The sequence below is a fragment of the Ambystoma mexicanum genome, chromosome 4q (genome assembly GCF_040938575.1).
Source record: "Ambystoma mexicanum isolate Mex_15411 chromosome 4q, UKY_AmexF1_1, whole genome shotgun sequence".
In the NCBI taxonomy this organism is placed as follows: domain Eukaryota; kingdom Metazoa; phylum Chordata; class Amphibia; order Caudata; family Ambystomatidae; genus Ambystoma; species Ambystoma mexicanum.
Genome location: NC_090928.1, coordinates 1,225,796,620 through 1,225,868,708, shown reverse-complemented (window position 1 = coordinate 1,225,868,708; position 72,089 = coordinate 1,225,796,620).

Genomic DNA, 72,089 nt, shown 5'->3' with positions numbered 1-72,089 from the left:
AAATCAATCCGAGCACTAAGAAATGTTAAAGGAAATGATAATTGGCCAAATTATTAAAACAATCTTTGTTTATATTCTCATTTGAAATACTTTCCCAAAAGCATTTTTTTTTAGCTATTGTAATCTTTGTAGTTACAGTTCTTTCTTTTGAAATGGCAATGTTTCATTAACTGCCAGCCATATCCATAGTTCGTATAGGTCAGTGTTCACATTCCTATTGAGTGGGTGTTCTCAAGAAGCACATTTCATACAAGTTATTTGAAAAAGATGTGGCTAACCTCCAGCAAAATGCTATTTTGGCAACTTTGATTTTAAAATGATACAATCAGCATGTTGGTTGATTTTGTAGGGACAGCAATGGGATGAACGGGTCCAGCACAGTTTCCTAGATGGTAACTATCATTCCATTTGATGCAATTATTTAAACGTGTTGTGTATATATTCCATCTAACAGAACATAGTTCCCATTGTACACACACATAAGGGACACCCATAAGGGATATGTACCTAGGGTTCAATACAAAAGGATTTTAGTATCCGGCCATTAGCGATAAACATAATATTTCCTATATTAAAAGTATAAATTACTTCTTTATTTTGCTTAGGTACACCATGCCTGTTCTGAAAAATGTTCACGGTAGTGGATGGCTTACGAGGTATCCTATATATGAAAGGTATTTCATTTATCCCTGCCCACCCAGCTGCATACCTCCACTGCCTCCTGGCAACTTTTTGCACTTTTGTCTGTATCTGCAACCCTACTGTCCCCTTACCCACACTTATTAGACACCTGTTGTCTGTGCTTATTCTTGCACTTGCCTCCTGCTGGCCGCACTACCTGTTGTTTTGATCACATGTTCAGCACTTCCCACTCCTCCCTTGCCCCATGCACTTTCCCCCTTCCCCCGCGCTTGCGCATTCTGAATGTCACTGGGCTTATTAAGATCGTTGTTTTGTCCTCCCATGTAGCCCTCCTTTGCCTCGTCGCGCCCTGAAACACTTGTGTATGGGCGCGATATAAATAAAATATATCATTGAATATTGATAAACAGTGATTACACTGCATGGTATTCACAATACTTTATATATTCAGAGTGCGTTTTCATAAAAGTTAATAATCTACCTTCTGACACCAATACTTGGGCACCATTCAGTTGTTAGTTATCGTTTCAGTTGATCCTCATATTCCCCATTCTATTTATTTTTATTTTTAAGTGGTTTTTGGCTCCTTTAAAAAACCTTCAGCACTACATAAATCATAATAAATAAATCACATACAAATTGCATATGTATCATGTACAATAAGAATCTGTACCACACACCAAAAAAATAAATTCAATCAAAGAATTTGATAATACAAGTCAAATGTCAACACATTCAATTAATCATCTCATTGTAGATTTATAAATTCACTGTGCATGCATGTTTAATAACTATAATCTCTTCTTTACAGTGAGTTCTTCAGGCCAATTCCCGTTCCTCAGATGTGCATTGTGAAATGCCTCGTCGCCCAGATTCTAGGCACTTCGTAGCACACCATATCTGGATTGTGTTTATATTTAATTTGGCGATTTTTGCCATTTACCTTGCTATGTGTATACAAATCTAATATGTATAAACATGAACACAGTAACACTTGTAGTAGCGCATCCTGTTCACATTAACCTACACTGGATACATATAAAATTGCAGCATCGCCCCAACTTAGCTGCTCTTCCCATCCCATCCCAAATATGGTACGCACAATATGAACCCCTCTTCATCATTGGGACTTTTCCTGACCAACCCACCATTTCCCCCCCTTTTGTTAATACTTTAACTAATCATATTCCTGTTCTTTAAAAACATGTTATCTTGGGAAAACCCTACAATCATCTCTCACATTGGTCCCCATATGGGCATTCTCTGCTGGACAACCCCAACTCTTCCCCCCCACCCCCGCCATTTCCACAATCTACCTGCTACTCCACACAATCAGCCCAACTTCGTGGAGGACACAAGACCGCTTCAGTCTGAGTACCCATGTGATATGAAATGGTAGTGGCTCTATCTTTGGACAGCGTCAGTCATCTTGGCAGCTGCTTACATGAGCAAGACCAAAATATATTTTTTTTATTAAGCATTTAGTTAATAAAACACTTTTTCTTTCCATTTCATTTTGCTAACCATTAGCCTAGAGATGACACAACACGCCATGAACATTATCTGTGGATTTAAAAGCTCCCCGTTCCACTCCCTCCCCCAGTCGAGCCTATCAACGTTCTTTCTCATTTCCAGAATTAACTTATGGCAAAATCACATTAAAGAACACCTCTTGGCTTCTGCAAAACTTCATCCAAATCCTTCTCAAAATAGTGGTTAGTCTAGTACCCAGCAGATTTCTTACCAAAAATCACCTCCAGGAAAAAACCCAGGCCCATTGATGACCTTGTACTAGACCCCCCTGTATAATGTTTCCCACTAGAGGTCAGCGTTCGAGCCATGGCCCTCCTTCAGTTTGTCGTAAAGGAGGGTAGTTCTTTCCGATCTCAGTTTGTGACAAAATAAAGTTAAATGTTGCAATGAGACTTTGTGTAAGCCACAGAACCGGCACTTGTTATCCTTTGCTAGCCCGTACTTTAACAAGACCTTCGTTTTCAGTACGTTCAGCCTAAATCTCTGGATCAGGTCTCTGTGTCTTGGGCGATTTTGTTTTATTTTAATTTTTAAAGATTTTTTTATTCTACTTATTTTTCAGGTACTCCGGAGTGATGTTTGGGAGCCCTGTGAGTGTTTCAGAAAAAGTGCGAGTCCTTGACGCAGAACGTCTTCAGTTTCCGACCAATCCTCCGACATAAGGGCTATCTTTGCTTTTCCTGACTTGGTACATAGAGATTCTACAGGGATATTAAGGTGCACCATGATTTCCACACATTTGTCCCTCCATTGTGACAATGGCCAGACAGTCCTTACCTCGTCGTTAATTTTAACGACTCCATACTGCGGGGGCCAGAAGCAGCCAGGGATCTCCATATGATTCGTGAGTGTAGAGTACTGGCCAAGTACGTGTCTGATTACAGCCTTTGGAACTGCTTTTGGGAGTCTTGGGACCCACTTCCAGAAAATACGTTCACGCTTTTCAAGCTTTTCCCAGGGTAATCCCAAACCAGCTTCTCCAGCGTACGTCATGATAGGGACCACGTTCTGGTTGCAAAAGTTAATGGTGGGTTGAAGTAAAAATTTGCCAAACTTTCTCCCGATTACCAGGCTTTGTGCTGTAAATTGGTTGGTTTTCATACGCAGGGTAGGGATCCAAGGCTTTTCAGCATCATCCGAGCTAATTGTTATACCTAGGTACTTTGTTGATGTTGTTGATTTCATTCTGTTGTTAACCAGGGACCAGCCAAAAGGTTTTCTTGTTTTTGCTCGTGGGTTTATAATCTCCAGAATCTCAGATTTCCCTATGTAAATTTGTGCTTGTTCCATTCCACTTAGGCCTGGAGGGCGTCCAGTTTTCCTTGAAGACCCAGTGGCGTCCGAGCCAAGAACACCAGGTCGGCTGCATATAGGAGATGGCCCACAGGGCAGCCATTAATCCTTGGGCAGCCTGATCTATTTGGCTCAAGCCCTTCTTTCATATCATTGATGTAAAAGTTATGCAAAATTGGTGCCAGGGGGCACCGGGGCACCCCTGTTTCAGCCCCCTTCCTGTTGCTATCTCCTTGGTTAAGTTGCCCTCCTGTTCCAACCTGATCTGCAGCGAGGTCCCTGTATGGAGCGCTTTAATGGCTGCTAAAAGAGCCTTGTTCTTCCATTTTTGACCAGTGGATGTCTGTCAACTCCGTCAAAAATGGCCTCCATGTCTATACAGGTCAGGTACAGTTTGTTTCCTTTAAGTGTCCTCATTTTCATGAAGCTGGTCAGTTGGAGGTTCAACCCGCAGTCCATGTTTTCCACGAAACCAGATTGTCTCGGGTCAAAGTTGCTTGATTTCACGTCCACTCTTTAAGCCGCTTAAGCAGGATTCCGTAAAACATTTTCCCCAAGACGTCCAACAGGGAAATTGGGCTGTAGTTTCCTGGATTCGCTGTGTCCCCTTTTTTTGAAAATCGGGACCACTACTGCCCTTTTCCATGAAACGGGGATTACCCCTAGTTGATTAATTCTCTTCAGCAAGACCAGGCAGAAGTCGGTCCATGGCTTCGGGGCTCCTTTTAGCATGGCATTTGTCATGCTGTGAAAACTACAAAAACAATGGTGCACTGTGTTACTGAGGTACATTGAGAAACTACAGCAAAATTGCTATGCTATGGGACAAACAAACATGGAAAGAGACACAAAGAGAAATACAAAGAAACACAGTAATCGGTTCATTTGAAACATAATACACTTTATTCATGCCATGCATTGCATGACACTAATCGCAGAAAATTACTACATAAGCGAGCAAATCGGCACTCCTCTAAGCATAAGTGCAACTGCCCAAGCCCCTCCGGCTTCTCCTAGCAATGCTCTCAGACCAGCTGAGCCTATCCTACTGCTCTCCCTAGCATTAGCAAAACATAGCATTTCCCTGGCCCCACACAGCTTTCTGAACCCCTAATGAGACGGCTCCTCTTCCCCAGTAGCTTAGCTCTAAGAGCAGATCCCCAGCCAGACACATCAGCCTCTACTTACCTCTAATCTGATGAATGGAGATCTCCTACCACCGCCCACTGTCAGCCTGCAGACTCGGAGGGCCTGAGATCCCTGCGAGTGTCTCCTCATGCAGTGTGCTTGCAGCGTCTCCCTGCAGTATCCTAAAGCCTAACAGGACAGCTACTGTTTATACATTTCTGTGACGCAAATGGCAGTGTGCGTAATGCATACAATTTCACCAGCATAGCATTTCTCTTGAGACGGCATGTCTATCTACGTCCATGAACATAGTTCAGTGACATTTCTACATAAGGACGGGACAAGTATATCATGTCTTTTGCTCTATGCATGGAGACAATTCATTTGCGAAACCCAAAACAATCTTTCTCCTCAGTCAGCTAAAACATTTCTTTCAAACCGAAAAGGCAAATTCTCTCCTCTCCTGTTCCTGCAGCCAAGGCCATCTTCCTGTCTGTGCCAAACAGTACTGGTTGTCTGCCAAAGACAGTTATTTATCATAACAATTTACACTGCGAAAACAATATCAACGCACAGAAAGGCCGTTTCAGAATGGACAGAGAACAGCTTTCTCTAGCGCCTAAAATATGGCCCATTTCTAGTGGAATGCATAAATGAATACATGGCCAATTGACGATTTAATCGATGAATTACTCAACTATATCGAAATATGGGGACTAACAAACTATCCTTTTCTCATTCTAATAATTCATCCCGGGAATACATATACCTAGACACAGTGTCAGGTCAAGAAATGGTCATAAAAGCAAATGGCAAGATTCTCAGAAATACTCGAGCAATACTAACATGGACATTTCAGTGGTGCCACTGAGACAGCAATAGTGACTCTAGCAGTGGTGGTCTGGCAAGACCAAGCAAATCTATCATAGCTGACAAGCGTGTCAGGTTTCTGGCAACATGCACATGGCATGGTCAAATAAGCAGGCTGTGACATTCAAATAAGCAGGCAGATTTCTAATGGTCACGGCTAGCAAATAGCAATGCAATAGTGTCAAAACGTGGTGCATTCATTCTAATCTACTGTTCTAACTGATGCATAGCAATTTGTGTAAATAGCAAACTGCTAAATATCAGGGTCAAATATATCTCATCCTGGTGCTCATAATGCATAACTATCAAGCATGTGTATTCATGTTTATTATTTGATAATGCGCACAAAACCCAGGGGTAGCCGGGCGCAGCGGGTACAAGGTTACTTAAGCTTAGATTGCATACAGAGTATACAAATCGTATCAATATAGTACGTACATGTCAATACAAGCAGTTGGAATGAGAAACTAACATGTTACAATATTGAAAATGTGTACAAAGGTAAAAGGGTGAAAGTAGAATCGTCTTGGACTGGGTTACAGGAGTATCAAGGCCGTTGGGTACCACGAAAATTAATTGTCGTTGGACCAGAGCCAGTTTTTTACCTTACATCTGAAGTTAGGGTAGGTTAGCTTCCAGTGCAATGGGCAATGCGTTCCAAGCCTGGGCAGCTCTGACAGGGAAGCTTGCTCCGCCCGCTTTGGATCGTCTAAATCTAGTAGTTTTGAGCAAGAAGTGGTTGGTAGCCCTAGTGTGGTGGCTGGATGATTTTCTGGTCAGTCTGGCCGAGATGTAAGGGGGTGCTGTGTTGTTGAGCCCTTTGTGGGTAAGCGATGGTGTCTTGAGCAGGACTCTGTCGCTGATTTTAAGCCAATGGTGGTCTTTCCGGATGTTAGAAATATGTGCTCTACGGGGTATGTCAAGGGCTGCTCTAAGAGCGTTATTTTGAAGGATTTGCATTTTATTTATAATGGTTTTATTGGCTCCTGCATAAAGGGCATTGCAATAGTCCAATGTGGACATTACTAATGCATTGGCTAGCATGATGCAGTTAGTTTTAGACAGGTAAGGTCTACAGGTCCTGATTAATTTACAAGTGTACGCTGTGGAGGATGCCAGGGTGTAAACTTGTTAAGAGATAAAGTGGAATCGAGGTAAAAGCCTAGAGTGTTTACCTCAGTAGCCACCTTGATTATGTTACCATCTATGTGAGCCTTGTGGGACACCACAAGTGATCTGGATTGGGTCTGCTGCTGCTACAGTGGAGAACACTCATCGTACGGTTAGCTAGGAAGGATTGTACCCATGCTATAGCTTCACTTGAGAAATGGGCGGCCGACGCTAAGTGGTTGCATACTACTGCATGATCCACCAGGTCAAAGGCCGCTGATAGGTCAAGGAGGAGGAGCATAGCTGTACTACCTTTATCCTTCAACTCGTCGATTTGTGTCTTGAGGCCGATAAGGGCCGTTTTAGTACCGTGCAGTAGTCTGAAGCCAGATTGCCGTGAACCTAATAGTTGGTGTGTTTCCAAATAGTTTTGGATTTGGAGGTAGGCTACTCTATCGATGATTTTAAGGAGGAATGGGACCGTAGTAATGGGCCTGTAGTTAGTGGGGATTGCTGAGTCAAGTGTCTGTTTATTGAGTAGGGGCAGTACCCAAGATTCTTTAAGGTTTGTGGGTACAGTACTCGTGTTGCAGGAGGCATTGATAAGTTTCGAGATGAAGGGGGCTAAATCTCTGGCTGCATCCTTGATGATTTGCGCAGGGCAGCTGTCGCCTTGGCAGTTTGATGGTTTAAGGGATAGAATGACCTTTTCAGTTTCCAATATAGAAATATTAGTAAACCTGAAGGGTTTACAGTTGCTTTGGGTGGATGTGCTGGGTATCTCTTTCAGTGGGGTGGTATGAGTTCCACTAGGGCTCAAGGAGGCTTTTATCTTAGCAATTTTAGATTGAAGGGTTGTGATTTTATTTGCTAGGGCATTTTGGATGCTGGTGCACCAGGATTTGTCCTTGGGGGACATTGTCTGTAGGGGCAATTGGGTTTTCCAATTCACAGAGAATGATGAAGAGCTCTTTGGAGTTCGAGTTGGCTTTACTGATTCTATCATTGAATGAATCTTTTTTGGTTTGAATTATTTCCTTCTTGTATTTTTTGGCAAAGTTGGCAAGTGTGGTTTTATTGTCAGCAGAAGGAGTATGCCTCCAAATAGCTTGGAGTTTGAGTTTTTGGATGCGCATTTCTTTGAGATGGGGGTGAACCAAGAATTAAGGTGAGTTTCACGTTTACTTTTATGGAGTTTGATAGGGGCGATCAGGTCTAGAGTTTTGGCCATGGAATTGTAAAATGACCCAAGTAACTCACTAGGGTTGGATTCATTGGAACTAGCTGTGAGAGCTGGTAGGAGAAGTGGGAGTAGTTTATCAGCTGTGATTTCTTTTTTGCTTCTCATTGGCATGGGGGGTGCTATTTTATTCTTGTTAGGTTTGGGAGGCTCGATGCTAGCTGTAAAACATATAAGATAGTGGTCTGTCCATATTTGAGGTAGAATACTAGAGATGGTGATGTCGCAGTTATGGTTGGCTATCCAGTCTAGTGTGCGTCCTTTTATGTGTGTAGGAGCTAGGACATTTTGGGTAATGTCATGATTGACTAGAATAGATTGGATAGATTGGGCTTGTTTGTCTTCAGCGTCATTAAAGCCCAGGTTAAAGTCACCTAGTAAAAGGAGCTGGGTGGAGTCTTTAATGCTGTTAATGAGGAGGCGAAAATAAACGAAAATAAAGCACAGGAAATCAATGCATGTGTTCTCTGGGCATAGGCAAATCATGTCAGTTATTTCTGATGTTGTACATTGATTTCAATGTTCTCTCTTGCACACGAGACATTTCAGAATATTTCACAAGTGTCACATAGTCGGTAGCCAATCAATGGTCTCCTCATGGACCCAGTTCATTACAGTCTATGGCAAACTGCATGTCACTCTGTATGCATGTGTCCTCAGATCTGCGCAAAACATAAAATAGCGTAGTATAGTTCCAGCAAGTAGACCTCATCAGTGACCATCATGGAGCCTCACTGACATAGGCTTCATCACAGAAAATAATTCATGCTCACTGCATTGCAAGCAGGCCTCTACAAGCAAAACAGATACGTTGGTTTCTTGAAGGTGCAAAACAGATTCAATGCTGCAATCTGTAATCTGGCACTTTCCTCAACTTCAATTCGTCTTCTGTTCCTTCTCCCCCTGTTGCTACTCCAAGCGTCTTTCGGCGAATAGAGCAAACAAATTGTTGGTGCTGAACACATTCTATCGTGCAGCACTCTCGCTTGGAACAATGCACAAAATTGCAAATAGCAATGGGCCTCATGTTTCTCCGCACATGGGTCAAGGCTTTTCTCAAATAAAGGCAAATAAAGCACCGGGGAATACGTGTCGGGCCCATCTCTCATCTTTTCGCCCATACGTACCTACTCCATGCCCTAGGCCCAACCTCTAGCCCCTCATTAGGGTCAAAGGTAAGGCAAAATATTTTCTCCTGTCGCTGCACAATTCAAACAGCTCGCAAAACGGACTGGCAAACATAATTTCCCATCTCGAAAACATCAGCAAAGGAACATGGCCATGTGCCAGGATCTTCTCACAGCAAATCTCTCAGCCTGGAAATCGGCCAGCAAGCAAGCTTCTCCCACGTAAATTCTCAGGGCAGAACGGATATCATGTTCACACCCCAAGGCCTCCAAGAGACATTCGGCAGAATTCTTGCTGCTTTTCGGTAACATGGCACATATGTTCAATGTCAAGTAGTCTGCTCGGAATGCAGTCCGACTAGGTCGCAGTCAGTCTGTGCCGCTCAGGTCTTCTCTGGACAGGTCACTCTGAGTCAACAGCATGTTTTCATGCGTAGGCAGTCTTCCCAGCATCAGATGCAACTCAAAACCAAAAGGAAAAAGTGCAGTATCAGTGTTCGGCATATACCATGCTATATCTCAAAGAAAAGCTAAACTATTCTCATTGCACTACTGCATAAACTAGGCAAAAACTGTGGCTGCCTCACAAGAAACAGCAAATCAAAATGTCTGCGCATTCCCATTCAGTTTATACAATGGTCTGTATCTCCAGCTGCTATCAACTCTGCATAATGCTCCCACGTTCTCTGCACACTGCATTTCTATCTTTCAAGAATATAAACAGAATGAATTCCTTAACATAATTCGAAAATTCCAAGATGGCAAATAACTCTGTCAAACTGCAATGTAACAAAAGCATCCTCTTTGGAATGGATTGTCCTCCAACGTATTCCACATCTTTGACATGTAATATCCACAGCTGTGCACTTGGGAAACTTTTTCGGCAGATGGCGTCTGATCGAAGTCCCTCAAAGGTCCCCGTCGAGGATGACGTCACTGGGTGTTATAAATAGGATGTACAGCGACCGTAGCCTCAGTTCCGTTTCTTCAGCAAACGTGTTTGCTTCGGAGACTGCGCGCTTCGTGTATTCTTCTAATAGGTCTTCTTCAATCCCTCCGACTCTGTGGTCTGGCTTCACGACATGCTGGGACTGCAAGTCGAAAATGTCGATAATCGACCTGCATCGATTTGTTTGTGGTGCCTCAGCGAGAGTCATGACAGACGACTGTTCCAAATGCCAGTTGCTGACAGCTAAGACCTTGCGGGAGCATAAGGGGAAGCTTCAGGTAGGTAGGGGTTTCTGAACCCAGTAAGTCCCATAAAACTTCTAAAGGGATGTCCACCGACGACTCGAGTGGTGACTCTCCGCATCGGAAGGAGTCCTGGGGATCTCTGTCCCGGAGTGGTTCCCACCATTCGTCCTTGTCTCGTTATTCAAGGAAGCACCGCCACAGGACGCCTTCCACATCAACCGGGAAGGATGGTGCCACGAGGGCAGTGGCATGCCTGACTAAGTCCTCGACTCTGGAGGAATGGGCTGCCTTCAGGGAGCAGATGCTGGCCATTTTCCAATTCCAGAGCACAGTTCCTTCCTTGCCTTCGGAAGAAGCCGGCAAGGAACAGTCCATCAGTGGCTTGCACGCCTTCGGGCTCGGGTCGTTTACACAACTCATCAGGAACCTTTGAGGTCCCGTTCGGACAATGCTCAGGATGGTCGCAAGAGACGTGCTTCCAGGTCTCGGTCCTAATCCCCAGCGAGACTGCAGAAACCTGCTAATTGCTCAAGGTCAGCGTTGACTCCGTCGGCGCAGTTGTCTGTCGGATACCGACATCAAAGATTTGCCTTTGCACCAGCCCTCGGCACTGTTATCGACGTCAAAGCCTTTTGGCTGGAATTTACAGAGGGAGATCCCTGATGCTGTGGATCCTCCAAGGAAGGCTATCCATTGTCTGTGAAGCCTTTGATGGACTCCAGACACACTTCTGTTCCGAGGCAGGACTTTTACCTCCCTCTGGATGACATCTATGAGGAGGAGGAGGAGAGGTCAGACTTCGATCTTGACCCCATTGAGCCTGATGTGGCTCCTGTCTTTTCTGGAGACAGTCAATTGGAAGAGTTGAGGCAATCTCTTCATGATGCCAGTGGTTTGGACACTTCTCAGGAGGTGGAATTTGGCAGGCCCGAGCCTGGGGCTCATGCTGAGTCGTCTTACAGGTAGCTCATATCTAGTGTCAGAGTATCTTGGCTGGTCCAGTCCTCCTGAAGCTTTTGTTCAGAATGATTTAACAGATATCTTGGATCAAGGTCCGTCCTCTGACCCAGTGCTACCTTTTCATCTGACCTTGCAGAAAAGGGTGGCGGCTGCATGGCAGTCACCGGAATCTCTTCCGGCAGTTAACAAGTAGTTAACTAAAAAATACTGCCCTTCCGGTAATGACCCCAGCTACCTTTCTTCTCACCCCACTCCGAGAGTTTGGTGGTTCAGGCGGCTACGGCCACCTCGAGGCAGGCGGCGTACCCTACCATCCCTTTGGATAGGGATGACTAACACTTAGACGGTTGGGCACGCAAGACGTTTTCTGCGGGGAGTATGGTGCTGAAATCTGCCAACTTCACTTGTGCCTTGACAAGATTTTCATACAGTCTTGGAATTGTTTCTCTTGCGGCTAAGCATATTCCCAAAGGGGAAGAAAGGGATGGATTCCTTGCCCTCGTGCAGGATGGTAAGGATGCCAAGCATGAATTCCTTCAGTCAGGTTTGGACACGGCCGTCAATGTTAGCCGGCCCATGGCTGCAAGCAGAGTTATATGCAGATTTGCGTGGTTGCGGAAGTCGGGTTTTGCTCTGAATGTGCAAGCCCTCTTTTGAACATGCCCTTTGATGGCGTGCATTTGTTTGGCAGCAAGGCTGACGAGAGCCTTGAGGTTGCAGACCTGCCTTTTCTTCCTAGGGGACAGCAGTGGAGGGGAGGTTCTTTTTGTTACTCCTCCTCCTTTGGTAGAATGAGCGGAGCCTCCAGTCAAAGGAGTCAGCGTAAATGCACCTGTGGTGGTTGGGGAGATAGGGGTGCCAAAGGCGCCCAGGCAGCTGCCTCTTTGTCTTCAGACGCTGCTGCAGCCGCTCCAAAACAAGCATGAGGCCATGTGCCATTGTTCGCCGGTTGGGGGCATACTGTCTCAGCATCTCTTAAGAATGGCGAGCTACTACTTCGGATGCGTGGGTTCTGGATACAAAAACCCACGGCTACTGCCTTCCCTTCATAAAGCGGTCTCATGACAATCGACAGGGGAATCTCTCATTGAAGCTTCCAGATCCGCTCCTTGTGCAGGAAATCCTAACCCTGCTTAAGAAAGGGGCTATAGAACTGGTGCCTGTGGCGGAGAGGAACAAGGGATGGTATTCCCCATATTTTCTGATTCCAAAGAAAGAAGGGGGTGTGAGACCCATCTTGGACTTGCATTGGTTGAACAAACTTCTCAGGAAGGACAAGTCCCCCAGGCCCTTCAACTTCAGGATTGGTTGGTGTCCCTGGACCTAGAGGATGCTTACTTTCATGTGCCGATTAATCCAAAGCACAAAGTTCCTAACATTTGCGGCTGGTGACTGCCACTTTCAGTTTCGGGTTCTGCCATTCGGATTGACCTTCGCCCGAGGGTCTTAACCAAGCTAATGATGGTGGTGGCAGCGTATCTCAGGCGAGGGGGATTTCACGTCTCCCCCTACCTGGCCGACTGGCTTATCCGTGCGCGTTCTCCCGAGCAAGCGATGGGTGAACTTGGTCTCGCCTGCAGCTCCCTCCACAAGCTGGGCTTCTCCCTCAATTTCAAGAAGTCACATTCAACACCTTCCCAATAGCTCCAGTACATCGGGGCTTTGTTGGACACGTCCTTGAGGGAAGTGCTTGCCTCCAAAGGTGAGGGCTCATCACATTGTGCAGATGGTGGACAAGTTTCAACATGCCCAGAGTCTCCAGGCTTTCGAATTCTTAAGGTTGCTCGGCCTCATGGCATCCTGCATTTTTCTGGTGCTAGAGGCCAGACTGAGGATGAGATCCCTGCAATGGGTTCTCAAGAGGCAATGGTCACAGTTCTTTTGCAAGATGTCGGATCCCGTTCAGATTCCACTCTCGGTCTTACAGGATCTGTTGTGGTGGGCCAACGAGGGGAACTTGATGAAGGGGGAGCCGTATTGGCAACTGTGGCCGGAGGTGACCGTTGTAATGGACGCTTCCCTCACAGGATGGGGAGCTCATGCCGAAGATTTGACCGCCAGCGTTTGTTGGTCTCTGTCAGAGTCCAGACTCCACATCAACCTGTTAGAGCTGAGGGTCATCAGGCTGACCCTGATGGCTTTTCTGCCGTCTGTGCGGGGGAAGTGTGTCCCGATCATGATGGACAACACAGTGGCCATGCATTACCTCAACAAAAAAAGGGGGTAGGGTCACTCCCGTTGTGCAGAGGGATGATGCAGCTCTGGTTCTGGGCAATACAGCAGGGAAGATCACTCTCTGCAGTTAATCTGGCCGGAGAGGAGAATGTGGTGGCGGATGCTCTGAGCAGGCAGAGCGCAGTGTCTCACGTGGGAGTTGGCTCAGGAAGTCATTTCGGAGATCTTCACCCTTTGGAGAACCCCACGAGTGCATCTCTTCGCCACTAGTGCCAACCGGAAGTGCCAGAGATTCTACTCAAGGGAATTTCCTCCGAGAGGAGCCTTAGACGCCTTTGTTGTCGATTGGTTGTTCCTACTTCTGTATGCGTTTCCGCTGGTCCCCGTCATTCCTCAAGTGTTACAGAGGTTCGGACCCCACATGATTCTCATTGCTCTGGATTGGGCCAGGAGAGTGTGGTACCCGGACCTTCTGGAAATGTCCATCTGCCCTCCACGCCGTCTTCCCTACCGGGAGGATCTGCTCTCGTGCGCACAAGGAGGGGGGGGCGGGGAGTTTCAAGTTCTCTATCCAGAGATCCGGACTCTCAACCTTTATGCTTGGTATCTGAAAGGTTGAGGTATAAGGATTGGGACCTCCCGGATGACGTGATGGAGGTGTTGCTTTCAGACCGGCGGCCCGCAACAAAATCCCTGTACAGTTGGCGTTAGGTTTGTGACTGGTGCAGAGGACAAAAGGTTGATCCTTTTCAGTGTTCCATTCCCATGGTTCTTTCTTGCGTTCTTTGGCCCACAGGGGCCTTCAAGTAGGTACCATTAAGGGTTACCTGGCAGTGCTGTTCATCTTCAAGCACTCGTCTGAAGAATGTTCTTATTTTAAGATTCCTTTTGATTTCTCAATTTCTTAAAGGGCTCACTAATGTGATTCCACCGTCCCCCATTCCAGGTGCCGTTTAGGATTTGAATTTGGTCTTGAAATTCCTGATGGGTGCTGCGTTTGAACCTTTGCATTCTTGTCCTTTGAGACTGTTGTCTTTCAAGACCGTGTTCTTGGTTGTGGTTACTTCCGCTCGAAGAGTGAGTGAATTGCAGGCACTTTCATCTTAGCAGCCCTTCAGTGTGTTCCACAAGGATAGGGTTGTACTGAGGGTACGTCCTTCCTTTCTACCCAAGGTAGTATCTGAATTTCATTTAAGCCAGAAAGTGGTTCTTCCATCTTTCTATCCTCCTCATCATGTTTGGACCCTGGGAGAGCTTTGTGCTTTTATATTTCTAGGATGTCTAGGGTCAGAGTGGACGATCAACTCTTTGTGGGGTATGCTGGACACCGATTGGGCCAGGCTGTTACCAAATAGACCTTGTCCAGGTGGATTATCCTCACCGTTACGGAATGTTACCGATTGGCGGGCAAGGACCCTCCTGAAGGGTTGCATGCTCATTCCACTAGGGGCGTGGCTACCTCCACAGCCCTGCAGCGGGGAGTGCCTATTAGGAGCATTTGTGACGCAGCCACATGGGCATCTATCCACACCTTTGTCAAACATTACTCCCTGGATATGCTCCATGGTCAAGATATGGCCTTTGGTAAGGCAGTTCTTTACTCTGTCATCTGATTGGGTATGCTAAATTCTTTTCCCTCCTCCATTTTCTGGTACTGCTTTGGGAGTCTGTCAAAGATGTGGGATACGTTGGACACAATCCATTCGAAGAACAAGTTACTTACCAACTGGTAACGTTCTTTCGACTGGATGTTCCTCAACGTATTCCACATCGCCCTCCCAGCCTGCCCCTCTGGAGAATTTCCTATGCTATTGCAGCTTACGTTCTCGAAAGGCTATGTGCAGCCAAGGAGGCATTGGATATATGCATGTCACATGCTATGGAGGAAAAAACTTAAACTGAGGCTATGGGCGCTGTGCGTCCTATTTATAACATCCGGTGACGTCCTCCTCGACTGAGGCCTTCGAGGAACATCGACGCAACACCTTCGACGCAGAACGCCATCTGCCGAAAAAGTTTCAGAAGTGCACAGCTGTGGACATTACATGTCAAAGATGTGGAATACGTTGGAGGAACATCCAGTCGAAAGAACGTTACTAGTTGGTAACTAACTTGTTCATCTCCATCAATGCTAATGTAACCTTAATTTCCTCTGGCTCAATCTCTATGGCTGTTCCCATACCCTCTTTCAACATTAAGAAACCACCACTGCTTCCATCATGTTGACAAAACGGGAACTCATTCATGAAAACTGTGTTCTGCATTTGCATTTCCATTCAGTAAACAAACTGTGCTCTCCTGGCATACTTCATAACAGCAGTCTGCTAGCAATGTTGTGGCAATTCTAATCTATCAACCCGCATTCCTCTATAAACTCCAGTACTCTGTATCTCCGAGGCAGTCTAGCAAAGCTCAATGCATTCCGCACATCAAAGCATGTCTGTGCACAATTCGTGCTCAATATCAATTTGTCTTCTAAACACTTTGCAAAGCTATCAGGCAATACATTATCACCTCACCCATAAGCTGGCCAAATGCTGCCATGACAATTTATATCAGATATCCTCTCTGTTTCACTTCTCCCCATTAAATCAGAATGCAATGCTAAATATTGCTGTGCAGAAGCATCTATCTTCAAGGATGCATCGTCAGAACTGCACTGACATTTCTCTACAAAGGGACTCGCAACAACAATGGGTACTATTTCTAACATAGGGCATATCTCTGGCATACATGCACTATCTACTAAAGCATTCAGTCGCCCAGCTGACATGGCATAATCTAGAACCACTGAACTGTCAACCGAACATGTCTGTCACACTGTCTCGTGACATAGCACTTATCACACTCAAGGTTGCCCTAGGTAACTTCTTCTCCTCATGGGCCACTCCTGTCTCATGCACATGTGCTCTATTTCTGGGACTTTTTCCCAATTCTCTAACATTCTTGAGTCAATTCCTTATTGATTTAAGGCCACTAAGGTATAAATTCACTATTTCACCATTTAACCCTCTGGGTTTCTCAACAAACATAGCCTCTGAGCATGTGAGAGTCTCAAAACAAGCTTCAGGCATCTCTAAACAAGCATATCCAGCCTTCTAGCTTAACAAATATGTGCACACATTTCAAAACAATTCCAACAACAAAGTTGGCAACAAATCCGGATGTTCAACAAAGGATTAATGTCCTAGAGCATGCTCACCAAATCAAAGATTCCAAGAAAGAGTTGTGCACTCCCATCAAAGACTAATTCCTTCGATCACTGTGTCTCCAAACAAAATGCAAACAGCATCCACAGCTGCACACAGTGTTAGAAAAACTTTGCCTTCGCTATCTCTAATAGTGGATCAGAGGTACCAGCTGCTGCAACGAACTCGGCAGTCAAAATCTTCTTCTGTTCCAGTCATCGATCAGCTCCGTGAAGGCCCCACATTGGCCGCCATTTGTGAAAACTACAAAAACAATGGGGTACTGTGTTACTGAGGTGCATTGAGAAACTACAGCAACATTGCTATGCTATGGGACAAACAAACATGGAAAGAGACACAAAATGAAATACAAAGAAACACAGTAATCGGTTCAATTCGAAACATAATACACTTTATTCATGCTTTGCATTGCATGACATGAATCACAGAAAATTACTACATAAGCGAGCAAATCAGCACTCCTCTAAGCATAAGTGCAACTGCCCCAGCCCCTCTGGCTTCTCCTAGCAATGCTCTCAGACCAGCTGAGCCTAACCTACTGCTCTCCCTAGCATTAGCAAAACATAGCATTTCCTTGTACCCACACAGCTCTCTCAACCCCTAATGAGACAGCTCCTCTTCCCCACTAGCTTGGCTCTAACAGCAGTTTCCCAGCCACACACATCAGACTCTATTCCCCTCTAATCTGATGAATGGCGCACTCCTTCTCCCACCGTCAGCCTGTTATGCTCACCTGGTATCCACAGAGCCGGGTTACTTGCTGGTATGCTTCTCAGCTTTGCCCTGATGTGGTCTACGGGGAAGGTTCTGCCTGAAAATACAGGAGGGGTGTGTTCAAGACTGACTGACTGACTGGGGTAAGTATCCTCCCTCCACCCCGTATGATTTCAGTCCCTCTGGCGCCCTCTCCTCACCTTGTGGTAGAATTAGGTGTGCTCTCCGTCCTGCCTTCTTTGCAGGGGCGCGTTGTCTTTCATGGGCGAGTGCGGTCCAGTTACTTCACTGACGCCGGCCTGTTTGATATTGATCAGGTAGGTTTTATTGCTGTTCTTTAGTTTCGTTGCTATCCTGCATGCCATTCTTTGTTTAAAATGTCTTTTTCTTCTCCCTTAGGTATGCAGAGCTTCAGCGTGGGAAACTGGCTTGGTTGAGCCCTGCTCGTAAACGATGGCGCATTAAGAGCGCTATGATGCGGTAAGTAAGCGCGATGCGCAGTGCTGCAAAGTCTTGCCTTTGCTAACATGTGTTTTCCTTCCTTGTAGGTCGCGGTGTTCTTCAGCGTGAGTGGAATGTCCGGAGTGGTTCCAGTCGAGAGGCGCCCAGCCAGGTAAGCCTTTTGAGCAGTTCGTAATTTGTAAATGTCTCTACTCCTTTCTTTAATGTTGCCTCTCTCTTCCTCTTTCAGGTCGTTCTGTCCGGGAAGCGTGCAGATTCGAGGAAGCTATCCTCAGTAGCTGCGAGTGTTTAAAGATGAAGACTGCAGGTAAGATGCTGCTGCTAATGATCCTTTTGTTTCCTTGCAGGTTCTGCTTCTCCGAGGTTCGAGGGAATAGCTAGACACTGTGAGTGTCACGTTGCAAACTGCAAAGTAACGCGAAGCCCGTTGTCTTGCTCGGGTGTGGTTTAAATAGCCCCATCAAAATAGTCCAGGTAGTCCCAGGCTACCAGACCCAAAACACTAGACTGCATAGCTTGGTTCTTAGGAACCAAGCTATGTGGATGCCTCCATGTTGGCTGACAATACATTAAAGTAGTTCCCAAGCACATTGTTTTTCATGGTTTATGAGCCTGGCGCCATAGGCGCCAGGACTGGCCCCATGAGGGCTTTTGAAGAGGATGCAAGGCTCTAGAGGCCTGAGTCCTGACTCCACCTGGCCAATGGGTTTGCCAGAGGGGGTTTTGGGTGAGGGTTGTGACACAGCCTGCAAGACTGAACGGGCCTGAGACCCCTGCAAGTGTCCCCTCATGCAGTGTGCTTGCAACGTCTCCCTGCAGTATCCTAAAGCCTAACAGGAAAGCTACTGTTGTACATTTCAGTGACGAAAATGGCAGTGTGCGTAATACATACAATTTTGCCAGCATAGCATTTCTCTTGAAAGACGGCATGACTAACTACGTGCATGAACATAGTTCACAGTGACATTTCTACATAAGGACGGGGCAAGCATATCGTGTGTTTTGCTCTAAGCATGGAGACAATTCATTTCTGAAACCCCAAATAATCTTTCTCCTCCGTCAGCTAAAACATTTCTTTCAAACCGAAAAAGGCACATTCTCTCCTCGCCTGCTCCTGCAGCCAAGGCCATCTTCCGGTCTGTGCAAACAGTACTGGTTGTCTGCCAAAGACTGTTATTTATCATAATTTACACTGTGCGAAAGCAATCTCCGCGCACAGAAAAGCTGTTTCAGAATGGACAGAGAACAGCTTTCTCTAGCACCTAAAAGCACTTCTATATGCTATACTAAAATGCATAACACATGGCTTCAAGCAAACATGGAACCATTATCGCATAAGCAAACCCATTGTGTTAATATGGCCTATTTCTAGTGGAATGCATAAATGAATACATGGTCAATGGATGATTTGATAGATGAATCACTCACATAACTACCATAGAAATATGTGGACTAACAATGCCATCAGGGCCCGGGGCTCTTGACGCACTTGCTTTAGAGATGATGTAGTAGACTTCCTCTCTGTCGAAGTCTATGGACCAGGGTTCAGTTTGAAGACCTATACAAGATGGGGTTTTTCCTAGAGTTTTTTTGGCCATGAATTAGTTCAAAATACTCTACCCAACGGGATTCCTGGATAGGATTTAGTTGAGGGGATTCTGGTATCGTTCTCTTTGCCGTTCAAAAGTGCAGAAGAATTTGGCATTTTTGGAATTCAGGGCTGTCATGTGTTCTGCGTCCTTTTGATATAAGGAGGCTCTGTGGGAGTTAACTCAGTTTCGGTGTTGTTGCTTCCTTGCCTGCCTTTTCTCAGACCTGATGATGCATGGGACAGAATCTAGTAGTCTGAGATCCTTTGCCAGTTGTCTTTTTATCTGCAATACCTTCCTCGAAAAAATGCTTTCTCTTGAACCTGATGTTACCCTTTCCCAAGTGTGTTTCTCTGAGTAAGAGAAGACAGGATTCATAGCCCACACCCTGTTCAGGAGATACTTGCCATTTACTCAGAGCCTCTGCTAGCGCCGGTAAATGAGCTAGAGTCAATCCTTAGCCTATTGAGGCCATTCTCCAAATGGACCTTACATGTCCAGCTGTTGTCACAGCTGATCTTGTACTCCTGGTTGATTGGTTTCAAGCAGTTTAGGTTTAAAAGGCTATGATCACTGAGTGTCGGGGTACACCTTCAGAGATCACCCTTGGGAATGTTGGACCGTCAACAAAAAAGTATTCCAGCGTAGCACTCGCTCGAGGAGTAGACTAGGTTTTTGCCCCATCAAGTCCCCCTTCACCTGGCCATTAACCATCTGCATGTCCCTGTTCCTGGTTGCCTCCAGCCATTTCTGAGTGTGGATGTTCTTGTCGTTCTTTAGGCAAGCCTTTTCATCACCCTTGGAGGCACCCAAACAGTCTGTGTTCAGCTCCCTGCTGATTATACATGGATCTTCTAATTTTGCTCTCAAATCGTCAATCCATTTCATTGTCAGATGTATAAAAGACTTTCCCTCTTGGATGTTGGGGTTCCAATATAGGTTAAAGATGACCTGTACTCCCTCCTTGGGGTTTGAGATCTTCTGCAGGTTTACTAGGACAATCCTTCATCAGTGAAGTCGGATTGATCACGCTCAGCACTTTTCCAGCCGTTCTGTTAATAAACGTGAGCAATCCCAATGATGGTCTGCCTCTTGTTCCTTTAGCAGCCTTATTCAGGTATCCTGTGAATCAGTCTGAGTGGGGTTTCTCTAAGCCTGGATTCTTGGATAAAGAATACATCCAAGTTGGTTAAACTTGGGTCCAGGTGCTGAAATGGGTGTATAAAACCTCTGGTATTCCAAGAGCCTATCTTCAGCCCTCTGAAGCTTCCCTTCCATTGTCTATTATCTGGCTGGTTGGGCCAAGGCCCTTGATAGCCAATCCCAGGATTCCTCCATACCGATCCTGGTTTCCAAGCGGTCTTTCTTCAATTTATCTAGCTGTACCTTGGCCACAGCCCTGCCTTTAATGGTAATCCTCAGGGCTTCTAGCCCAAGGAGGATTGTTTGAAAGTCTCTGGCAGGTTTATCAGAGACTTCCTTGTCCATCTGGTCGGTTTGGTTTTTTCCTCTTCCCCCTATCCCTTGGGGAAATAGTCATGCCCTGCTGTGGCATCCATAACCTGAGGACAGAGCTTTAGGTCAAATCCCGAGGCCCTCAGGTCGTCTATTGCATTTGTCATCAAGGTTGTGACTGCCTGAGTTGTCCTATGTAAACAGACCCTGTCATTTTCAGATTCTCTAGAAAAGTCTACGATCTGGATGTCCTTGGGTTCGATCACTCTAAGTTGTGGCACACTATGCAGGAGAGTCATTATGTTTGAACGGTTCATTATTAAACCATCATCCACTTTCAGAACTTGCTCTAGTAGGACCTTGTGACTAATAATTCCTGCTTCTCTAATCTTTTTGGAATGCCCCTTCTGTTGACAGATCCCCGGGGAAGGCGCCTGCCGAATCTTATTTGGGGTGTCCTTATGCCTTGGTTGGAAGTGTCTCTCCTGTCTGGATCGGACTACCATGGCCTCCATTATGTTACGCTGAGTTGTCTTCGGAGCTGTCCTAACTGCAAGTTTGACCCTTTTAGCCTTTAGAGTTGCAAAACAAAGATTTTGTTTGGGACTCCCCACCTCTTGTTCTTCGTAGGCAGATTCATCTATGGTGATGTTAAGGTGTGAGGCTTCCCCTGAAACTAGAGATGCATCATCCTTGTATGTTGACTGCAGTAGGAGTGGGTCATAACCCATTTCCATGTTCTGTTTTACTACTTCTGTTTGGGGCGATCAGTAGAGTTCTCACGAGAAATACTTTCTTGCTGATTTGCTAATTTGGAGGAAGACACCCTGCCCAGACCGAAAGGGGGGGGTCGTCAATATGGCACGGCTCTGAGACAGTTCTAAGATTTCTAATAGTTTCTAGAGCCTCCCCCCACTGCTGGTTTACTTCTGGGGAGGTTTTTTGACTTTTTTTGTGTTTTTAGAGGTGCAACGGATTTAGGCCTTGCTCCTGTGCCTGCTGTTTTAGGCTCTTGTGCATCTGTTTAAAATAGAGAAGACTTCCAGGCACAGGTTGGTAGTTCTCCCTTGTAAGTCTAGATCTTCCTGTTCCTTCCCTATGATTGGCACCGTTGTGCTATCATGACTTCCAGGGGGGCCGGGCAACGAGCTGGTGTTTCAAGTGCATGTCAAGGTGCCACCCCTACCTGTCGGGTCAGTCAGTCTCTGAGTGCAGGATATGCTGGTCCTGCAGCACGTCTGTGTTGGTTTGGACCGAAGAACTTGTTTTATTTTCAGCATCTTGTGTTCTCATCAGTTTGAGAGTATCTCTAAAACAGGCCAGGAAGAACTTTGTCTTCCCTTGCCTCTTTGATTAGGTCAATTAGGGTTTTGAAGATTACACTTTCAGACTCCCTTTCTCCTGATCTTTTCCCTCGCTGCTTCAATATGCGACTCAATGAATAAGTAGAAGTTTGACTGCATCAGTGCCATGAGTCGTCTTGTCCTTATAATTTTCATATAAGAATTTGTAAAGTTTAAGAAATTGTGATGGTTATGGAGACCATTGAACCCAGTGCTGCCTGTAAATTGGCAGTGTGGTCTTCCAGGGAGAGGCTGCTGGTATCTCTCCCCCTTTTGGGGCGGTAAGAGCCCCTGTATGGTTCCATCCACAATTTCCCATCTTTTTTCCTTGTCTGGATCCTCTGTTTGAGTCCTCCGAAGAAGAGACTCTGCGAAACCCCCTCCTGCATTGGGCCAGTCGCTGCTTCTGAATTAGCCTTGCCCTGTGTTTAAGGCTCCAGCTGGTGGGAGGATGGATTTCTATTGGTTTCCAAGCCCAGTTCACCACAGAGTTTCCCCTTTTTCCCCGGGGCCATTGGTGGCAAGTGTCTGTCGGGGTCTGCCTCTGTAATGGTCTGTTTCCCTCCTCGAGTGCAAGGTGGCAGTTTCCTTATCCTTCCATGCCGCCTGTTCCTGGACCCTGGACGGTAGGTCCCCTTCACCTTCCAAGTCAGTACTAGACTGCTTGGTTTCCCCAGCCCTCACCTTAGCTGCCTTACGAGATGAGACCGGACTTATGGGCGGCATGGTCAAAGTTGCTTGGACTGGTTCAAAGATCAGTTCGGGAATGAGTGCGTTTTCCATGGCCTCTGTCTGCCCTGATGCGTTGCATCCCTCACCCGATGTGTTCTCTCTCGTCCACCCGGGCGCAGTGAAGTAGTTGCTGATTTACTTCACTTACCTTACCACTCTCCACCGAACTAACGGTTCAGATCAGCGTCGGCAATGTCTTGCCAGGCTTCCTCCTCTTCTTCCAGTGTAACAGTTTTGTCTTCGGCCCACTTCCGATCCGTTTGACCCGCTACCAGGGGTGCAGTTGCTCTCTCTCTCTCTCTCTCTCTCTCTCTCTCTCTCTCTCTCTCTCTCTCTCTCTCTCTCTCTCTCTCTCTCTCTCTGAATTGCCATCTCATGGACTTCACTTCCAAAAGGGATTTGCGTCTGTATTTTGATTGCAGGCTACTTGGTTTTTATACCGGGTGGACTCCAGGTAAGTGGGTTGGCAATACGGTCTGTAGGTTCATGGGCTTGCAACTGACTGGAGCCCTTTCAGTAGGGTGTGCAGGGAAGGTGTATATCTGGGAAAATGCTCCTTTAAAAACCCAGCGCAACCCTTGGGGTTACCACCTTGGAATGTTTGAAGCCCACACATTTGCAGGGTCCTCAGAATTATTGCCCATAGCCGACCTGGTATAGTCCCCTCTGCTTGGTCGCATGAGGAGATCTTGAGAAGCTGCCCATTTTCATGATCGGCATGGATGGCGAGCGGGTCAGTGAGAGCACTCTGCACCACTTCCCTGTCTTCCCAAATCGCCTGTTCCAAGAGTGAAAGAGGTTCACTGGCTGCTAGCAGGACCTCCTGGCCAGCAAGCCACACACCGTGGGTAATAATAAGCAGCGCTCAGATACCTGAGGGTTCGTAGCGCTATATAAATGCCAAATTTTTATTAAGCTGAGTGGTAAGACAGGGAGAGTCGGCAAGAGGAGAGGAAAAAACTGTACCTTCAGATTGATTCTGCCAGATCTGTAATGCTGGATCTAGTTTAATAACTGCAGCTCCTCCTTCCCGAATTCCATCTTGTAACGCTGATCGAACTTGGCTCCGTGTCCTTAGAAGCAGTTGGAAAACGGGTAGAGTGCATTGCTCCGCGGCACCCTGAGCACTCTGCCAACACTCTACATCAGGAGTGGAGTGTTTGGTAATTAAGCCCCGCCTGCAGGCAAAGGCAAGGAAAGAGTTACTGCAAATGAGCAAGCAGATAAACACTGCGGTCCTCAGGAAAACCTGCTTTCTGCTTCCTTGGCTACCAACACTCTGCCAACCAAGATAATAAGTAAAAAGACAAAAATAGGCATTCAAATTTCCCTGCTAGGGTCATCCAAGGCGCCACTGTTATGACTCACCAGCGGGTCAGGCACCGGATTGCTTCCTGTTGAACTCGCCAGCGGAACCAATCACCAGGCAGCAGCTAACCTAGAAGGTCTAGGTCTCCTCTCGAGGGAGACCTTTCTATTAATGCAAAACTATATTCTATAACAATAACCGAGGGGTTAATTAACTGAAAGGGCAAGTAGAAGAACCAATACCATCAGGTGTACACCAGCTGGGAAGGAAATGATAGGTCTCAATATGGAGCTTCTGGAAGCAGGTAAGAAAAAACCAGAGAAGTGTATTAGAACTAAACTGTCTGTCTTGGGGCACAGGTCATAACGATTGTTGGCGTAGGTAGCTCTTCTTAGTAGAATGACCCACTATAGCAGGAAACAAGAGGAATAATAAGGAACTACACTAAAACAGAGAACATTAGATGTCTGGAGCCGCTACTCTTACCTATCTGCATAAGAGAAGGAACAGGAAGGCAGGAGTCAAAGGAAGTCCCAAGAAATCCAAGAGGTGAACAAACGAAAGCAAGGGAAAGAAGTTAGTGGTGTTGGTGGGACCAGAATTCCTGGGTGGCACACAGGCGCCCGAACGGCCGGGATGATGCACTTACAACCAGCAAAGCGTCTTAGTTTGATGCACTGAAGGTTCCGTCTGGAATCATGAAGAAATCTGAAAGCAGTCCGTGTTTTTTTAAACGAGTTGGCAGCGTGCGGGCAATAGAAGTACAAAACGTCAGGGTGAGGCAATCCATAGCAATAGTCGGCAATGAGCAGGCAGGCAAGCGAGGTTGGTGTCCAAAGCAGAAGGTCGATACATAGTAAGCAATCAGAACAGGACTATAAGAGGATGGAGTCTGTAGCACAGGGGGCAAAATAAGAACCACGATCAAAGACTAGGAATTTGTGAACGTGGGAGGCGGAGTGTAATGTACCAATGCCGGTCAGGTGATCTGTTACGCTCACCTGGTATCCATGGGGACACCACCCAGCCCTGGTTGGATGATTTGCACTCTAGAACCCTCTCCCGGTCCATTGATAAGGCCTCTGGTTAAAGATGGGTCTGCAATATAGGAGAGCTGGATTCCATTACCAGATTCTTTGTTTTCCCACCTACCTCCCTTGGCCTCAACTCCTTCCTCCCCCTTGGGCCTTCTCCTCACCTTAATATTGTAAGAGGTGGATTCTCTGTCCTGCTCCTCTTGGCAGGGGCGTGTAGATGTGGGGGGCGAGCAGCGACCAAGTTACTTCACTGGTACAAACCCCCCTGTGGGAATCCAGGCCTGCTGCGACTCCGTAGGTTTGCTGCTTTACAGTCTTTATATGCAGTTCTTATGTTCCTCGTAGTTCGAATAATGTCTTGCTTCTTTCCTTTTAGGTATGGAAAGGTATTTTGGTGTTGTCATGCAGTTTGAAGAAGAGCATGGGCCGGTAGGCGAAAGCGCGGTGTGCGCGATGCTGTCCGGTGTGTAAATCGTGATGCGGTTTCGCCTTTTATATTGCTAACCTGCGTCTTCTCTCCTTGCAGGTTGCGATGTTCCTCTCCTAGCGCCGTAATGTTCCAGCAATGATACTGACCAGGAGATGACTACCCTGGTAAGAATTGTGTGGCTTTCTTCATTCGGGAGGAAACATGAGTAAACGCTTACTAATGCTGTCTTTCTTTCTCCTCTTTCCAGGTTATGGTATGACTGGATGCATGCAGTGCCGGATGATGGAGTTTGTACCTTCAGGTGAGTGGAACTGAAGTCAGTGGTGGATTGAAGACAGGATACTGTTCCAGGTAAGTTTCGTAGTGTTCTTTCTCTCTCTGCAGGTCCTGGGCTTCAGGTACACTGGCATCAAAGAACTGGACACGGTGAGCGTTACGCTGCCCACAGCAGAATAACGCAAAGCATGTTCTGCTGTTTGGGTGTGGTTTAAATAGTCTCGGGTAAAGTAGTCCAGGTAAAATAGTCCCAGGCCTGCCACACCCAACGTAGTCTAGGTAAAGTAGTCCCAGGCCTGCCACACCCAAATGACTAGACCGCATTGCTCAGTTCCTTGTAACTGAGCTATGTGTGTGTCTCAATGTTGGCTGAACCCCCCCCCCCCCCAAACCCCCAGGTTAAATAGTACCAAGTAAATAGTCCCATTCTAATGTTGGTCTTCATGATGTTTATGACTGACTCCAAGGGAGTCTTGGATGAGGTTTTAAGGCCTTTGACATGGCCCTAACTGGAAGGCTGACTTGCAAGTGAGGGCCAGGGGCAAGGGTCATGACAGCACTTCCCCCACCTCCCCCAAGGCCCCTCTCACGGTGGCACTTCTGCCTGGTCCTGGTTTGGCTGGGTAATTCTTATGGAACTTTTTAATTAAGCGAGGTGCATGGATGTATTCACTAGGTTACCATGCTCTGTCTTGATGGCCGTATCCCATCCAATCAACTAAGTAGTATAGTTTGCATGTGATGTATGAGTCTAGGATCTCCTTTACTTCAAACTCTGGTTCTCTGTCAACTAATATTGGTTTTGGTGGTGTTGTAATCAGAATACCAGGTTGTACCGGTTTCAGGAGTGATACGTGAAACACAGGATGAATCTGCATAGTGGGTGGTAGGGCTAATTTAACTGCCACTGGATTTGGATTCAATAGAATAAGGTCCACGATATCGGGGACGAAAGGTCTGAGTCCCTTTTATGGGCACATATTTTGATGCTAACCAGACCTTGTCTCCAATTTGATAGTCTGGGGCATTACTACGTTGTTGGTCAGCGAATATCTTTTGTCTTTTCTTGGCTTGGAGTAAATGTTTTGCTGCTTCTTTGAAGGCCTGGCAAATAGTCGTATGTAGGGTTTTAACCGCTGGCATTTCCAAAGGGTTTGGGAGATCCAATTCTGAAGTACGTGAATGTCTACCATATATAGTGTAGAAAGGGGTTTGTCCAGTGCTGGTGTGTAATGAATTATTATAGGGATATTCAGCTATCCATAACAAGTCCTTCCAATTTCTTTCCACTTGATGTAGCATGCAATGTAAGTATTGCTCGAGAGTTTGGTTTGATCTTTGTGTTTGGCCATCTGTTTGAGGATGGTGACTTGTGGATAGTCTAATGTCAATTTGGGCCATTGAACAGCATTTACTCCAGAAGTTGGATACGAACTGACTGCCTCGATCTGAGATCAAGACCGATGGAAAGCCATGTAGCTGTACGATTTCCTACAGGAATACTTTTGCTAAATTGGATGCATTTGGAAGAGCCTTAATATGAATACAGTGTGCCATTTTAGAGAACAAGTCTACAACTACTAACATGGTGTTGAATCCTTGACTGAGAGGTAGATCTGTAATGAAATCAAGGGACAGTGTGTGCCATGGCGCGGGAGGAATTTCCAATGGTTGGAGAAGACCAGCTGGTTTCTGCTTTTGGGACTGGTTTTGTGCACACACACCAAGATTGGATAAATTGTATGAGGTCTTTACGCCATGTGGGCCACCAATAGTTTCATTTTACTTTAGCTAGAGTTTTGGCAATTCCAGGATGACCTTCAATCAGGGAACCGTGATAACCCGAAATAACCTGCTCTTGTAAATCTTTACTTGACAAGTATAGACGTTTCCTAAAATATGGTAACTGGTCTTTAATGGTGTAATGTTCTTCTTGAGTACACCACTCGTGAGAAAGTGGGATCCATTAAGAGTTGGATCTTGTTTTGGAGTTCACCCTGTGTCAATGTTGTCGTAAGACCCAGGAGTTTGTCTTCTGGAATGATGGCTCCTGGATCTGGAGTTATGTATACCTTTTCATCAACACCCATGCGGGACAAGGCGTCAGCCTTTCTGTTTCGGACTCCTGGCCGATAGGTGATCACATAGTCCTATTCAGCGAAGAAAAGAGCCCACTGCATTTGACGGGATGATTGAGCCTTTGCTGTTTTTAGGTATTGCAGGTTTTGATCAGTTATGACCGTGACAGTATGTCTAGCACCAAGGAGATAGTGTCGCCATGCCTTGAAAGCTGATTTTATAGCCAAGAGTTCTATGTCTGTGATAGCATAGTTGAGTTCAGGAGGTGAGCATTTTAGTGACCAGAAGGCCATAGGGTGTAACTGGTCAGTTCCTGGGTCCCTTTGTGAAAGAACAGCTCCCATAGCCATGCTAGAGGCATCTGTTTCAACTATATAAGGGGGGGGGTCTGGGGGAGGATGCCTTAGAACTTGAGCAGAAGTGAATTTTTTCTTAATTTCTTGAAAGGCCTTCTCTGCTTCTTCAGTCCAATGGAACTTTTTATTGTTTTTTCTTAATAGTGATGTAATTGGGTGCACTATTTGGGAAAAATCTGGGATGAATCGGCACTAAAAGTTTGCAAAGCCCAAGATACTCTGGATTCCTTTAAATGAAGTTGGTGACGGCCAGTTAAGAATGGCATCTACCTTGTGCCTATCCATTCTGATACCTTTTGGTGTGAGGATAAAACCGAGGAACTCCACTTCGGTGACATGAAAAGAACATTTTTCGAGTTTAGCATACAGTTTATGTTGGCAGAGTTTAGTAAGGACGGAGCGGACATGTCTGACATGGTCTTCTTTTGTAGCAGAATACACTAAGATGTCATCAATGTAAACCAGGGCACAAACGTCGATTAACTCCCGCAAAACATCATTCATAAAGTACTGGAATGCAGCAGGAGCGTTTACAAAAGGCATTACCTAGTATTCATACAAGCCGTATTTGGTACGAAAGGCGGTTTTCCATTTGTCTTGTTTCTTCCCTCGAACGAGATGGTACGCCCCCCTCAGGTCCAGTTTGGTATAGATTTGGGCGTCTTTCACTTGATCCAATAATTCGGGAATAAGGGGCAGTGGATAATGTTTTTAACTGTGATCTGGTTTAATGCGTGATAGTCAATGCAAGTCCTTAAATCTCCCTTCTTTGGTACGAAGAATAAGAGACTGGCTGCCGGTGATTTAGATGGGCAGATAAATCCATTTGCCAGGTACTGATCAAGATAAGATTTCAAATGGAGGTTTTCTGGTTCAGTAAGTGCATAGATTCAACCACAAGGAATTTGTGCACCAGGTATGAGGTCGATCTGACAATTGTAGGGCCTGTGCGTTGGTAGAGTATTGGCTTGTTCTTTCTGGAACATGTCTTGAAAATCTTGGTATTCATTTGGTAGAGTACTAGTCACACCTAGTACAATTGCCGCCGTACTTGGAGTAGCAGATGTACACAAGTCTGTTTTTCCCCCTTTTCTTGGTAATAGGTGCAAGCGCAATCGTTGGAAAAGGCCAACTTCTTGGCACGCCAATCTATTAGAGGGTTGTGAGCTACCAACCATGGCATCCCTAAGATTAGTCGAAACTGAGGAGCTTTAATGAGATTGAATGCAATAGATTCTCAGTGTCCATCCTGGCACAGTAGGGTTAGTGCTGCTGTACATTGGGTTACTGGTCTGGAAGCTATTTCTGTCCCATCAACAGTAGTACCTTTTTCAGTAGTCGACTTGGAGCATCTCTGCCGCCAGATCTTGGTCTACATAATTCCCAACTGCTCCGCTGTAAATGTATGCTTCGACAGCATGCATCCGAGACGGTTGTTGGTGATTGATCAAAATTGCTGGTAATGCAAAGTGTGAGGTCTGTGGCTCATCCTTTTCCCTCGACAAGCGGACCTCTACGCTTGCCGAGCTTGGTAGTTTTCTGACTCCTTGTTGTTATCTTGCTTCTCTGTGGGTCTAAAAGTTCTCCTTGGTGGTTTCACTGGACATTCTTTGAGGAAGTGGCCTGACATAGCGCAGTATAAGCATAATTGCTGTTGCCTTCTCTTGTCTCTTTCGGTTTTAGTTAAAGGAGGCCGTACACCTCCAATTTGCATGGGTTCTACCGTGTTTTCCAATGTACATGGAACATTATCCTTTGACCGGACATACACAGCTCGAGTGTCTTGTAATCTGTGATCTAATTGCACCACAAGGTTGATGAATTCTCCAGCCTTTAGGTGGGTTAACCACTTGAGCAAGGACATCCTTTAGTTCCCCTCATAGAGCCAGATGAAATAGTGTGCTCCTTTTTTCCTCAGGCCACCCAGCTTCAAAGACTAGTCTGTTAAATGTTGCTATCTATGTAAGCAAGTCTTGAATTTCTTAACTGAGTGACAAAAGTTTGTTGTCTAATGCTTGGCCTTGGGTATGATGAGCAAGGAGTTATTCCATTAACATCTGGAAACCCCCAAAGTCACGTAACAACGGGTTATCCTGACTTACCAATGTTACCGACCAATCCGCAGCACTGCCACTCAGATAAGACAAGACAAAAGCAAACCCGCGCTTGGTTGTTAGGAAAAGCCCCAGGTCTGCAAAGGAAATTAAGATGAATGTTGCATACTTCTTGGGGGGGTCCCCTGTGAATCGTTCAGGTGGAGCTAAAGGTACTGCCCCAGGAAGGGTTATTTGTACTGGATTGGTGAAAGAGGTTGGTACAGGTGCTGGTGGAATGTTACCAGGCAATGAGGTCTGTCCTGCCTGTGATTGGAGCAATTGTCTACTTATTTCGTCGGTACGATCCTTGATAACAATCAAATCCATCCTAAGAGCATTGGTTTCTTGCCTGGCTGAATGTACTTCAGCGTGTAATTGTCCCAACAACTGAACTAACTGGTCAGTCTCTGAGGTCTCCATGACGCCCAGGTGGATAATATTATTGAGGCTTTGTTCTGTTACGCTCACCTGGTATCCACAGGGACGCCACCCAGCCCTGGTTGGATGAACCCTCGAACCCTCTCCTGGTCCCTTGGTAAGGCCTGTGGTTAAAGATGGGTCTGCCTTATAGGAGAGCTGGATTCAATACCAGATTCTTTGTTTTCCCACCTCCCTTGGCCTCAACTCCTTCCTCCCCCTTGGGCCTTCTCCTCACCTTAATATTGTAAGAGGTGGATTCTCCTTCCTGCTCCTCGTGGCAGGGGCGTGTAGATGTGGGGAGCGAGCAGCGACCAAGTTACTTCACTGGTGCAAGCCCCCCTATGGAAATCGGGGCCTGCTGTGACTCCGTAGGTTTGCTGCTTTACAGTCTTTATATGCAGTCCTTATGTTCCTGTTAGTTCGAATAATAATTTCTTGCTTCTTTCCTTTTAGGTATGGAAAGGTATTTTGGTGTTGTCATGCAGTTTGAAGGTGAGCATGGGCCTGTAGGTGAAATCGCGGTGTGTGCGATGCTGTCCGGTGAGTAATGCGCAATGCGTGGCACTGTTTCGCCTTTTATATTGCTAACCTGTGTCTTTTCTCTTGTTGCAGGTTGCGATGTTCTTCACAGAGAGCCGTAATGTTCCAGCAATGATACTGACCAGGAGATGACTACCCTGGTAAGAATTGTGTGGCTTTCTTCATTCGGGAGGAAATGTGAGTAAATGCTTACTAATGCTGTCTTTCTTTCTCCTCTTTCCAGGTTATGGTATCCCAGGATGCAGCAGTGCCGGATGATGGAGTTCGTACCTTCAGGTGAGTGGAACTGAAGTCAGCAGTGGATTAAAGACAGGATACTGCTCCAGGTAAGTTTCGTACTGTTCTTTCTCTCTCTGCAGGTCTTGGTTTCAGGTAAGCTGGCATCAAAGAACTGGACACGGTGAGCGTTACACTGCCCACAGCAGAATAACGCAAAGCATGTTCTGCTGTTTGGGTGTGGTTTAAATATTCTTAGGTAAAGTAGTCCAGGTAAAATAGTCCCAGGCCTGCCACACCCAAAGTAGTCCAGGTAAATTAGTCCCAGGCCTGCAACACCCAAAAGACTAGACCACATAGCTCAGTTCCTTGTAACTGAGCTGTGTGTGTGTGCGCCTCCATGTTGGCGCACACACACACACAGCTCCCCCCCCCAAGTTAAATAGTACCAAGTAAATAGTCCCATTCTAATGTTGGTCTTCATGATGGTTATGAGCCTGGCGCCAAAAGAGTCTTGGATGAAGTTTTAAGGCTTTTAACCTAGCCCTAACTGGAAGGCTGACTTGCCAGTGAGGGCCAGAGGCAAGGGTTATGACATGATCGCATTCACATGTTCCCTTGACAATGGAACGCGCGGATGCAAAGCACTGCCTCAGGGTGTTGCATCCCCAGCGTCACCAAGGCAACCTCCAGCGTTGCAGGAACGGGGAGTTCTTATTGTGACAGAAATGGGCCAGAGTTTGAGCACAGTGAGACTGTGACCAGCACCCAACCAAGAGTCCATCCAAGGGTCATTTGTGATTTCTGCCTCGTTCCCCTTTCATTAATCCGAGCTTGTGTACGGTGGCAACAGTCTGAGTCAGGGACCCATTCGCTGAATCATTGGGTGGCACAAACATGCAACAGGTGTCACTATCTTTTGGCAGACCCCCCCCTCCATAGCTGTTAGGAGCCTGAGGATATACATATCCTGCATGGTTATAAGCCTCAGGGCCTGCGGTGCTTCCTTTATGGCACCGAGAGCTGATTCAGACAAATTGACAAATAGCAGAAGTTCGTACCAGATCAACTGGCGCCACTTGGCATTTGCTGCGGCTTGGATGCCAGGTCCCAGGAGGGACGAAAAGGTCTCTGTGCGACTAAACAGCCAATACGGTTCATGGATGTTCACTAAAGCTTTTGATGATGATGCTGCCGCAAGCTAGTTGGACCGCTTGGTCTGTCGCAATAGTCCCTCCTTTCCGTGATCAGACTAAGTCCGTGATATATCCATGTGTGATAATAAAAGAGACGCAAGGGACACATGGGACAACAGGGTCACAGATGTGGCTGTGAGCATCTGGTGGGCAATAATCAAGTGTTCCGCAGGAATGGCAAGGACAGGCACATGTAACGTGGTGAAACTGCACACACCTTGCCAAGTTGGAGGCAACTGCCTATAGGTGGATAGTCCACAAGTCCAAAACATTTCCAGAAGTTCAGCTGTACCTCCAGGCAGGTCAACGATGCGAAGCGTGGAGCTGCAATTCCCATTTGTGCCATCGCCCTTAAAACGCAGGGGAAAAAGGAATGTCTGTATCTTAACAGGTTTTTCTGGCTCCTTGAGCCATGTCCGCTGTTGTAAATACTTGTCACGCATTTCCACATTCTTGTTGTACACGTGCCACTCCTTCTGATAATCCCCTCATCCATCCATCCAGCCCTGCAACTATTCACATCTTGCTCGCATCAGTTGTTGATAATGGCTCCTTTTAAACTCAATTGGACTCTTTGCATGCACCGAACCTTCTTCTGCTCTTTACGATTCGTAGCTGGGCATTCTTCCTCATCCGGTGAAATGGATGCTGTGATTGAATACCCTTCGAACTGCCCTCGGACCCTGCACAAAGCTAGATGCACTAGACAGTCTGTCTACTAACTATTTCATCTGGGATAAACGCCATAAGGACACCAGAAGCATGGGGGATGAGAGAGCAGATGTAGCAAAATCCTGCATCTCTCTCCCAACTCTCCTCCTGTGGCTATACCATACATTATATGTTGTGCATCTACTATGTATCTAAGTTTTCATCGTCCTCACTGTTCAGGAAATCAGCATCAACATTTCTTTGTGATCTTAATATGTCCTCAAATTCTATGATACTATACATTTAAACCATTCACAGCCATACTGTTTGCCATCTTTGAACATAACCAAAGAAACAAAAAAGACATATACTATTCTAATATAGATTATAAATCCAAAGCTTTCTTTTCGAAAAATGTACATTTCTGGATTTTATCCGCACCCCCTTTTCCACTGGAAGGAACTGCAAATCCTTAGGGCATACTTAACTTTGAGCCTGTTCCTGTGCCGGTGGAGGGGTACCGGTGTCGCTTTGCATGTTGCTGATATGGCCACAGCTCTTGTTACCCTGCACCTTCAAGTCAGTCGGAGTTGCGAAAATCACACAAGGCGGCCCATGGAAACACTGCTCATTCAAGCATCGTACCAAGTTTCAGATAAATATCCAGTCCCCGGGGAGCAGTTGTTGCTTTTGCAGATCTTCGTATTCTTTGCCGCTTCCTCCTGTAAACTGCTGGTGAGAAGACACAACCTATGAGGATATCATTCTGGCACTTTTGGTTAAGGCCCTAAGGTGCTCCCTAAACTCCTCACGCAGGACCTCTGCGGTCTTATGTGCATCTGATGCTGTGCATGAAGGTCGGAGCGGTGTGTGTAAGCCAAGCCCTGTCACTATCTCGTGAGGGCTGAGGTGGTGATGTTTCCCTGTCTGATTCCTCAAATAAAATGACACCAAAGGCAGACAGTTACTCATGGTTTACTTAAATCACTACACATCTTAACTAACCAGACCTTAAGAACCCCCATTTAACCGGTCCACAATCCTGTTGGCCTGCGGGTGGTACACTGAAGACAACCTGTGCTTGATTCCCAGGAGCAAAGTGATTTCTGAGAAGGCATTCAAAAAGTATGTTCCATTGACAGACTTTAAGACCTCACAAATTGCCCACTGTGGAAATAACTCCCTCACCAGAAATTCTGCTGCAGACTTAGCATCAGGTTGTAGGCAGGGTCCAACCTCAAGCCACAGGGAGAATGGACACACTGACTATAAGGTACAAGTAGTTACATCTTGCAAGCATATCGAAAGTCAATATGGAGTTCCCGAAAGGGCCTCAGCAAAACTCTGCTTACTGACCTCCTGGTGTTTCCAGAATTGAATTCCCTACGAAGTATGCATTTTCCTACAAAGCTACTTACCTGTTCCTGGAGGTTTGGTATAAACAATTCCTACTGGAGGTCTGCAGCAATTTGTCATTGAGGTGCCAGGCGGGTAATGTAGTTGCTCTAGAGCCACAAGAAGCCTTTCTACAGGCATTACTTCCTTCCCCTGTTGGCACCTGTCTCCACAACAAATCCGTGGGCAAGCGGACACATCCTCTTTGCCCAAAGCTCCTGTTCCTCTTTAGGTGCTTTTCCTTGCATTGCTATGGTTTGAAGCAACAGGACTGCAGTATATGGAGCTGACCATGTACCTGCTGGGACACGATGTCCGTTTTCTGGGAATCTGTAAATGGCAAATATACAGCTTCTTTCACTGCCCTGTCTGCGGCATAATTGCCAAGTGCTATTAAGTTAGTATGATTAGTGCGCATAGCACATTTTACAATGCCTACCTCTGTGGACAGGGTTAATGCTTCGATTAGTCCGGATAGCAGCACAGCATGCTAGACAGGGGTCCCATCAGATCTCCTAAACCCTCTTCTCTGCCACCTTCATAACCCTGAATGCACAGTGGAGGATATATACGCAGAGTCAGAATAAATAGTTCCTGCCTTCCCCTTACTCATTTTTAGCACCTCTAAGTGCCACTAGCGCTGCTGCTTGCATGGAGTAGTGTGAAGGCAACCGTTTATTCAGTCTGACCTGGTATTCCCCGCACGCAACAGCTGCCCCATATGCCTCTCACCAATGTCCTGATCGATTATCGAGGACCCACCAACAAAAAGTACCTCTCCTCCCTCCAAAGCATCCTTCTTAACACTCGTCCTCTTCTCCCTCATGTTGCACAATCATGGACAATGTCATCATGTTTTACTGGCTCGGCTACAAATGTCACAGGATTGACTAGGTGACACAGTACGGGATGTATCAATGCACTCGATAAAATAACCTCATACTTCGAAAGTCTTTGGGTTGCCAAAGTCAACTTGGATTTTTCTAAGATTGCAAAGACTGCATGCTCCATGTACAGTGTCACCGGGCAACTCATGGAAATGGTTAAAGAATTTTGATTAGCCACTTCCGCTAAAGCTTGCTCACAAGAGAACTGTCCCTGCATCACTGGGTCTAGAAATCCGCTATAGTGTGCTAAAGATTTATTGGTTAACTAGGTATGCTGGGTCAGGACCGCTGTCACGATCTGCCAGTTCGCGTGAGAAAACAAATGAAAGGGTTTCTTGTAATTTGGGGTTGCCAAGACTGGAGCATTGCGGATCGTGGCCTTGAGTTCCCGCGAGCAAGTCACCATTTCTTCAGACCATTCTATCAGACCCTTAATCTTTGCGCTTCCTCAAGTCCCTGCAGTAAAGGCCGCGCATAACTAGAGTAGTAAAAGATTCAAGATCTACAATAGTTACAGAGCCCCAAAAATTGCTGCATTTGTTTCACTGTGACCGGTTGAGGCTTATTGTAAACTGCGGTGGCACTCTGGCATTACCTTCCTTCCAGCGGGTGATATCCCTTGCCCCAAATATATTACCTCTGTCTGGTAATACTACAATTTTCCTTTGTACCCCTTCTCAAGCAGTGTGTGGAGCTTTATTGAATCTCCCAGACACTGCTCTTCTGAAGTGCTACAGACTAGCAACTTGTCCATGTACTGGATTACTGTACTGGACACATGTAAATTCCAAAAATCCATTTGAACCATGCTGTTGAAAACACTCAAGAGATTCACAGTACCTCTGGGGCAACCTTGTGTGCTCGAATCTGACCAAGATACGTAAACGCTGTGAGGTACTGAGAATAGGGGTTTAAGGGGGCTGAGAAAAATGCATTCTTTAAATCGATCACTGTGAAGTGGGTCGACCCAGTAGGGGTATTACAGAGAATGGTGGTAGAATTCAGTACCACTGGAAATTCTGCTTCAACGATATTATTGGGAGGTGGAAGCAAATCCTGGAACATCCTCCAACTGGACCAGTTTGCTGCCTTCAGAGGGTAGATGGGCATGTTACTTGGGGACACAGGAAGTTGTATTTATGCCTTGCTTCAACAACGCTATAACGGTCTCACAAATTCCCTCATCTGCCGCTCTATCTATGGGGTACTGCTTAAACCGTGGTAATATCGCACCAGGTTTCAATTTTATCCGCACGGCTCCAACAGTCTTCAGCAGCCCCACATCATGAGGGTTGCTGGTCCATAAATGGTCTGGCACTTTTTCCAAATCCTCCTTCCAATGTAGCAATGTATTTCTAAGAAGGAGCATGGCCTGTGGTACTTCGCTTTGCTCTATCACTATCTGGCTAGGCACCCCAATCTCAAAAACTATCTCTTCGGTGTCTTCAAACAATTGCTCTTCAGACACATCCCTTAACAATAAGTTTAGATCGATGCACAGAACTGTGCGCCACTCTGCCTTCCTCATCTGTGCCTGTGAGAACCACCCTGTTCTTGATGTTAATGTTAAATGTATTTATACAGTGCACCGTCAAGACCGGAGTGGTCACAGGTGTTCTGGTGGGTCTGGAAATGAGGGCTGGGGGGTTAGTAGTGTGTAGTGGGAATAGGAGAGTGAGAGCGGTGATGTCCTGTTTGCAGCTTCAGTTAGGTTTTCACCATCCGCTGAGCTTTAGTGCAGTTGTGGGGTAGGTGCAAGTTCCCATGTGCTGTTGATACGGGTTGTGTGGTTTGTATGTTGGTGCAGTGTAGTGAAGTACGTGCGGATTGCCGTGCAGAGAAGTGGTTGTGTGGGTTTCTGTATGAGAAGTGTATGGGAAAAGTTGATGTTTTATAGTTGGGTTAGTGGTGGTTTTTCTTACCTCTTAGAATTTGCGTTTCTTTGCTCCACATCCATGGTTATCCTGTGAATTTGGTATTGTAGTTTGTCCGTCTAGTTGGCAGGTATGATGGGGGTGGCAGTTTTCCTCTGTGCTGCTTTAGTGGTTTGTGTACCTGGCTGAAGCCGGCGTGCTCCTCTACCCTGGTGTTTTGGCGATGTTTACAGGATTCTGGTCCCTTCCTGCACATTCCTATGTGAGTGGTCCTTACCTGCCTATGTTTACTCTGGACTTGCGGTATGTGGACATGGAATCCTCCCCCCTACCCTGGTCCCTCCTTGCCTATTCCATGTGAGATCTTAACCTACCTAGGTTTCCTCTGTGGGCTAGCGGTATGTAGTAATGGCATCCTCCCCCCACCCCCTGCCCTCTCGTTAGGGGTGATTAAGTTATGAAATTACGTATGATGGGTTTCCTCTCTGGGATTCTTGTTTCCTGCTGAGTTTGATCTGAAATTTATAACACACCTATACACAAGTGTTTCAAGGTGCGACAAGGCAAGGGAGGGGAAACAGAGGGAAGACAGTGATCCTACTAGGCCAGGTGACATTGAGATCGTGCAAGCCCAGGGGAGGGGGAGAAGGGGAAACTGCAGGTAAAGGGGAGGAGGCAGTGCAATGCATAGGATAACAGTAAAATAATAAAGACAATAAATAGGACAATGAGTAAAAAGTGCGGCCAGCTGGTGGCGAGTGCAAGGGTAAGACATCAGGGGTCAAGTGTTCGTAGGGGCTGTAGGGAAACAAACAGTCCCCGAGTGCAAGGGTTGCCAGGGGGGGGCAGTGCAGGTGTGCAATTGGCAGGGAGAGGGTAGCCAGGTAACCAGTGCAGTTTAGATGCAGCCAGGAGATTAACAGGGAAGAGGAGGAGAGAAAAGCAGAAGCAAAGAGGAAGGTCTTGAGGTGCTTCCGGAACCAGAGATGGTTCTCCTAAAGTTTCAGAGAGGCAGGGAGGCTGTTCCAGAGGGAGGCCCCAGCAGAAGAGGGATCTGCCACCAACTCGCTGCTTGGAAAAGCGACTGACCCTGAGGGAGTTGGAGGTGGATGAGCGAAGAGCTCGAGATGGAAGATATTTAGGAAGAGACAGTTGAAGGTATTGAGGTCCCAGGCCCCAGAATGCCTTGTGGACAATGCAGAGGGTTTTGAACTTGATCCTCGCAGCCACTGGGAGCCAGTGAAGAGATTTCAGTCCTGGAGAGATACAATCCCTGGGCTTTAGGCCAAGGACGAGTCTTGCAGTCCTGTTCTGGATGAGTCGCAAAGGGTGGAGAGTAGAATCAGGCAGATTTAGAAAGACTGCTGCAGTAATCCAGCCTAGAGAGAACCCGAGCTCTGGAGACAGTGAGCTTCTGGGGGAAGGAGAAGAAAGGAAGAATACCTCTGAGGATGTGCAGCTGGTAGTGTGGCTTCTTGGAGATGTCAGATGTGAGGAGAAGGAAAGCGTGGAGTTTGGAGCTGAGGTTGGAGCAGTCTGTGGCAGTCCGTGGAAGTGCAGGGGAGGTGGGTGCTATCCCCTGCCACCACGGACCCAATGGAAGAGGAGGGGGGGTGGCGTTTGCGAAGTAGCAGGCCCACTCGAGAGGACTTGGATCTGGACATAAGGAGCCCTCTGAAAAACCGTCCCCGCCAATGCCGAACTCTACTTGCAACCTCTACAACTTTTATGCCGTCGGCACCAAGCCAGGGACCAGAAGGTATGGCTCCACAAGAATTGAAACGCTTAGAATCGACTTTAAACTGTGATGTGCCCCCTATTACGTACATACCCCTTCCCGCACTCGCACCCTTACTAATCCAACAAGTAAACCGCAGGAAAGAGAAAATACATGCGGTGGTTTCCAGCGTGCAAGACTCTTCTCACTCCCCCTTAATAGTTCAAAAACCTCCCGTGCCCCGCTTACTGGAAGAAGGCGAGGGCGCGGAGGGGGGGCGAAGCGGAGGCTTGTCCGCGTCGGATACAGTGGGGCATCCGCTCTCTGACGGCGAGCGGGTGCCGGGGATCTGGGCGGACGATGCGGGGTGTTCTGGTGGTGACGTGTGCGAAGTAGCAGGCCCACTCGAGAGGACTTGGATCTGGACATAAGGAGCCCTCTGAAGAACCGTCCCCGCCAATGCCGAACTCTACTTGCAACCTCTACAACTTTTATGCCGTCGGCACCAAGCCAGGGACCAGAAGGTATGGCTCCACAAGAATTGAAACGCTTAGAATCGACTTTAAACTGTGATGTGCCCCCTATTACGTACATACCCCTTCCCGCACTCGCACCCTTACTAATCCAACAAGTAAACCGCAGGAAAGAGAAAATACATGCGGTGGTTTCCAGCGTGCAAGACTCTTCTCACTCCCCCTTAATAGTTCAAAAACCTCCCGTGCCCCGCTTACTGGAAGAAGGCGAGGGCGCGGAGGGGGGGCGAAGCGGAGGCTTGTCCGCGTCGGATACAGTGGGGCATCCGCTCTCTGACGGCGGGCGGGTGCCGGGGATCTGGGCGGACGATGCGGGGTGTTCTGGTGGTGACGTGGAGAGAGAAAAATCAGCGAGAGGAGCAAAGTCACCGGATGAGGTCTTTGGCGACGCGCCTCTCCAGAAGTTGTCTCTCCAGCAGGAGAACACCGTGGGTCGGGAGGGGGGAGTGCAGGGGGTGGGGAGTGAAGAGACACCCCTAGACACTGCAGCGGATGTATCGGCCCAGCAGACTGCCGATTGTTACGATCTTGCCAGCATGGAGGGGAGGGAGGAACTCCAAGGAACACAACAGGGGCAGAGGGAAAATTCAAATACAAAGATCTCAATAAATACTGTGATAGAGGTTTACTCTCAAATGATATGCCCAGATTTGAAGAGTCCTGACACAATGATCGTTTTGGACAATTCCTTATTTGAAGGAAATAAGAACTTTCAGGAATTCGAAAAAGAAGTAATAGTCAGCACTGAAATGGGGCTTGAACCAGGAGAGAGAAACCCTGAGTCCCTCTGTTCACAGTCAGCACGCAATGATTTACAATCTATGTGCAACTTGAAGAGTTCAGACATCATTGTTGTCTCTGACAATTCCCTGCCAGAAGAAAAAAGGAAGCTTTTGGAGGGAGAAAAAGAGGAAAGAGGGAACTTCAACACGGGGGACCTAACTGGAGATAGAACTCCTGATAATACCCGCCCCCGGCTGGCAAGCAATGAGGAACACTGTCTGTGGCCAATCATCGCCTAGGAAAATCCTTTTGAAAAATCCTGTGAGGAAACATTTACATAAACAGAGGCAGTAAGCAAAAGACAATATTAGTGACGGTGAAAAGGTCTCAGAAAAATTGCTCAGGTGGACAAAATAAACGGTTGGTGCGAAAAAACATCCCTAGAGCAAAAACGACCACATATCTTGCAAACTCAATCGCAAGCTATTTCAGCAAACCACTGATTGAAGAATATTGTAACAAGGGAGAACTATCAGATGCTGAGTTGCTGGAAGGGGACGTGTCTCATATAATTGTTACACCCAAAGAGGTGAGGTTTTCATGGCCGGGGATGAGAACAGACCCCCCCACGCCCAAACCTAAAAACAGGAATTAGATATTTTGAAGACCCTGAATTTCAGAAGGGGAACGATAGGAAAAGATCCTCTACACAAAATAATACACAACTAAAAGAAGATGACGCAAGAGACACTTCTGCTGCGGAAATCCAAAAGCAAATGGTAATAGGGGGTCCCACCTCGGCACATGCAGTCAGTATACATGAAAAGGAGGCGGACCGCCTTGAACCAAAGGAAAATATCGGGTCAATCAGATGGGGAAAAGACCCAGTCCAAGTTGAAAGATACATAAGAGACTCATCATATGAGATTCAATCGGGAGAAAACTAACTTAAAACTCCAATGAAAGAAAAAGAACTACCCTATGGTGAAAAAAACATGAGACTCCACACGGGTGGGAAAACAGCAAGCTGACATGCAAAAAATAACATCAAGTACAGAGTTTGTATTTTCAGCAGAAGAACCTCAGAGGTAAAACGAGAACAGAGCAGGCTTTATGCTAGATCCTCTCGTGCTATCACCATTAACAAACCGTAGATTCTCAAACAGGTCTACAAATAATGAGAAAAGTACGCCAACATATAGCAGAAGATCCTCAACAGGGATCCAAGATAACGAGAAAGAATAGTCAACAAAAAAGACATTTTTGCAATAATGTCTGCGATAAATATTGCAATGAATCAATTCTGCAAGTTGTACGAATTCATACACAATACCTTAAGACCAGTTAACTATGGTAGCAATGCTTCATACAAAAATGTGTTGAAGGATTTATCACGGCTATGGAAAAAAGGGGAGGGGAACCTCACATTTCTAACAGCCCATCGATCTATATAAATGACGAACAGAATCAACAAAATAAACCCAAAGCAGGGAATTACATCCTGAAAAAAAATTCAATTGCTTCTCAGACGGAGAATACAACAAAAAACGACAGGGGAGGAATTAGTTGAGGAGGAAAGGAAAAAGCTGGGTGAAATATTAACCACTAAAGAGAAACTGAGTGGCCCACGGAATATCCGTGAGGAAGACGAAAAAGGCCTCCAAACAAAACCACGAATTCAACAAGGAGAAACACAGCAGACTGTAACAAAGAAACAATATATTAATGATTGTGTGGTCATGGTCTTGGAAAAAGATGCACATAGCATGATACCTGTTGAGGGTGATGGGGAAAGAGAGTTGCAAAAAGAGGCCCAAAGGGTCAAACCCCAAAAGGGATTCCCTGAGACAAGACAGACTAAAACACAAAGTAAGGAGCATGCAATATATCCGCTCTTTGCTAACGAAAAAACTCAGACAAAAAGTGCAGGAAATAGAGTGATAACATTAGAATCAAAGTCACCCTTTATGGAGAGGAAGAAGGACTTAAAAGTCAACCAGAACAAGGAAGCCCACGTAAACGAAAAAGTGGGAAGGAGAACTGTTTTCTTCCAAGACACGGAACCATAATTGCAGAAGAAACAGCCTCACACCTCGTTTCAAACAGTCGACAAAAGGAAAAAGAGGTGTTAGAAGAGAGTACCGACTTAATGGACCTATCAGTGTACTCAGTGGAAAACGAGCTCACCGATTTGAGCGAACTAATGCAACAGGAAAGTCCGACAAAAGAGGAAAGTGTAAGAACTCAGGACAATCTACACAAAGATCAAACAAGCCCTTTTCTCACCTTAAAAGAAAGGCGTGATAAATTAGCAGGGGCACTTTTGAATAGCAAAAAGGATAAAATGCCCCCATTAGAAAAAGAAAAAAGGGAGGCAGACTCCAGAGGGAAAAAACTAGTTGAATGGAATTCAAACCATAGAAGCAGATCACCCCACACAAAAGGAAACAAGAAAACTCAATTCCGGGAAGAAGTTACAACGATTAAAAGCCGAAAGAAAGAATACAATCAACAAAAAGCCAAGTGAGGAGAGAAAAACAAGAAATAATAGCAACCATAATTTAGAAAACGAGAAAGAGGCCTATATTCCATATAGTAAAAGAACTGGCAGTGAAAGGTCCTTCAAATTGGAACGGATGGGTGATATACGAGATAAACTGATACTGAATAGGAAGAACATAATGGCTTTAATCAAATGCATACCGTACCTGAGGCAGATTAACTCAGATGAAATTAGATTAGTTGAATTCAGTTCTATGGGGAAAAGAGACTGTCTCTACCTACACATCACCTCTCCAATAATTAGATCATTGATAACGGAACAGGAAAGTTTCCAAATGATGGGGTATGATTTGTATGAATGCCATGTAAGAAGTGAGAAGGTGCAGTATGACAAAAGAAATCGGGAATTTCAAAGGAGTACGCAGTCAAACCAAGAGAATGTGCAGGCTCGCTTCAGAGAATCAACAACTAAATTAACTAAAAGAGTGATACAGAAAGAGGACGAACTCCTAAATTTAAAACAGCTAGATTGTCTGGAGAGGTTGACTGAAAGGCCAGAAAAAGGGATAATGGTAACGGAAAAAACTTCATTCCAGGATCCTTTGAACATTGGAAGATATCCTAAGGGACCTCTTCAGAGTCTGAAAATAAGTTTTGCACAAGAAGATGTGGAAAATGGAAATGAACAAACAGATGTGATTACTTCAAATAAGGGAGCAAAAAGTGACCCTTCCAAATGGGCGTGGATTCCGACTGCATTAACAAAAAAGAGCTAGCCATCCATAGTGGAGGTGGACAGAACGGATGAAGTGTGGGAAGGAGGGGTCAATGAAGTAGAGAAAGATACCATTACCATGGGAAGTTGGAACACAAGAGGTTTCAGCCACCTTTTGGTAATAAGTGACGTAAATCTTGGGGACTTTGATATATTATGTCTCCAAGAGACATGGCTAACAAACCTTTCCTGGAAGGGTATGAAACTTACCTATCCCCAGCTTCACGTTCGAAACAGGGACGACCATCGTCAGGTTTGCTGACAGCCATCAGATCAGAGGTGGGAATCCAACATAAAAACTGAAACATCAAATACTCACTTTCAAGTTCTCGTTTTAAAATGGTCAAAAATAATCGAGGATATCAATAAAGAACGGACAAAGAACGATAGTGATTTTGATAAATACATATTGGAACCCTGCTGTGATCAAGAACGAGGATTTCCTGAAACTAGCAAATAAAATATTGGAAAGATCATATAGGGAATGGGTGCCGAAATTCATTATCCTCTGTGGGGATCTTAACGCGATCTGTCCCAAAAACAATACCTAAGAGAAAAAAGGAATGGGCGAACCCTCTTTTTTTAGGGGGCCTGACTCGAGTGGGTTAAGTAGTTCAGTAATATGAGGGGGTTGAGTCTAAGGCTTCCTAAGCCAATAGCTTGACAGGAGGTTAAGGCCTTGCCAAAGAGCTAGTTTCCTACTAGCCCTAAACAAACACACCATGAAGAATAAAAGCAATAGAAGTTTATTTTTCAGGAAGACATTCTTCCGTTTTTTCTGTATGCCGTGATACGACACATATCCATATACAAAATCTGCATAATAGATAGTAGTGACAGTTTATTTTGTGTTGTTTAATATCACAACACATTGATGTTGTCAAACATTATATATGCACTCAATTGGTGAATGGTGATGATATGTGCCCAATCACTGTATCTTATCTCTGAACACATGGTTAGTAGGACTTAAAAATCAATCAGGGTAACGTTTGATTGTGAGAGATAAGCCACAAGATGTAGTAGTATCTCATGTTGTATTAGGAGGATAGAAGTGACCAAATTGGAATGCCAGGATAACGAGAACCAGGGTTGGACATGGCTTTACTTGTTAAAAAACAGGTTCCACTCGATGGAAATGTTGAGACCCTGCTTTAGCATATCTAAGCGGTAATTCCATTTTTGCTCAAGTTTTCGAAGGGCAGGATCCCTGTCGCCTCGTGAGGGATTGCCTGCTGTTTGCAAAATTGCCCAAAATATGTCGTCGTGGGTATGGTTCATCATTTTGAAGTGAGCCACTATTGGTTGCGCACGCAGGAACGGTGTTCACAAATCCGTTGGCGAATTTCTCTTTTGCATTTCCCTATGTAAATGAGATCACATGGGCATTTTATGATGTATACCGCCCATTTTGTTTTACAGTTGGTAAGAGTTGAGGGTCCACTGCTTTCCTTTAAGATCAATGGTTTTGAGATTGGCCGTAAGATCACAGACGGAACAATTTCCGCATCTGAAGTGTCCTTTTACAGGTGGGAGGTTCCACAGTGTGGCTTGGGTGCTCTTTGGAGCCTCCACTTTTGTGTGTGTGTGTGTACAAGGCAGTCTTTTAGGTTGCGACTGCGCTTAAAAGCGAATCTTGGTTTGTCTGGTTTAAAAGATTCGGTGTGGAGTTTATCCCAATGTTTGAGGACAACTTTTTTAATTGCATTGCTCAACGGAGTGAAAGTGGTGACCCATGTCATTTTGTGTGTTTGACTCTTTTTCGTGCTTGTCGAATAATATGGTTAGGATATCCCCGTTCTTTTAAACGGGTTGCAAGTTCTTTACTCTTGGACTCATATTCTGTTAATGTAGAGCAATTGCGTCTGGAAAGCCTTACTCAACCCCCTCATATTACCAAAACCCCCTCATATTACCAAAAACAATACCTTCAATGGAACAAGGAAAAAAGTCCCACTAAACATGGTATAAGGCCACCTATGGAAAGAGATGTTGTCCTGGGATCTGCATAGTTTGGAGACATCAATGTCCCGCTGCGGTCCATCAATCTTGACATGGGAAAGAACCAATCAGTGTGCAAATTTAGACCACATATTAGTTTCAATGGAAATGCTGAAAATTGTGGTCAACTTTGAGGTGGTGAAAACCTATAACAGCGACCATAATTTACTGAAAGTAAAATGGACCTTAAAGAGAAGCTTGAGACCAAAAATGACTGCGGACATGGAGACGTGTAAGGGAGGTACTAAATTGAGACTCCCGGCTAATGCAGTGGCAGAATTAACGGACACTTACATCACCATCTGTGAGCTAAAACAGCAAAGGGGGTGGGGATGATCAAAATAATATCAACTATCAACATCTGTTAAAAATCTATGAGAAGCAAAAGAAATGATGGCCAAATCGAGAGATAAAAACCCACATACATGAATTCAACAAATGTATAGTGGAAGAGAGGAAAAAACTAAGGAAATTAAAACGCTTTTCGAAAAAATTAAACACCCCTGAACTGATGAATCAGGTAAAAACAGCAGTGAGGCTGTATAAAAGCTGGCTACGACACCAAAGAGCAACAATCAATCAAGCCGATGCTGCTGCAATGTTAAAGACAGTTTGTAGCAGGAAATCAAGAGATTTCTGGACACTGATTAGAATCATCTCGGGGGCCCAAGCAAACCCAAATGAATAATTTTGTTGGAGAAGAAGCTTGGTTGAAGCACTTCAGAAGCTTATTCCAGAAAGTCAGATGCCTTAAGTTACCAATCCCACAAACCTTAAAAACTCCATGGGTGATGATGTGGGACCGGGAGGACATTAAGAGAAAGCTTGCCCGTTTGAACAATTCAAGGGCCCCGGGGCCTGATGGCATAACAAACGCGGATTTAAAAGAGCATCAAGTAGAATGGGCGGATTTCATCCATGAGGTTATAAAGAACTGTTTAATACACAGATCCATACCTACCTCATGGACAACAGCAATCATCGTGCCAATTTACAAGCAAGGACCGAGGGAGGACCCCAAGAATTACCGTCCAATCGCAGATGTCGATGGCGATGTGATCGGGAAGGTGTTTGGATCATTACTATTGGAAAAGTTTCATGGAAAAATTCATAAGGGAAGCCCAAAAATCCATCTGGCATTCGTTGACCTGGTCCAAGCCTTTGACCAGGTTAACTGGGAAATACTATGGGAAAAATTAAGAGCAAAAAAATGCCCGGATTGTATTCTGGAACCCATTAGAGCCCTACATGAAAATACCTCCATTAGGGTACATTTAAATCGGGATGGGCTCTTATCAGAACAAATTCCCATGGCCAGAAGAGTAAAGCAAGGGTGCCCCCTTGCCCCGAAATTATTTAATTCATATCTTTGGGACATTAAAGATGGAGAATCAGAGATCCGTTCATTTCCACCGACAGTAGGAAGAAGTAAGATCTCAAGACTACTTTATGCGGATGATCTGATTCTATTGGATTATACACCGATTGGCCTGCAGCGCCAATTAAATGAGTTGGCAGTTTACATAAAGAACAACAACTTGGACTTTAACAAGGCCAAAACTAAAGTCATGACCATGGAAAAACAAAACACCAGCAGAGAGCATTTCACATGGACCCTGGAGGGGGCAAAGATTGAACAAGTAAAGGAATTTAAGTACTTGGGGGTGGTCCTAAGTAATAATAAACAAGAACGCCCAATGCAAAATCATATTGTGGAAAAAACGAAGAAGTTGGTAAGCCAGGCCAAAGCGATTGAAGGCAGATTGTCCATTCACAGTAATCCCCCCGATACAATTCTATAAGGGTAAAGTGGTGCCTTCCTTAATCTATGGCGCAGATGCTATGCTGACGATTCCACGAGAATTCTGGAAGGGTATTGAAGGCCTTTTTTGGTGAAGCGATTTAAATCTGCCAGCTTCAACGCCGGTAGTAACTATACGCCAAGAATTGGGTCTGCAATCATTGGAATCAATGGTGATGAGAAATACAATGATGCTATATAGAAAGATCATAATCAGTCATTGCCCGAATGTAGTGTCCATCATTCGCACAGAAATTGAAGACCAAAAAAGCAATTTGCTGCTGAATTGGGTGGAAGAAAATCTAAAAATCCTAGATGAGATTGATAGCTCTGAGGATGAAGTTATCCAAAACCCGGATAAAGTTAAACAGAACAAATTGTGGGAGAGAGATTGGATCCGGACTACATCTTTGGAAAACAGAAGTAAATTGATAAAACATCAACCACCAACAAGGAGCATAAATGATATACCGAACTAAAAAAGTTTCCAAATAGGCATGTGAGAAACTTTTATGCGGTTTCGAATGAATTTGTTCCCCACAAATGAGATTAGAGCAATAAGAAAAGCCACAACGGACAATAGTTGCCGCTTTTGCAAAAAGAAAGACCAAATCGAGTCACTACGACATCTGCTACTGTCATGTACAAGCTGGACGAATCTGAGAAGAAGACATATGGCACACATATTTAAAGAGTCGACAATATGTGGAGAGGAGGACTGGTGGAACAGATTAATAGAGGGGGAGGACAATACCTCATGTGTGATTGCGGTTTCGCAATTTTTTGTGAATTCGAAGCTTCAAGATTATGAATGAGATAGGACCGAGTGCTCCTTTGTTGATGTATTCCACTATCCTCTTCACCAACTTGTGGACTATTGGGGATCTTTCTTGTTCTGCCGCTCCCCTTTAGCAGGAATGGATACAATACAATAGGAAATGATGGGAACTTTGTTTTCTTGTAATGTCCTTTTTTTTTGTAAATTGAATCAAGTAAAATAAAAAAATAAAAAAAATAAATAAATACAAAAGCGTGGAGTCAAAGATGACCCCAAGGTTTTTAGCCTCACATGTGGGAGCAGGAAGAGGGCCAAGAAAGGCTGGCCAGAGAGTGACTGGAAAGCAGGGAGCCGATGAGAATCTCGGTCTTACTGGATTTAAGGCAGAGCTCATTGGCGGCACACCACTCCTGGATGGCAGAGATGAGAGAAGAAGAGGTGGCGGAAGGGAGCCTGAAAATGAGTGCAGTGTCATCTGCATAGCATTGCAAGTTGGGGCAGAGAGCGGCAATGCGGTGGGCACGAAGTGCCAGGTATTGGTTGAACAGCCAGGGAGATGGGTGTAGACCTCTGGGGAACACCACCAGTAGAGATAGAGGAGAGGAATGACCCAAGTTGGACCTGGGAGGGTTGATCGGAGAGGAAAGAAGTCAGCAAGGCCAGGGCCTGATCACTGATACCCAGGTTGTCATGGAGACGGTGAGCATGATGGCATGGTTGGCCGTGTCAAAAGCAGAGGAGAGAGATCAAGTAAGATGAGGACACAGGGTGTTGGAGTCAAGGTTGGAGAGCAGGTCTTCATGGATGTTCAGGAGAGCAGTTTCCATGCTTCAGGCAGCTCTGAAGCCAGACTGATGGTCATGGAGACAGCCAACACATTCAGTGTGAAGATTAAGCTGGGAGATGGCCAGCTTTTCCAGGAGTTTGCCCAGGAAAGGTGTGATGGAAATTGGACGATAGTTAGCTGGGCAGGAAGGGTCAGCAGAGGGTTTCTTAAGAAGAGGGTGCACAAGCGAGTGCTTCAGGGGGTGTGGCGCGGCGGGGAGGGAAAACGCCAATGGCGAAGGATTGGTTGCAGAGGTCAGCCAGAGCAGGAGCTAGGGTGTCAATGTGGTCCTTGATGGTTTTGGAGGCAACAGGGTTGAACCTGTTTTGATGAGACTTTCATAGATCAGACTTGTCTGGGGAGAACAGGGGAAAGGCAGAGAAGGGGGAGGAGAGGTGGCCAAAGAAGGGCCAGAGGAAGAGCAGGGTGTAGAGGGAGGAGGGGAAGAGGAAGAGAGACAGAACAGGATGTCCTGAGGTTTAGCGATGAAATGAGCAGCCAGGGCTGTGCAGAGGGTCGGGAGGGGACAGGAGAGTTAGAGATTGCAGCAGGATAGGCCAGCTCCTTGCAGATTTGAAAGAGTTCAACCGAGTTGTTAGATGACGCAGAGGCGCATGCTTAGATATGGGCTCTTTTCTTGGTGTGGACAGAGCCGGTATTGCCTTTGGCGGCAGGCCAGTTTGTCAGAGGATGTACAGGAAGCACGCCATTTCCTCTCAGCCACCCTACACTTGCATTTAAGGGTGACGAGGTCTGAGTCGTACCAAGAGTTACTCTTGGTTTTGGGCTTCAAGGGGGGTGGTGAGAAAGTGGCGGTGAAAGCCTCAACTGACACACGCTTCATGGGTCGGATAACTGAGAAGGTAGGTGGCAGTGCTGGAGTTGGCTTGGCCTGATGGGTAGAGAGGGTGAGATGGGAGGAAAGGAGAAAGGGATCCCTCCAGGAGAGAGCACTGGTGAGAGGGAGCAAAAGGGGGAGGTCTGAAGAGATCAGAACATAGAGTAGGCCCTGCAGAGTGAGTCGGGCCAGAGGGGAGAATGGAGAGTGAGTTGCAGAGGTCCAGAAAGAGTCCAGTGGAAGGACAGGATGCATCCAGATGGATGTTGAAGTCTCCAAGAAGGAGTTCAGTGGTTGAGACCAGGAGGGAAGAGGAGAGGTCCGCCCACTCGGGAAGGAGGAGATATGACCAGGTGGCCGATAGATGGGTAGCCACAGTAAGTTAATGGCCAGAAGAGAGCCAGCCTGCAGATGAGGCATTTGAAAGAGGAATAGACCTGTGTAGGAATGACAGAGGCAGGAATCCACTCGGGGAAGATCAGGGCTACACCCCCTCATGGACGGTTTGATCTGGGAGAGGAGAGGATCTTGTAGCCATCAGGGAGGAGAATGTCTAAGCTTGTGATAGAGCTGGCCGTGAACCATGTGTCTGTGAGATCGAGGTCTAGTTCCTCCAGGAGGCGGCAGATGTCAGAGGAGTGTTTGACAGCTGAGCGACAGTTTAGAGTAGCAATATGGAGAAGGTTGCTATCCTTGAAAGACTTCTGGGGAGGGGTACAAATCAGAGGTATGCTCTGCAGAGGTGTAGTAGCAGCCCGAGCGGGGGCAGAAGAGGAAAGAGCAGAGGGCATGGTAGCCAAGGAAGAGACAGCAGGTGGAGGCAAGGAAGCTGTGGCGGGCAGAGGGGGAACAGCAGGAGAAGAAAGGAAATTGATAAGGCGCGGGAAGCATCTATCAAAGAGAAGGTTGGCTTGAGGGCCTTGGACCAAGACAGTACCATTCAAGTAAACATTAATGATGTCCTTAGTGGAATGGAAGGAGTCCAGGAGGACCTCCCACCGGGTGCCACCATTAATGGGAGAGGACGAGAAGGGAGAGAGCACAGCAACCATATGAAGAGTCCATAGGTCTGGCAAGGGAGCGACAGAGAGGATATCGGTGAATGTTTGCCTGGAGGAGGCACTGGTGTAGGTGTTTGCGATAGGGAGGCATGGGTTGGAGACCAGGATGTCCCTTTTAAACGTCTTCCTACCAGATTTAGTGAAGAGAGCAGGATAGTCGATAGAGAAGCAGTTCAAAAAGATAGGAGAGACAGAGAGCACCATAGTGTAGGTAGGTAGAGAGAGAAGAGGAAGGGAGTGGGAAGGAGTAGGGGGGACACTAGGGAAGGACACAGGGCAGGAAGCAAGCAGACTAGACAGACGACTGTTGATAATTTGACAGGACAGGCGTTACGTGGTAGAAAGGTTCACTGGATGAGTGCTTTGCTGGGAGGCAAGGCACAGCACTACTTTCACAATGCAATTTTAAACAAAACACACCTGAAGTATGAGAGCCCTGAATAGTGGGGAAAAGGCCTAGCTTTAACAATGCAATTTTAACAGGAGACAACACCTAAAGTATGAGAGTCCGGTATTTGGACAGGTTCCATGGAGGGGTGAGGTTCTATACCTGCCCTGGCCAATCCTACGTTCCTTAGTCGCTGCTGGTTGACTGCTGGCAACTGGCTTCACCTGCTGACACCTGCAGACACTAGCTGGAGCTGCCTCAGAGGGAGCCGCCCTTTGCCTGGGGGCCCTTAGCCACAGGGGCTGCCCTCTGGGCCAAACAGATAACAGGAGGGAAGCCCATTCAGGGGGTGATGGGCAGGCTGGGAGGCGGGAGGAGGGTCAGCAATAAGGCGGAAGCGTAACAGGGAGGGAGAGGACACTGCAAAACTAAACTATTTTCAAAATTAAGTGCATGCTCAGCAGATCACACAAACACTCACGGGAGCATAGGCAAGAAATGCCGAAACAACAAGGGCCAGCTGACTAGACCAGCAGCACTATCACGGGAAGCCAATCTGGGTGATGGGCGGGCTGGGAGGCGGGAGGAAAGTGAACAATCAGGCGGAAGCCGAACAGGGAGGTAGTGGACACCGCAACATGCAGGAACCAGCAACATATGCTTCCTAGTAGTTTTCTTCCGTTTCTGGAGCAGATTCCAGGTTATTGGTGCCAGTTGAGAGAAAGATGATCCTCCAAATTTACTTTGGTTGTATGATTTTGGTTCTAGGCGGATGTCGTTGCTTGTTCTGAGTGGTCTTGTTGGGTGGTTGACATTTATTATCTCTTTAAGGAACTCTGCTCCTTGGCCGTGGATTGCTATGTGCGTAATGCCTACTACTGCCTCTAGGAGAATTGTAACAATGGTGCCTGGTGTTACCTACTGCAGCACAACTGTCTGAAAAATAAAAAGAAAAGCAATCAGTACCCGCCATGTCTGATCCATGATTCCCTGGATACAACTTAACCAAACCATTACCCCATAAAGAAAAAGTTGAATGTACAGGCACTACCCTTATCGAACTATCACTACATTATGCATGCAAAAGTCCCACTTCTCTGTATACTAACCTGGAGTCACGCATATTATACCTTCTGGGAAAGCGATCGACATGTGGCGCTTGCTTAGGATAGCTCGGCCCAAGAGATTTGCTGTGGTATCTGTGCAATACAACAAAGGAGCGATACATTTTGTGTACTTACCTTAATACGTAGATCTTCAGTATAAGGAACTGACAGGATAGCCCCAGAACATCCCTGTGTCTATCATTTTGCCTGACAAGTGGAACTCTCCTTCCTTGATGCAAGATTTTGTATCCCCTGTATTGTCCATGAATGAAAACGTTTGATCACTTACCTGCACACCTATCTGGGATTCCTCTTCCAGATCGGTGGTAATGGACAGGACTGTACACATCGGAGATCCCTGTGGGCTATCCTATTCTTGGTACATATTGGCACCGAGGGAGCAAAAAAAAAGGATTCCCTCCAAAAACACTTGCTCCAGTGTAATAAGTGACCGTTCCACGGGGTAAAGGGTTTTTCTCCAATGTCTGTACCGGTGCTGGCATGGTTGTTGTAATCCCATATGTCTGTGTAGCCACAGTCGCTGGGTTCTATTCAACCCATGCCTGCTGTGTTTGCACAATGCCTGGGGTATATGACATAGTCGCAGATTGCATTTTCTGAGCTCCTATCTTAAAATACTGTGACCTGTCTTGACAATCTCATAACACATGCCCCGTCCTTACGCACGACCAATACTGAACCCATACAACCCTCCAATTTCCCATTGGCCTGCCCATTCCTCCGAACCTGACAAATGACGCACTTCCTTGTGAAAATCCTTCAGTATCCCTCTCATTTGCCTTGTACCAGAGCATATCCGTCCATCAAACCTTGTCATACCAGATTCACCATGTCCCAATTTTCCCTGCTGTCTGCCTAAATCTCTTGCCAACTTGTGGCCTCTGTCCCTACTACTTAATCTATATTGTGCTGGACTTCCTTGGGAGGTACCTTTAGCATGTGGTAAAAAATTGCCACATTCTTATCCCACGCTTCTCCTATCTCTGCCCTCCACATCTCCTGAAATAACTGGATGTGTGCGGCAGGTCATCCACCAACTTCATTTTAGCTAGGATAGAATTTTTTATCGGGTGTATTGGGATAGTCCTGAAACTTTCAGTGCCATGGTGAAGGTGCGCTTTATAAATTTCCTTTACATTACATAATCTGCATGGCCCCCATCCCTGTACCTTGTAATTATTAAAAGCTGCTCATTTGTGAGCTTTTGTATCCAGTTGAACTCCTGGATACCCCGCTCTCCTCCAAAGCTCGTCTGACCGTTGCCCCATTAGAGCCGTGAATACACTTTTCATATTCCCTGTGGCCAACATGACACCAGCAGTGTGTTTCTCTAATGCATAAATCCACTTCCCTGCACCTGCAGTGAGCAAAGGGAGTGTCTTCATCAAATTATTTATTTTATTTATGTATTTATAAGGCGCTGAAAGCCTACGGAGTGCCATAACGAAACAATTTACAACATAGAAACAAAAGGACAAAACACCTGCATCACAGTAAATGTAACATGGCAAAATTCATAAGGTACAACTTTCTCAACAGGGTGCACGCCTACAGGCTAGTCCACTGTAAGATTCAAGTTTGATGATCCTCTGGGCCGATAATTGCAGTTACTAAGATAGCTTGGTAGATTACTAGATCTACATCCAAGCAGAAAACGATGCTTATTTTCCTTGGTACACTACTCATTTATTTCCAACCTATGTATGATTTTCATGTCTATGCATCTGACCACTCCCGGCCCGGTTTGTTGGCAAAGCCATGCCAGGACCTTGATCCTTAAGGCATCTCTAGGTTCTTTCCCTGAAGGCTTTTCAATGTTAGTGATGATCAAATTCCTTTTATCCATGACAGTTTTGTGTGGATTTATCCCTTAGCCATGGCGTTGTGCACTTCCTTATTCGAAAGTTCTTTGAGATGGAGTTTTTATTACTTTTCACTGGTTGGCCCACTGAGTGCTTGACAGGAACTTCACAGGGTCCTCCTTGGAAGAGGGTGTAAAGAACTCGCCACCTCCTCTTCTCTGGGGGAAAAATCGGCAGGACCAGCAGAAAGGTCGAGGCCGATAGTGGAAGACAAATAATGAGATGTTAGCAGTGTGGTCAGGGAGGCCCGGTCTCCTTCCCTCAATAGAGGGGCAGGCTGAACAAACAAATCGGAAGAGGCAAAGTGCTCTTGCGTCAGTGGGCTGGTTATGGGGTCTGTTTGCAGGACATATCCACCTTTGAGATGGTAGTTGCCCACACAATTATCGAGGGAATCCATCCAGTAACTAAAATCAACATTTAGTCACAAATTTAGTTGATGTATAATATTGGCCTGTACCACAATCCAATGGTCCGGAGTGATCTGCTCTTGGGGATTCGCCACTGAGATGGCCAATGCTGTAGACATAGGGTTAATATAAGGTTGTGAATTATTCTCGGGCCCTTCTGCATCTAGAGTGAAAGTTATAGACAGGGAGACACCTAGGTGTCTCCCCTGGGTTGAATGAACAATTTCCAGAGATAATGGCCTCCTCAGATATTGAGTCTACAAAGATACAGGGCTCTTCACTTTTATCCTGATCCCGGACGATGATAGGGCTAGTAATCAAAGGCAGGACCGTCCTTGTACCAGTCCATGTGTGACCACGGGACAGAATGCGCCTTTCCTAGGCGCTTCTGGAGCAACGGAAACTTGAGTTGCACCTGCTTTTACTGGGGCTTGCCCCATTTCTCTCTCCTGCTACGTACTACGGCCATGCAAGTACCACGGCGTGTCCTACGATTTCATGGTGTACTATGTTGCTGCTACTGGAGTGGGAGGTAGGGCTGCTGCACCCTACTCTCCCATCCGATTCCTGTCCCACTTCGTCTCCTACTCCTGTTCTCTTCCCCTGATACTTCTACAGGCATGTAAGCATACTCGGCAGTACCGTAGGCTGCCGACTCTCATTCATCCTGCTCGAATCCTGCACCCAATGCAATAATTCTGTTCTCCTGGTCCATATTGGCCTCTTTGATAATCGATTTATCCAACCTAACAAGAACTTGTCCATGCCTCCACCTTCCTTCCTCTGTCGTCCTTAGCCTGTCTATTCACTTCTTCCTGCTCTTCATTTCTCTGCCGCCATAACAGCACTACCTCTTCTCTGCTAGCCTCAGCGCTTCTTTCAATTTGTTCTGCTCCTATGTCTCTACTAACATTCACAGCCTTTCCTCTATCCTAGCAATAAAAGGCATAGTCTCCCTTTTATCCCTCATTCTCAACCCTTCATCTACTCTTCTAGCTGCTGGCCTCCCTCTCATTCCTTCACCCTTAATCTCTCTGCTAGCCTAGCATTCGGGGGAGTTATTCCATTTCCACTCTCCATTTTCAACCTTTCTTCAGCCCTAACCATTGAAAGAGTTATCCTTCCACTTTCCTCAATATCTCATTTTCTAGGAATCTTAGCTGGTGGAGGTGTTACCTGTGTCTTTCTTGCAACCATTGGAGTGACCAAAATGGAGGTTCAAACTCAGGCTATGTATACCCGTCTGCGGGCGATACAGAATAGCACCCATATGGGAGCGGTATGGAAGGAATTCTCGGACCCTCCTCTTTGGGCCCCTCCTCTGAGACTTGAACAATATGGCCCTTCCTGCCTTTCATCCTCCATAGCTCTAAGATGTTTAACTGCTTCTTGTTCCGTGTAGTTAAAGAAGTATGCAGTTTTTCCAATATCCCTTTATCGTAGGTCCTCTCAGGGTAAAATGCTCAATTCTTGGCCTACTTTGTTTCCTGCAGCCATTCCAAATGGTATTTTGAAATCTTCACCTTACAGCCAGGGAGTACCTCACCCAAATGGTTCAGCATAGTCTCCGTATTCCAACCCAATTCACCCAAAATAATGTCACCAAAAATAACACCAAAGCCGAACCTGCGGCACAAAATTTCCACCCAAGTAATCCCCTTCTTTTCCCTTCAGTTTCCTAGTCGTTCCCCACACTCGCTGTACCCTTTCACCGCAATCGCCTCACTAAGCTATTTGCTTTAATTATACTTCTCACTCATACACAAAAGACAGCCTCTTTATCCAAAAAGCACACGCTGGCCAATATCTTCGACATCATCTTCACTCGAGCATAGGAAAGCAATATTTTCCACTACAACACTGCTGCGCTCGCTCTCTTCATCAATTCAACACCATCTTTTCCTAACTACAAGAAGATACCCTTCACTACTTCCAATAACCAAGAAAGCGAGGTGAGGGCTCAGTCCACACAGTCAATACAAAATTAAGGATGCCAAGGGTATACTTCAGGAAGATGCTCCTCGCCCCTAGGTGAGCGCTCCAGCCAACCAGATCAGCAAACTGAAGGTTATCAGGACAAACCTCACAATGGAGGTGCTGGTGGGGATACCACCTTGCATCTAAAAAATAACTAGGTACAAATATATACAAAGGGCTAGGTACACAACAGTTCTCACTCCTTCAAAGCAGTCAACCTTTCAATCCCCATAACCTCGGCTAACTCCACACGTGCACTCTGATTCTACCCTTACCAATCCCCTTAAATTAAAGAAACAACCCTCTTCCCCCCCCTATTTTCATCTTACTTTACTCTCAAAAGTGCACGCATGTGAAACTGAAGTGGTGCTCCTTCAATTCACCCTGCATAGCTGGACCACAGTACCACGCCTCTGGGGAACAGACAGGACTTTAACCAATATGGCACTGGTAAACTTCGCTACTCCTACATCCCGTACCCTTTCCTCCATATTGTATGGGCGTCCCTCGCGAGGGACAGTAGATGGAACCTTTTTCACCAGAAAAAATCTTCTTCCCCTTTAAAGTTAGAGGCACGCTGGGGCGCGGCCCTGGGAGAATATGCACTCCCCTCACTCTGCCCACCCTCGCCAATCCCCAATCCTCTTTTCCGCATTGACACGAACGGACCACTTTCACCAGCACTCCTGGGTTTGGCTTCGGCCTTGTAATTCCATGCGCTCTTCCCCAGATACTGTCTTTTAGTCTTTAATCAGGTACTCTGTCCTCTGGCGCCACGCTCCTCCCCGGCGCATGTCGCCGTCCTTGGACTTCAGCAGGTGTCCAGCCTGCGAGGGGTTCTTCCCTATGTCCAACCCCCACGCCCTTTCCCTCCGCTGCCTTGACCCCGACCACGCATGGGAAGGATGTACCACATTCAACGTGCTTACACCATGTGCTCTAAAGAACAGGTTAGCTCGGTGGAGAGTACTCTTTGAACGATCAACTCCAGAGCACTTGAAGAATTTTGTCAGACGCCAGTCATGGCCCAAGATAGGGCCACTCTTGATCAGCGCCCTGCAAGGGTGACTCCTTTCCTAGGAAACATCCGAGAGGCAGGTACCGTCCAGGTTCTAACACCAGCACAGGTACCAAGGCTGTTTCAGCTAGTGGGCGCCAGGCCGAGGGTGGGTCACTAGATCCTGCCGGTGAAGTCGCTGAGGGACAGCAAGGTTCTTTTACCAGGTGTCCATCCGAGGGTCTACGCCCTACCGCCGGACAAAAGTCTGAGGGGGGCGCCTGTACGGAGCACTACCAGTGACACAGCTGAGGGCATGAAGACTACCAGGCCCTGTCCTGAGGTGCATGGCAGACCTCGCTCCCCACCGCCAAGACACCAGGAGGAGGCCGGGCCCAACGCAGCAAGCACCACGACACAGGCACATGGCATGCAGCCCGATAAAATGGCCAACGTGCCAGTCAAGATGGCCGCTCATCCAATGCCACCACCCTTCACGGAGCAGGTGGGAGAACTAGTTTCGAGGTGGGACTGGTCTTAACCAGGTATGTGGCCTACAGAATATCCTTCGGCATCGCAGGGCAGATACACCCCGCAGACAACAAGACAGAGTATGCACAGGCCCGAGCAGCCTCAAAGCCCTGCTCTTCTGCCCAAGCCACCTAGCACCCCACCGGCCTGTGAGGACAGGTTTCTTGAGAGATTCCTCATGCTTATGAGATCCCTGCAGATCGGAGCCATCCTATTGGGATGTGATCAGGGACATGCTGCCTCCGGTCCCTCCACCAGCACCCACAGACATTCTGCCTGTGGCTCTGGCACCTCGGGCACCCGCGCAGCTCCACGGGCTTTGCCTCTGGCAACCCAGGCGGTTCCACTCCGGCCTTCCTAGCAGCCTCAGGCTCTGGTCAGCATACCTCAGCCTTCAACTCCCAGTACTCCTCTGCCTGCTCGGACCAGCAGGACACACTGGCAGACACCGATGAGGAGGACCCTGACACTCCATAGTCTGCCAAGGCATTCCATGAACAGCTCGCAGGTCTGGCTGTATAATTGGGCCTTCTACAACCTGAGGTCGAACAACCAGAGGCGGTGATCCTGGTTGAGATCCTCAGTCTACGCCCTGTGGCTAGAACGGGAATACTGATGCAAAAGGATGTTGTTGTGTCGACCAAAAAGGGATGGCTTAAACCCCATTCGTTGCAGCCCACCAACAGGTGCCTCGACGCCAAGTACAGGCAATTGGAGGGGGATACACCTTCTGTCGGCGCACCCTCAACCACTCCTCGGTCATTGCTGCAGCCTCGATCTACTTGAAGCCACAGTCTTCCTCGGCCACCATGTCCTTGTGTCTGCTAGGCAAGGAGAAGATCTTGGAGGCAAATGGAAAGAAGGTATATTCCAACGCCTCGATGCACCTTTGTCCGTTAAATGCGGACGCCATGCTCGCAGCCGTTAACCAAATGTTTTGGTGGGAAATAGCCGACTACCTCAAGGAAATTCTAGGGGAAAGCCAGGCACGCTTCAAGGCGGGGCTGCCGAAGCAAAGATGGTGGCTCAAGACATCATGGAGTCAACAGTAGCGCATATAGACACCTCAGGCCATGCCATCTGCATCGCCACAGACATGAAAATTACGGGCTACCCAATTTAAACTGGACGATCAAAAGCGCATATTGGAGCTTCCATTAGAGGATAGAAACCTCTTTCATTCCACCACTATTGAGGATCTTGATAAAAAGAACAGTTCCCAAACTGTGAAATCCTCATCTATCCTTACAAAATCCACACCCAAGACGTACAGACAAACGCACCAGCGTTACAACAAGGTCCAGGCCTTCGGTGTATTCCGGGGCTTCCAGGATTGACGGTCCAGGCAGCTAGACTGGTCTCCAACTCAACACCGCTGCAAACAGCACAAGGCGGGGAATAAGGGCCTCTTTCAGCCCCCCTCTGCCTCAGAGGGAAAAAGGCATGACATTCCCCTCTGGGTCCACTTGTCTCCGGTGGGGGGGCAGGCTTGCCCTTCACGCACAGTATTGGTATGAGGTTCGCTGACCCATGGATCCAGCCAAGTGTCCACAGGCTACCGCCTACCAGTCTCTCACTCCCTCCTCTCCGCCACTCCCACAGATTGGGACAACTACTATTGGCGGAAATTTGGTCACTCGTTCAGAGCCAAGCAGTGGAAGAAGTCCCAGCCTCCCAGCGAGGCATAGGCTTCTAATTTTTCACCATACACAAGAAGAACCAGGCTGCCCTGAGAGTTGTTGGACCTGTCCACCCTGAACCTTTCCTCCCGATCCAAAGGTTCAAGATGGTTACCCCAGCGTTTATTGCAGAGACACTGTGCAGAGGAGATTGGATGTGCTCCCTGGATCTGAAGGACGCATACCTACACATCCCAATCCGTCAGCCTCGGTCCTTCCTGAGGTTCAGGATCATGGTCTTTCATTTCAGTACAAGGTTTTACCATTTGGCCTCAATTCAGCCCCCAGGGACTTTACCAGGCTGATGAATGGGCTCATGGGCCACCATGTCTATCCGTACCTAGACTGGCTCGTCAGGGTGTGATCCCTGGAGGCGGTCCTTCACACCTTCTGCCCTCATGAATATGCTACACAAATTGGGATTCTCCATCAATCTCAAGAAGTCGCAGCTAGAGCCTACCAAGAGTCTTCCGTTCCTGGGTCTCATGTGGGATACAAGCTCAGTTTTTCCCTCGATCAAGATCACAGCCATCAAGAAGGCCACGAGTAATTTTCTCAGCAGAGAAGTTACCTCAGCTTGGTGGTACCAGCACCTCATTGGTATCATGGTGGCATGTCTTCTGGCAGTGCCTTACACAAGGCTGAGAATGAGAAGATTACAGCTGCACTTCGCAGCCTCATGGAGTCAGGAGCGGGATTCCCAAGTGGAACTCTTCAGCATTCCTCCCTTGTTCCCCCAGGAACTGGTCTGGTGGGGCACAGATTACAATTTGATAGGCAGACCCTTCGGCCAACCAGCACCGCAGGTTACCATCCCCACAGATTCTTCCTTGGAGGGCTGGGGGGGGGGCTATTTGGGACAGCTACAGCATCCAGAGTTTGGTCTCTTCTGGAACAAGAGGCCCATATGAACTGGCTAGAGTTGAAGGCCATCTGGCTGGCTCGCTCTCAAAGCCTTCCTGCCCCTCATCAGTGGCAAGACAATCCTCATCCAAATGGACAACTCCACCGGCATGTATTACATCGAGCAGGGTGGCACCCGGTCTCCTCCTTTATGCACCCTGGTGGTGAGCATTTGGGAATGGGCCTTGGCGAACGTCATACACCTCCCGGGGGAGTCAAGCCTGGAGGCGGACAAGCTCAGCAGGTTGGCTGTGGGCAAGTATGAATGGCAATTGAACAATCTGGTCCTGCAGGGGATCTTCAACAGATGGGGTCATCCAAAGATGGATCTCTTCGCCACCTGATACATCAGGAAGTACCACCAGTTTGCATCCTGGAAGGAGCAGGGTTTAGGCTCTCCGGGCAATGCATTACAGATACAGTGGAGCAGCATGAACACCTATGCCTTCCCTCCCACTCCCCTGGTACACGGGGTGATCTGCAAGATAATGGAGTCCCAGCACCTCAGTATCATTCTGGTAGTTCCATGGTGGCTAGTGGGGGGGGTGCATGGTTCTCAGAGCTGCTCAGCCTGTCAGACCAACCTCCAATGCTCCTCCCACGGGGCCTGGCTCATCTATTTTCGAGCAGGGGGGGCAGGGTCATCCACCAGGCCCTGCAGAAGTTAGCCTTTGCAGCATGGTTCCTGAACAGATCGCATTAAATCATCTGCATCTCTTTCAGGCTAAAATAGACAACATACAGGGTGCTAGGAGCAATGCCACTGGGAGCCGGTACACAAGCAAGTGGACTAAGTTTTGCCACTGGGCGTAAGCTAAGCTGGTCAACCGTCTTACTTGCACACTGGACAATGTGCTATATTTTTCAGCACACCTCGTACACTCTGCAAATATACACATGCTGCACCTATCTGGTGGCCATTGGATCCTACCGGAACTCGGAGGAGGACGTTTTCTCTTTCTCCAACCCGGTGGTCAAGAGGCATTTGGAAGGCCTCCCCAGGTTCTACCCGCCTATCAAGAAGCCACACCCTGTGTGGGGATCTCAACATAGTGTTTGGTGCCTTGGCGCATAAACCCTTTGAGCCAATGGCGTCTGCGGACATCGGATTAGTCACCATTAAGACAGCTATCTTGGTGGGTTTTACGTCTGCATGCCGGGACAGCGAAATTCAAGCTCTGGTGACTCCCGAGCCATACACTACCTTTCATAGGTGGTCCTCAGATTGCAATCCGCTTTCTTGCCTAAAGTAGTCTCTTCATTTCTCCTAAATGAGGAGATATTACTACCTACTTTCTTTGCAGACCCCAAGCACGATGCTGAGAGGGTACTGCACTGTGTTGATGTTAGGCGCGCCCTAAAGTTCTACCTGAACAGAACCAAGAGCTTCTGCACATTTGAGGCTCTTTCTCATCTTTGGTGGGTCAAAACCAGGGTATAAGGCTTCCAAGGCCTCCAAAGCAAATTGGATGGTTTCGGCCATTAGGGAGGCCTATGAGGGACAGCACAAACCACTTCTGGCAAATATGCATGCCCACACTGTCGGAGCCAAGGCCATGGCTGTCACATTCCAGAGGCACGTTCCGTGGCAGGTCATCAGCTGGGCGGCCACATGAGCCACTCCTTCGGCCTTTTGCAAGCACTACTGTTTGAATGCCAGCTCCAGGCCAGACACAGCATTCGGGCAGGCAGTATTAAGGAACTTGTTTTCTTAAGCCGGATCACCTCGCCACCCTGGGGCTACATTCAGTTGTAATCGCCCATACAGTATGGAGGAAAGGGGGACGGGACATAGGAGTAATTATAAATTACTCACTGTAGTGACCAATGTACTCCTAGTACCCTTTCCTCCATACGTCTCACCATCCACCCACTAACAAAACTGGTGTCATTGGTAATATTGTTGACGCGTCAATGGGGACTGAGTGGCGCCGGTGGGCGAGGTCAGGGGAGCGCATGCTCCCACAGCATGCCCCTATGCGCCTCTAAATTTAAAGGGGATGATTTTTTCTGGTGAAAAAGGTTCAGTCTCCTGTCCCTAGCAAGGGACACCCGTACAGTATGGAGGAAAGGGGACTATGGACTAGGAGTACGTTAGTCACTATGGTGAGTAACTTATAATTCTTATTAGAGTGAACGGAAGACTGGTCCCTGCAGACAATCACTACAGCAGAGTTGTGTGGATAGGAGACCACAATGTCTCAGAGCCTGGGGCCCTCCCAATGACGACAAATATGCGGATGGGCCTTTAATTACCTTAACCCAAAGCGGGCCCACCACGCGAGTGCACTTTTGTACCTAAAGCAAGTTTACTGTACAATCGTCCAGGGAGGGGCTAGATGACGCTGTGGAGTCCAACTAACTTGCATCGCTCCGAACCACATCAGTTGACATTATATATATTTCTGCAACAGTTAAAACACTCCCATATGTTACAATTCACCCCCTACATGTTATTGGACAGGACCTATACAAAAGAAATCCAATCTTTCTCCAATTCTTCTGTTCTCATTGGTCACAACAATCTTAAGTACCATCTTCAGCTCATGTGTACAACACACAACCTCTTTTAAGATTTGTCAGTGGTAGGTGGTGACATCACACAGTTAAACATTCACATACAAACATAATTAATTGCAAATCTCAGCTGGCCTGAGACCTTCTAACCCTAAATGTAATTTCACTTGGTTTGCATGAATACTTTGAACAACATGAGGAGATGAAGAATAAACCAGTTCCCTTTGTACTGATAACCATTTTACACACCCTGACTTACTGGCGTCCCTGGAACATCCTAATCTAAATGACTACCATTTCAACATGCATGGCACATCCTGAGAAAACAATTGAAACCCCCGAGTATCGGTCAGTCTGGCCTCTAGCATCACTTCACCCCACATTTATTGTTGGTCAAAAGCAAATGAACAATAAATTACCAACTTGCATGCACTTAAAATGATATTTGCCTTACTGCGAAGTACCATGCCATAAAAACCCTGCAGTTTTGGTGGCTGACCGTCTACTCAATGTCATGGCTAATCATTACTGATTCTTCGGCCTCCAGCCCTGCAAAACCTGCTCTCAGACGCTCTGAATTCACCTTGTGAACCCCTGACTGCAGAGTTTAGCAAATGTATAAAGAAAGCACATAACATGTAGATTTATAAATTCCCTGTGTATGTATCCGTGTGTATGCATGTTTAATAACTATTGTCTCTTCTTCACAGTGGGTTCTTCATGACCAGTCCCCTTATTCACAAGCGCATTGTGAAACTCCAAATCGCTCAGCTTCTAAGCACTTCGTAGCACACCATATCTGGATCATGTCTTTATTTCATTTGCATTTATCTTGCAAATCTAATATATATCAACTTGAAAACAAAGTAACACTTTATTTATATAGCGCGCGCAAGCCCTCAGGCATCAGGGCGCTGTGGAGAATAGGTTACACAGAGGCCACTGGGGCCAGAGAACGGTTACAAGTTACAGTGATGCATTGAATACATAGTTGCATATAGACAGGTAGTATAGACCTTGCATATGTATTGCGGTGGTTACATAGATTCAATGATTCTGTTGCATATAATTGGGAAAAGGTATAAACAATGCATAGATAATGCTAGAAGTGTCCGTAAGTGGAAGGCGGGTAGGGACATGCAGAGTTAATTGAATAGCCAGGTTTTGGGGCCTTTGCGGAAAGCTCAGTAAGAGTCTTCTGACCTGAGGTTGAGCGGGAGGGAATTCTGTTGCTTAGTTGCAGTGACGGGGAAGCTAGAGCCACCTGCTTTGGCACGTTTGAAGGAGGGTTGCACTAGCCTATGTGCATAGAAGGTTCTGACGGGCCTGGTTGATAGTGGTTTGGTGAATCTTTCGCAGAGGTATGGTGGCGCAGATTTGGAAATGCATCTTTGTGTAATGGTTGGGGTCTAGAAGAGAATTCCTTCCCAGATAGTGAGCCAATGTACCTTCCCGTGGGCAGCTGATGTGTTCGGTTTTGGACAGGTTGAGGGCAGCTCTTAAGGCATTATTTTGAATGACTTGCAGTTTTTTTAGGTTGTGGGAAGTGGTGCCAGCGAATAAAGCATTGCAATAGTCTAGTTTAGCACCCCCCACAGCGCAAGCGATTGGTAGGCAGCTATCTGGCGAAAAGAAGGATTTTACAGCGTTAAGGAGTTTTGTGGTGTATGCAGCTGAAGAGGCGATAGCGTTGACTTCTGGTGAGTGTGAGCGATGCATCTAGGTAGACTCCCAGGGTTTTTACTGAGGGCGAGACTGGGAAAGGGATAGTGAAGGTAGAGTATTCAGGATTCAGTTTGTTCAGAGCTGTTGGGTGTCCTATGATGAGGTCTGTTTTATCATCGTTCAGGCAGAGGCCGTGGGAGGCCATCCATGTTTGAACGATGGTAAAGGCTGAAGTTAGTGTAGCAGCATCATCTGAGTAGGTGCCGGAGAGTGGGAGGAGAATTTGGGTATTGTGTGTGTAATTTGTATATGCAATGTCAAGGAGATCGAAGAGGGGTTTCGTGAATATATTATAAAGTGTGGCGGAGGCACATGAGCCTTGAGGGAACCCCACAATTGATTGGTGAGGGTGTTGCACTGGCACTCTCAGAAGACTTTCATTCTCCTACCTTCTAGGAAGGAGGCTATCCACACTGTTGTTTCTGGTGAGAATGAGGCTGCATGGGTGAGGTGACGGCAGAGTATACTATGGTCAACTAAATCAAATCTGCTGATGGGTCTTGTAGCAGCAAGAGGGCCAGTTTACCTTTATCTCAGATATCGTTCATTTGATTTTTAAAGTCGAGGAGTGCAAATTCGGTTCCATGTCCAGCGCAGAAGCTGGATTAGCAGATTCAAAGTATATGGTTTGTTTCTAAGTGCTGTATTTGGACGTACGCTGCTCGGACAAGTATTTTTAACAGGAAGGGAACGGTTGTGATAGGGGGGGAGGTTGGATACAGGGTGTTTTTTTTTTTTTTTGTTGTTGTTGAGTGGTAAGACCCATGCTTCTTTGAGGCTTGCGGGCACCACACTTGAGGTGAAGGAGGAATTTGACTGCTGTGATAAACGGGGCCAGAGTTTCAGCACAGTCTTTGATCAGGGGGGCTGGGCATATGTCGCCTTTGCATCTGGATGGCCTGGGGCTTTTCAAAATGTTTACAGCGTCTTCGGAAATGGTATTGAATTTGAATAGCGTTGTGTACTTGGGTGGGGCAGAGTATGTGGCCTTGGGGCTGGTGGCGTTCAAGGTGTTTTGTTTGGTGTTGATTTTGTTTTGGAGTAGTCTGATTTTGTTTAACATAGCACTTTGGATGCTGTTGCACCATGCACAATCTTTGGATAGCTGGGATGGCGTGGAGACTGGCGTCTCCAGTTCCTTGAGGATGGAAACAATATTTCTCCGGTGTTTGAGGTCACATTGGCAATTCTGGAATTGAATGTGTTCGCTTTGGCTTGGATAATTGCATAATTATATGGTTTGGATACCGTCAGGAATTCTTGTTTGAGGGTATCGGGGGGCAGGTTTCTCCAAGAGATTTCAAATTGTCTCTTTTTAGCTCTGACCTCAGAGGTCCTGGGTAAACCAGGAGTTGAAGTGCGCTAGAGGTTTCCCGTTTTTAGGAGCTAATGGGGCTATCGTTTCGATGGCATTAGCTAGAGTTTTGGTATAAAGGTCAACAAGACTGTGTCAAGGCTGGTTTGGATTAATGGGTTGGGGGTTTCCAGATGGGGCAGGAGGTTTTCTTTAGTGAGTTTATGGCCATTGCGGGAGGGGGGGCATTGTGGTGGTGGGAGTTTTGGTCTGTTGAGTCATGGGGATTGTGAACAGGATGATATGATGGTCCGACCATGGGCAAGGGGTGGTTGACGTGATATCGATGTGGCAATTATGGTTGGCTATCCAGTCTAAGGATTTGTCATGTGTGGGGCAGTGGAAGCAGTGATTGAAGCAGAGTGTAGATGGTGAGTATGCAAGAGGTGTGGCTGGTGTCGTTGGGGTCATTGAGGCCTAGGTTCAGGTTGCCGAGGAGGAGTATTTGAGAGGTAGGTTTGGTGAATTATTGTAAGATTTGGAGAAGGTGGTCTTTGAAGGTAAGGATGGGGCCAGGCAGCCGGTAGACTAGATGGGTGGTGATGGTGTTGGAAGGTGATATGGGCATTTCTAGTGATAGGATGTCACAGTTGTTGGGGGAGGTGTTGCTTCGTCTGATGCATAGGTGGTCTTTGCTAATAAAGGCTACACCACCTCCTTTAGTGTCCAGTCTATCACTCCTAAGGATGGTTTATCCTGGTGGTATGGCGAGGGAGAGAGCTGGGCATGTGGCTGCGTGAAGCCAGGTTTCCATAATTGTTAGTGCATCAAGGTTGTTTGTTGTTAGGTCGTGGATTTCTGGCAGGGATCAGGTATTGATGAGGGCTAGTTTGAGCAAGGGCCTCTTGGGGGCATCAGATATGCTGTGGTCGGTGATTGGGAGTAGGTGGAGAGGTGGGGTGTCCATGCGGGATGGGGGCGCACCGGCGATAGCCGGGGGCATACAAATGGACTGAGAGGTCAGTTGTGGGAGTTGCGCATGGCGTGGGGGAGAATCTGGAGTGGATTCTTAGGTTGCGTAGATATCGGGCTGCTGATGTTGGGGCTGTGGGCTGGAAGGCGTTGTCTTAGTTGTATATAGCCTGGTAGTGTTCTGGATGCGATTCTGAGGTTGTGTAATCTTGCAAGTTGATTTTATCATATGTGTAGGCGGAGAAAGGTGTAGAACGTGGCGTCAAGCATCTGCAGAGCACAACGCTGCACCCTTGGCCTACACGGGCTTTGCCACAGAGGATCGGGTGCTTGGATTTTATCATACGTGTAGGTGGAGAAAAGGCATAGAACGTGGAGTCAAGCGTTGTGTAGAACAGAGTGTCGGGCAGCGTGCTCTGTGGAACTGCAGAGCACAACACTGCGCCCTTGGCCTTGAAGTAACCCATCCCATTCAAGTTTAACCACACTGGTTACATATACAATTGCAACATCACCCCAGCTTCGCCGCTCCCCCCCATCACAAATATGGCACACACGTCTACCCCTCTTCATCACTGGGACTGTTCCTAACCACTCCAACACTAACAACAACACTTTTTGTGCGTTATAATATACAATGGGATCTCCTACCTACATAATAAACACTGTGATTCTGTCCCTGAACCAATTAGAGCTGAATTACTCAAGGTTTCTAAAGAAGGGAAACAAGTAGCCCGACATATTTTTATAAATGAATTTGATTCAGCAGACACCTCTGGCAGGATCTTAGCGGAAGGCACCCAACTCAAACACCATTTATGGCTTCGGACTTCAAGCCCGAAACACAGGCAACCCTTATAAACATGCCTATTGAAGACTGTCCTCTTTGGGGCAGGCAGTAGATGATCAGTTGCAAACCACAAAGAAAACATGGAACTCTAAAGACACTAGGGCAGATTGCCAATAAATCCTTAATTCATTGGGGCACTTGAACACTTAGCTTTCATTTTGGTGCCAGGGGTAGACAAAGAGCCTCGGTCTGTGTTCGGAACCACTTCATCCTCATGGTACACCCTCAAAACCAGTCTTCATCTTTTCGAGCCAGTCAAAGTGGTTTTAAAAGAGGTAAGGGTTGGAGCACAATTGCCCCCCTAGAGGCTCTTCTGCCACCTCCAGCAAATGACTTTCCAGTCCAGGTACCCTCCCATGTTTCCCCAGTAGGGGACACAACACTTTTAACTCATGCATAGGAGTGGATAAAATCAAATCAGCGGGTACTAACAACTGTGGCCAATGGATATTCGATACAATTCCTAGAATGACCTTGCTTCCATCCTCCTCGATGCAGAAGAACGTCTCCAGAATATCACTTGATTTTAGAAGAAGAGGTCCTAACACTGCCACAAAAGGTAGCGATAGAGCTAGTTCCACTTTTAGAGGAAAACCAAGGTATTTATTCAGTTTACTACCTTGTTCCCAAGAAATATCTAACATTGTGCCCTGTATTAGACCTGCGTCCTGCAAGCATGTGTGGTAAGCCACAGAAATTCAAGATGACAATGCTGTAGGAACTAATCCCTCTACTGAAACAAAGGAATTGCATGGCAACCTTTTCTTTTTTTTTATTGAAAAAAAACAACTGTTTAAAACACAAGGTTCAAACTTTTAGATTTCTCATTTCACATAACAGGCAACTAGATCCGTCAATTACATTGCCAAATTGCCAAATCAAATCAACCCCACTGAACGTGACGTTCATAGCGAGTGTTTCATAAGGATCAGTTTTCAAAAGCATGTCCATATAGTTTACTGTCACACAAATTAGTTTGCTATTATTCCCAGAGATAATCGTGGACCACCATGCAACCATGTCGCCGTCCAGAGGGGCAAAGTTCCCAAGATGGAGAGAGCGTTGATTGCGAGTTTGTTCGCAATCAATTATTAGATGAGATGTTTTGAAGATTCAATGGATGGGCGACAAAAATGGCAGAGATTGTCTGTTATTATTTTGTTGTGGCTTTGCCAGAGAATTTCTTTTGTTTTCAATGTGTTCGTTTGAAGCCTAAGAAATTGTTCTCGATGATGGCGGGAGGGGCAATGGAGCAGATACAGAGCTGGCACGTTTAGTTTTTTTTGGTCACAACCCCAAGAATTTACTGAGTGCCGCATGCCTCGTTTTTCTTGATTTATTATCCATGCCCAGGCATCGAATTTATTTTTGGCACATTGTGGCCGTTTTAAAAGTTCTTGTTTGTTGATGTCAGCAGCGGTCAGAAATGCCAGTAGTTGATGTATCCAAAGATCTAGTAAGTTGGCATGGCAACATTGGACATGAAAGATCCAGACTATCATAGTTCAGTGTTGCCAACACCCAGATAATATATAAGATTCAAAGTGGGAAACAAGCACTACCAATTCAAAGTTCTGCCATTCGGCATAGCCTCAGCGCCAAGAGTGTTTACAAAAGTCCTTGCAGTGATAGCCACACACCTACGTCGGCAAACCCTTTCAATGTACCCTTACCTAGATGACTGGCTAATTACAGCAGAGGACACATCAGTTGTGTCAGCAAAATAGTCAACAGTCAACCTGCTTTATCAATTAGGCTTCTCAATCAAAGAGAAAAAAAACAGTTTAGAGCCCAGTCAGGTAAAACAGTTTCTAGGGGGCACTAATTCAGATAAAAGATGGCCTAGTCTTCCCCTCCAAGAGGGTACAAAACATGCTTTTTCAAATCCCTCAATATGTAGTCTGTCATCAGGCAACCGTGTGAAAGGCCATGCGCCTTCTGGGAATGTATCATGCGTCCAATGCAAGAGGGGTTAATGAAACAATTGTCACAAGCAAGCAGTCTATGGGTCGATCTAGTGGTGGTTTTGCATCCTCTTGTTCTGTCTCTGCAGTGGTGGACAAAAGAGAACCTTTTAAAAGAGCAAGCGATTCAACACCCCTGCAATCCCGGCCACTCTTACTACAGACTCATCGCTCTCAGGGTGGGGAGCTAATTTTATCTATCAAACCGTGCACTGGGTGTGGACACAAGCATTGACCAAAAGGCATATCAACCATGTAGAACTGCTAGCAGTCCAGAGCTCTGCAAGCATTCATACAACAGCTAGTAGGAATGTCATTGCTCGTACGAACAGACAGCACCACCACAGTCCTGTTCTATATAAGCAAACAGGGAGGGACACACTCTCCAGGGCTATCCAAACTAGCCCAGAACATTTGACTTTGGGTACTGAAACACATGTTTCTACTAGCACAACATGTTCCAAGGGAGCACAATTCTCTAGCAGATGTACTATAAGCAGAAGGGCAGAGCTGCTGTAAAAACACAAGTGGCAGTTGAATGCAAGCGACCTATGCGACGCCTTCACAAACTGGGGGTTTCCAAGCATAGACCTCTTTGCTACACAAGAGAATGCACAATTCCACAGCTACGTATCCCCTGACAACATCCAAGGGAAATGCACTGTTAATGAGCTGATCAGGAAAATTTGCATAAACTGTTCCCCAAACTCCACTTCTCAACAGGATAGTCCACATGATACACCAGGAACAAGTAACCATGATCCTGATAGCTCCCATGTGGGTGTGACAAACATGGTTTTCACATCTACAGAGGATGTCTTTGTCCTCCAATGAAACTGCCATGACCATACAACATGCCAAAGAACCAAGGGACAACACTCCACCCATGCCCTTGGACACTAAACTTAGCAGCTCCTGAGGTCATAGTTTGGTCATTTAAACCTAGTCCTAAGGTGTATGGACATTCTAAAGGAAGCACGCAAACCTAACACCAGACACTGCTATTTCAACAAATTGAAACTTTGTTTTATGGTATAAAACATGTAACATCAACCCTAGTGACTGTTCACCTTCCCACATAGTACACTATTTCTATATCTTCTAGACTCCGGCTTAGTCTTTAATTCCACATGAGTACACCTAGTTGCACTCTCAACTTCACAAAATAAGGTTTGCTGGACAATACCTGTACTGAAAAGCATTCATGGAGGGTGTTAAGAATTATGCCCACCTATTTCTAATCCAACTCTCGGCTGAGACTTGAATGTTGTACTCACAAATCTCATGGGGCCCCCTTTGCCAATTCAAAAATCCAGTCTTAAAAATCCTACAAACAAAACTGCTTTCCTTGTTGCCATCACATCAATAAGGAGAGTAAGTGAGATTCAGTCCCTTTCAGTGCAAGATCCTTTTGTTATTCACAAGGACAAAATGGTACTACGCACACATTCACGCTTGCCACCAAAATTCATCTTGAAGTTCCATGTCAACCAATCCATAGGACTGTCATGTATTAGCTTCAAAAGACAAAACCACTCACAAAAACTATGTTTTTTTTTGTGACTCTAGCTGCGGGAGGGAAGGGGATCATGTCTCTAAATCAGCCTTCTCTAACTGGATTGTCAGATCCATCCAACTTTGTTATTCTCTTGCCAAGAAAGTTTTACCTTTCAAGCCCAGAGCACACTCCACTTGAGGCACTGTGGCTACTCTAGCTTCCATTGCTAATGTTTGCTTAGATGCCATGTGCAAAGCTGCCACTTGGAGTTCCATTCATACCTTCACACAACACTGTGCACA